The 51,904-nt window shown below is 45.3% G+C and overlaps 1 protein-coding gene across 1 annotated transcript; it reads right to left on the bottom strand.

Annotated features, from left to right (window-relative positions):
* Positions 1–18,339: 18,339 nt before the first annotated feature.
* LOC144936326 (uncharacterized) lies at positions 18,340–49,070 on the bottom strand. Its single transcript, XM_078863423.1, has 21 exons — positions 49,049–49,070; positions 44,192–44,271; positions 43,760–43,840; positions 42,821–42,911; positions 41,752–41,866; positions 41,077–41,222; positions 39,860–39,974; positions 39,111–39,133; positions 34,960–35,108; positions 33,842–33,982; positions 33,419–33,535; positions 28,922–32,650; positions 28,397–28,444; positions 27,585–27,716; positions 27,089–27,448; positions 26,080–26,212; positions 25,703–25,839; positions 22,023–22,127; positions 20,867–21,076; positions 19,901–20,026; positions 18,340–18,878 (listed from the first exon to the last, which is right to left on the bottom strand). The coding sequence occupies exons 1-21, from the start codon at positions 49,068–49,070 to the stop codon at positions 18,750–18,752; spliced, it is 6,189 nt and encodes a 2,062-aa protein (XP_078719549.1). The 3' UTR covers positions 18,340–18,749.
* Between the last annotated feature and the right edge of the window lie 2,834 nt (positions 49,071–51,904).

Raw genomic sequence — 51,904 nt, 5'->3', positions numbered from 1 at the left:
GTATATTTTTTAAAACCCTCGCAAAAAAAATCTATATTCAATGAGCATGGACTCGCCTAAATTACGCATAGGCTGCCGATAATCACCACGCAGGCTGCAATCTCAACACGTGTTGATGCACGATGTTAAACTTCATCCCTGTTGGGGATGTGTTACAGCCTCCTCCTTGCCTCATTACAATGAAAAACAATCCTGAGGATTTTGCGCTTAAAATAGCTTAAATGTTTCGCTTAAAAAAGCGACGGTCTACGAGTCTAGCTATTACTAACTATAAACACAAGACAGGCCTCGTAACTTTGTGTTGACAAAACATTCCACCGAATGAGCTGGTAACTCACCTTGATGAGCTGGTAATCCACATGGTCGAGCTGGTAATCCACAACACGAGCTGGTAATCCACAACACGAGCTGGTAATCCACATGAACGAGCTGGTAATCCACATGAATGAGCTCGTAATCCACATGGTCGAGCTGGTAATCCACAACACGAGCTGGTAATCCACAACACGAGCTGGTAATCCACAACACGAGCTGGTAATCCACAACACGAGCTGGTAATCCACATGAACGAGCTGGTAATCCACATGGTCGAGCTGGTAATCCACAACACGAGCTGGTAATCCACAACACGAGCTGGTAATCCACAACACGAGCTGGTAATCCACATGAACGAGCTGGTAATCCACATGAATGAGCTGGTAATCCACATGGTCGAGCTGGTAATCCACAACACGAGCTGGTAATCCACAACACGAGCTGGTAATCCACAACACGAGCTGGTAATCCACAACACGAGCTGGTAATCCACATGAACGAGCTGGTAATCCACATGGTCGAGCTGGTAATCCACAACACGAGCTGGTAATCCACAACACGAGCTGGTAATCCACAACACGAGCTGGTAATCCACATGAACGAGCTGGTAATCCACATGGTCGAGCTGGTAATCCACAACACGAGCTGGTAATCCACAACACGAGCTGGTAATCCACAACACGAGCTGGTAATCCACATGAACGAGCTGGTAATCCACATGGTCGAGCTGGTAATCCACAACACGAGCTGGTAATCCTCATGAACGAGCTGGTAATCCACATGGTCGAGCTGGTAATCCACATTGTCGAGCTGGTAATCCACATTGTCGAGCTGTAATCCACAACACGAGCTGGTAATCCTCATGAACGAGCTGGTAATGCACATGAACGAGCTGGTAATCCACATGAACGAGCTGGTAATCCACATGGTCGAGCTGGTAATCCACATGAACGAGCTGGAAATCCACATGGTCGAGCTGGTAATCCACATGAACGAGCTGGTAATCCACATGAACGAGCTGGTAATCCACATGGTCGAGCTGGTAATGCACATGAACGAGCTGGTAATCCACATGGTCGAGCTGGTAATCCACATGAACGAGCTGGTAATGGAGCGTCTATTTAAGCTGGGATGGAGGGGGGAAGAGCGCCTTGACAAAATAATTTGCATATCAAGAGGAATTTAGCATATTTATGGGAAATGCAGATATGCGATTAGTACTACTTTTGAAAAGCGTAGGGGGTTTGGCGGGGGGTTTAAAGTCATATTATGTCCGTGCATTATGCAGGATTGGCAGCATCAAAGGGAGGGGATAGGGGTAGCATTAATAAAGGGAAGGAATGTTAATAGTATGTAGCTGCAGTAACTAAACAACCACGTAAACAACTAAAGTATAAACTACATAGTATCATCAGTATACTAAATATACTCTCCAATAAGCTGAGCTACTAACAGTAAGTAATACATTACAATTCTATGTTGCAAAAAATATAATATGCCTCCAGCTAAACTTTTTCCTCTTACATCACACGGGTCTACCCCGTACTATATACTGCCATAGACAAACCCAACATTACATTACATACTGTATTACTATACACCACCCTATACCTTCGACTATACATTGTAATATTACACTATGTATTATTCTACCCACCCTACTGTATATCCCACTGCTGTATATTCACTATACAATTATGATACTATATATTACCTTATACATTGTATTAAACATTACAATTTTATACTATTTATTATTATACAATCTACTATACACTATACCATTGACTATACACTATTACAATGTATAAGGTATAGGGTGGTGTATAGTAATACAGTATATAATTTAATGTTGGGTTTGTCTATGGCAGTATATAGTACGGTGTAGACCCGTGTGATGTAAGAGAATAAAGTTTAGCTGGAAGCATATTATATTTTTTGCGACGTAGAATTGTAATGTATGACTTACTGTTAGTAGCTCAGCTTATTGGAGAGTATATTTAGTATACTGATGATACTATGAAGTTTATACTTTAGTTGTTTACGTGGTTGTTTAGGTACTGCAGCTACATACTATTAACATTCCTTCCCATTATTAATGCTACCCCTATCCCCTCCTGCATAATGCACGGGCATAATGACTTTAAACCCCCCGCCAAACCTCCTACGCATTTCACAAGTAGTACTAATCGCATATCTGCATTTCCCATAAATAAGCTAATTTCTTCTTGATATGCAAATTATTTTGTCAAGGCGCTCTTCCCCCCTCCATCCCAGCTTAAATAGACGCTCCAAGCCTGGGGTGTGTCATTCAGATTGTCTTCTCGACAGACCTGTTCTCCACCTCAGGACGGCTGCTTGCGTTGTGGCCGAAACGTCGTGAGAATTATTTTATTATGTTATATATTTTTTATTTTTTTATTTCCATTCTACATGACTTTACCGAAAGAACCAAGAAGATGAATCCCTGCAGTTACGAAAGCTTTAAATCGAAATCTTAACACCAGTTTTGTTGCCAGAAAAAAAGGAGAAAACCCTATTATCATATTTTGGTACTGGCAAAGGAGATCCCATGATGAATTGTGTTATGTTTTGAATTAGATAATTTTATTTCTTCATTAAAAGCTTATATCTTTTACATCTGGAAGACTTTATTGAAAAGGACATTTCACGTGAATTTTCTCTCGTCGTTAAGTAGAAGGCATTACTGGAGGTTCAGTTCGATGTGATCGAGATAAGGCGACATGGAGCTGGCCGTGCGAGAAGACCGCCATCTGCATTTCATTCATCTCCATAAATATAAAAGGCAAAGTTGTGATTATGTGTCTGTTCAAAATGTTTAGCGTACTTCCGGACATGCAACAAACTTGAAATTTGCCATGTGGGAACTTTCCAGACTGTACACCGTGTAAATTTATTTTAAAAAAATACATGTGGAAGCGACACGCAGTGTGCCTGCTCATGTCACGCACCCTCCCTCCAACCCTCCGCGGGTACAGTGCCATAAAAATGTGTTGCAGGTCTAAGGCGTTCTTCGCGCAGCATTGCTGCTTTATTATTTCAGTCGTTTACTGCCGAACGCACCCTGAACGTTGTGTCTGCAGCAGGCGCGTGTCTGTGCACCTATGGACGTGTGTGTGGGGGGGAGCGGTAGTGTAGTGGTTAGTGCGCTGCGCTACGAACCCGGCGAACCGAGTTCGATTCCCGCTCACGGCCACCACCGGTGACGATTATTTGAACCGGTCCTGGGCCTCCCCTAGGTAGACTGGTGTGGTGTGTAGTAAACATCGCCACTGGGGAGACAAAGGCGGTCGGGCGTGGTGAATCCAAGTCCCGGGTAGTAAAGCTAGTTATCCATATAACATTGTTTTTTTACCCAAAGTGTTACACGTGAATGCAGCTGCGCTTATACAATATACCACTAGAAATAACAAAAATGCCGATACATGCAAATCGTGTAACGAATAACATGACTCCGTTTCTTAAACGTATTTTTCCGCACCGTTTGTTTAAAACAAAATGTTAAACTACATTAAATACAAAGATGTCAGATCTTGTCATCCTCATCATAACAATCGCACGGATAATCAATGCAGCATATTAAGGTGCAGCAATGCATTATGTCAATTAATATTTCTTTTTTGGTCTCGTCACTTATTTTCGTTAAAGTACGCATCTTTGTTTTTCTCAAAAGGCAAGGCACATGATGTGGGTGCCTTTCGTTTTTTCCTTTAAATTCATTTCCCGACTACTTCGTGCAAATAAAAAAAATTGCTTTTGTTAATCCATCATATAATAGTGCCATTCGCAACTAGAGCCCTAACATCTATATATCGTACATATATTATACATATATAAAAGAAACTCCTTAAAAACATTTTTTTTTTAAACAACGCTTTTATTCACAACTTAGTTCAACTCACAGTCGAAAAGTACGCCAATGATGCGGCGCCTGCTCCCACATCAACGCTGACTTGAATTGTTTGATGACTTTATAACTGCGTCTTGAATGTCCAACTTCTGTGCTTGTGTGGAGCGATGGCGGCCGTAACTCGCCCACGCGGCGAGTGCGCGCCTGAGGCACGCGGCGCCGGCTTCTTGTGCGAGGCGATTCCACAGTTTAGGGACCGCGGCGTTTTTGACCTACACATAGATATATCTTTAATAAGCCGTCCATACAAACATTGTTTGAAAGCAGGCATGCATTGTCTCCGGATCTGAGTACTTGTGCAACATTTGGAATTGATTGGAGAACAGGAAGTAGACTAAAGGTTGATTACAATATTTGACCACGACAAACACAAGTGAAGTTAAATAAACTCCTTAAAAAAAGTAAAAAAATACGGTTTTATTCACAACTTCGTTTAACTCACGCTCGAGAAGTATATCAACGATGCGGCGTCTACTCCCACATCAACGCTTACTTGAATAAATTGATCTTCTTGGTTCTTTCGGTAAAGCAATGTAGAAGGGAAATAATAAAATAACACAAATAAAACACAATAAAATTTAAATTCTCACGACGAAATGTTATAAATGAATCTTCAATGTAAAACTTGTGTTTGCGTGGAGCGAGGGTGCCCGTAACTCGTTGACACGGGAGCGTGCGCGCCTGAGGCACGTGGCGCCTGCTTCTTGGGCGACGCGATTCGAGAGTTTAGGGACCGCGGAGTTTTTGACCTACACAAATATATATAAATAATAAGGCGTCCATACAAAATGTGAATTGCTTTAAAATAGCGAATTAATGTATTAATTGATGCCGATTTTGAAAGAGGCATGCATTGTCACCGGATCTGAGTCCGTGTGCAACATTTGGAATTGATTGGACAACAGGAAGTAGACTAAATGTTGATTACAAGATGTGACCACGACACAGCAATCAAGTTAGGTGAAACCGTTGAAAACCCTCGACTGTGTACTGTAGTTGTGCATTTGTCCACACGAGGGAGATACGTGACTTGTGTAGAACCTATAGCCCTGACCATAATCTGTAATGCTCATATAGCCACCTCAAACCCTATGGCCTTGATTGAATTGAATATCTGGCTTGCATGCCACAATGATTGTTATAATTTTAGTTGCTATACTTCAGTTATTTGAGGAAAGGGATTTTGAAAAAAAAATGTCGCCCCCCCTATGCTATCCGATGTTTGCCTCTGTTTTAGTACGATTCGTGGATGTATAAATTGCAAATGCTTTTTGGGGGCTCATTTCACGATGGAAGTGTTTTTTAAATCCCTCGGGAAAATTTGTAGCCGACATATTTTGAAATCAGGAAATGTTAAAACTGACTCTGTGGACCTTTAGATTGTTCAGTAGTCAATGCCCAACAATCTTTGATCTGTCAATGAAAGCCTGTGAAAGAGAATGTAATTTTGAGCACAGAGCCCCCCTTTTTGGAAAACCATTCAACTCAGTGGCTCGAATGCAGCTGTTTTTGACTCGGGGGGCTTCATTGAGACAAGGGGTGACTCGGTTAACATCAGTTGCAGTATATACAGATCTTACAGACCATGTGTAAGTATGTTTTTCGTACAATTCTGGGACGCAGAAATTGCAAATGCTTTCGAAATGTTTTTCGTCAAACCCCTGGACAATTTGTAGCCTCCATATTCTGCAAGCAGGAAATGCAACAACTGGCTCTCCATGTCCTTTGGTTGCAGTATTATTGACAAGCAAAAGTAAGGGCTTTTAGCAATGTTTTGCAACAATTAGACTTTTTCCAATGTAAAATTGCATTGAAAAATGGTCAACTTTGCACCTTTATAACCCTTAAAGCTAAACCTACCCCTAATTCAATTGGGTTAGTGCGTTGATTTTTTTTTCTCGAAAAAAATATATTTGTATAATCACCCAATTTTATTTTATATATAGTATAGTATGCCTCAAGGCATTGGAGGAATGAGCTTCTAATTGTAAAATGACATGTTAAAAATGTGCCAATTTTTTTGCAAAAAAACACATAGTACGTTTAATTTAACAGTTTTTGTTTCATACATCACGTAGTAAGACTAACGTCAACGGAAGAATTCACAGTGGCAAGAATGTAACGACCTTGCCTGGTATACAGGAGGTCGTAGGTTCAGCCCCGTCCCTCGCACCTGCTGTATGTTTGTAGTTTGAATGTTCTCCCCATGGCCGTGTGGCTTTTCCCCTCCACATGCGTTTAGTGTATTTGACTGCTATGTCGATTTTTTCACGCAGAAAAAATATACATGTTAAATTCCCCAGTTTGTATACAGCGTTGCAAATTCAATGGAGGAATTCACTTCTCATTGACCCCTAACCCTGACCGTTTACCATAACCCTGACTAGGCTAACAGGGTATATGGATTATTTTGAGAGTCCCTATTCCATTACCGTGAGCCCCACAACCACTTCCCTGGTGTTCACATTCCCGGATGAGGAATCGGAACTCCGAGATTTGGAATTGAGACTCCTGCTTTGGAATTTTTACTTCTTAGGGTTGCAAGTGAGATGCCTCCAATATGCCTTTAAACGCGTCTCAGCGAGATGAGTTGAATCATATATGGCTCGACTCTGTCAAGTAGAGTCGAAGGGCATACACCACTTGCTTGTGTGACGTGTGGAACCGGGGCGGCATTTTGCATTGAAGTCGATGATGGGTCTGAATGTTGACGATTTGAAGCGCACTGTTTGGGAATGCAGTGCGTTTCACTATTTCAGCACCGATGTTCACCAAATATTCAACGGTGTAAACGTATGGGACAGCTTGGGATGTCAATGAAGTAGTTTGTTACTTGAAAATCCATGAAGAAATTTAGAATTGCAGTGAAAATCGGCCAGATAGTTTATTTTTTACCGGCGCCGGACGTGTTACGTGTGCCCAATGGTGGACAAGGGCAGTACCATAAGCATTCAATTCGTGGTTACGTCTATCTGGTAGACATGTGCAGTAAATCATTTCTGATTCAACCGCATTAATTGATCAAACCAAACAGTTCTCGTTGAAACCTTCTGCAGCCAGGCCACCAAGATTATATGGCTTGCCAAAGATACATAAAAAAGATACACCCTTCGTCCCATTGTCTCTACTATCAACTCCCCCACCTACAAACTGGCTCGTTTTTTGTCTGAAATCCTGTGGCCTTTCACTGGAAAAACCACCTCTGCGGTACTAAACTCTACTGACCTGGTATCGACAATCAAGGGAATTTCCCTGTCCCCAGACGACCTGCTTGTCAGTTTTGATGTGGTTTCCTTATTCACCAAAGTTCCTGTACCTGACACCATCGCAATCATTGAAGACTTGGTTCATCAAGGACTGAATACTGAGGTACCCCCCCTGGTGAGACACTGCTTAACCAATACATACTTCACCTGGAATGCAACTTTCTACAAACAAACTGAGGGCACCCCAATGGGCTCCCCCCTATCTCTGGTTGTAGCCAACGTTTTCATGGAGAAATTTGAGACTGACGCCATCCAGACTGCCACTCTACGCCCGACCTTATGGAAGAGGTACGTAGATGACACGTTTGTCATCTGGCCACATGGCCAACCTGCTCTAGACTAATTCCTCGACCACATCAATTCCATACACCCAGCCATCAGATTCACCATGGAAGTCGAAAAAGATGGCAAGCTACCCTTTTTGGATGTCCTAATTAAAAGGAGACCTGATGGTTCAATGAGCCACTCTGTCTACAGGAAAGCCACCCATACGGATGCTTACCTAAAACCGGATTCCCACCACCATCCATCCCAGAAGAATTCCCTCATCAAGACTCTACAGCATAGAGCCTAATGCATCTCCGACCAGGAACACATTGCCAGTGAACTCAAGCACGTACGCCAAGCTCTTAAGGCTAATGGTTACTCCGACTACACAATCCGCAAAGCCATCACTCCAACCATCAAGAAGAATCCTGTTGAGGAGCCTTTCAAAACCATCACCTTACCCTACATTGCTAGGGTCACAAAAAATACCTCCAAAATCCTGATTAAGCACAAGATCCAGGTCCGATTCAACACAGTACATAAAATCTGTGATCTGGTCCCGTCTGTAAAAGATGTGGTTCCAGACATACAGTACCCTGGCGTCCACAAACTAAGCTGCCTCTGTGGTAGCAGTTACATTGGAGAAACCAAACGACGCCTCGGACCGCATCCGTGAACATAAAGCAGAGCTGAAACACGGTAGGACAAACACCTCAGCCGTGGCAGATCACTGTTACAATTCAGTGGGCTCACATGACATTGACTTCTCCAAGACAGAGGTTCTCTGCAAGCCATCTGGCTACCATGAGAGATTCGTTCATGAGGCGATCCACATATACAAACACAGAGACAATTTCAACCGAGAAGATGGATTCTGGCTCAGCAATCATTGGAAGGACGTAATAAACCATTTCGGATCTTAACGGATTGTGTTTCACGTTTACGGTGACTTTCAGACCGCAGTCCACTCACTGGCATTGACTATATATATTTTATTCTCCGCAGGGAATGGATTCTTTGCTCCGCTGCAAGTCTCGATCGACCACTCTCCCATTGACATATTTCGTTGCTTCCTCTTAGTACCTTTCACGCGACGGTAAATGGTATAGTGTATAGCAGTATAATAAATAGTATAAAAGTGTAATGTTTAATATAATGTATAAGGTAATATATAGTATCGTAATTGTATAGTGAATATACAGCAGTGTGGTATACAGTAGGGTGGGTAGAATAATAGTGTAATATTACAATGTATAGTCTAAGGTATAGGGTGGTGTATAGTAATGCAGTATATAATTTAATGTAGGGTTTGTCTATGGCAGTATATAGTACGGGGTAGACCCGTGTGATGTAAGAGAAAAAAGTTTAGCTGGAGGCATATTTCCCTTCTACGTGACTTTACCGAAAGAACCAAGAAGATGAATCCCTGCAGTCACGAAAGCTTTAAATCGAAATTGAATGTAAGGTATTTTAATAGTTTTAATGACTTGGTCAGTTTCAACTCTCGTGTTATTTGATTTGGTTTTGGCATTCAGTGCCCTAAACATGTCATTATTGTAACCGTTCAATTGCTGCGCTTTTTAACATGTGTAATGACCCCAGGAGACACGGTTCTTGCAATGATCTTTATTGAATACACGTGTAGGGCTGTTACGGGAGGGCTGTAAGTGCATACGATCCAATGGGTAACAAACACAGTGGGCGGAGTTACGGGAGTACACGGGGGGGGGGTGCCCGCAACGACGTCCGCGCCAGGCAGCCTGGGGGGGTTGGGATCCTGGTGAGGGGTATAAAGGGGGAGGACAGAGAGAGCTCGGGGCTCAGTCTGGGAACGAAGGAGGAAGAGTGAAGATCCTCTAGCTAGAGCCCTGGACTCCCCTCGACGCCGCCCTTGTCAGGGCTGCAGAGGATCGAGCCAGAGGCGTGGTTCCGTGAACCAGGGTTAGACCCTGGGACTCCGGAGACCGTAGCCCGACTCACCAGTGTCGGGCCAGTTAGCCTCCCCTAGCCCGTTAGTGGAGGACTTGGGGATAGGTGAGGTTAGCTAGGGGGTATCCCCAGTTATCCGGGTGAGGGGGCCGCTACCCCCTCTAGTGTTGTCCTGTACCGACAAGCTGAAATAAATATACGTGTGCCTCAACCTGGGTGTCCAGCGTCTTCACCGGTACTTCATCTGGTGTCAGAAGTACTACGGACATGGAAACACGTCAGACAGCTCGAGCCAGAGTACCGGAGGAGGACACTGCTGAAGTCGTTGAGCCCGAGGCGGCTCACCAAGACATGGCGCAGCCGGGGGCCGACGCGTTCCTACCGGGGCATCGGCATGAAGAGGGGCCGCAGCCAGACGCGCTACGGCTGGCTCACGAGAGACTGGCGGAGCTACTGTACGCCGCTGCCGCCACGCTGGAAAACATCACGCGGCTGGGGGCTGGTGGTCCACCACGGGGCGAGGGGAGTCGTCGACCTGAGCGCCTTCCCGCCATTTCTGAAGACTCCAACTTTGAATTTCCCGCCATCGTTACGGCAGCTGCGGAGGGCGTGGCCGGGCTCAACCTTGGGTCCGACACCGCTCTCGCTGGGACAGCTGCGTCATCTCCAGCGGAGGGAGCGTCATCACATCCGCGACAGGCGATTCCATCTGCCATTCGCGCCGACGCACAGCCGAGTCCCGGGGATAGCAGCCTACAGACTTCCAAGGCGAACGCTGCGCTGCAACAACGGCTGCCTCCGCTGAAAGAATTTGTTGGTGCAGAGGGCGACTGGGGCGGCTTCCAGCGACGCTTCATCGCCCACCAAGAAATGGCAAGGTGGTCCGACGATGAAGCCCTCTGCGCGCTGCCGGCGCTCCTCGACGCAGACGCGCTCGCCGCCCTCACATCGGCGCCGAAAGAGAAGCGGTCTACTCTGCCGAAGGCACTACAACTGCTGGCCGGGGTCTATGGACCTTCAGCGGAATGCAGAGAGCAGTTCTACGAGCGCAAGCGGGGTGAGAAGGAGTCGCCCCTGGCATACAGGACGAGCCTCCTAGCGCTGGCTAAGACGGCTTTTCCCCGTATGGACGACGATGGCGTGGACGCGATGGTCACGGAGAAAATACTCCTCCTGGCAGACGACCTGGACATCGCTGTCGTCGCACAGGAGGACGCCGAGATGACCTCTCTTCAGGCGGCGCGCCTCCTTCACGCCAACCTTCTGTCCCTGCGGCGGAAAGCCAGCAGGGCATCGGCAGGGCGTGCGGTGGCTGCAGCCACCCTTCCGACGGAGGAGCTCTTCGCCGTCGACCATCGACGGCAACAGGCGCAAGAAGTACGGTCGGCCCGGGACGGGTCAAGCCGTTTCAACCGCCCGTCGTCTCCACCGGGGCTCCCGCGGTGTTTCAACTGCGGCGTCCGGGGCCACGTCGCCTCGGGGTGCCGCTCTCCTCGACAGCGCGGGACGACGCCTCGACGGGACGCCGGGCCTCCTCCTCCCAAGCTCCAGCAACATGACCCGGCGAGTCGCGGCACCACACATGTTTGGCCAAAGCACCTACCCGTTGCACGCTCTCGCACCACAACAAACGGGGGGCCGATGTCGCGTTGCGAGGGGCCAACGCGGATCACTGCGGGGACTCAAATCGAGCCCAAACAGTGGTCCGTGTTGGCCCATCGCGTGGTAGCCGCGTCGTCAGGGTCGTCGGCCGTGGTCGGACACATTGACGGGGTAGAAGTACGCATCTTGGTCGATACGGGGGCATCGGCGACAATCATTTCGGAATTAATTTACAATATTCTGCCCGTACAAAGCCGGCCTTTACTGCCGGTTAACGTCCCATTCTATGCCGCTAACGGGGGCTCTCTCGGCATCATGGGACAGATTCGAGCGCAAATTTCTATTGGGGACATCAAATTGTCGGGGCCGATTTTCGTTTCCTCCTCGCTGGCGGTTCCGTGCCTGCTGGGGACGGATTTCTTAGGTAAAATGCCCATTCGTATTTTGATCGACCAAGGATGCATTGAGCTTCCATCGGGGCGGCGCATGGCGTTCCTGCCATCCCCTGCGGCGGCTCGGTCGGCGTTCGCGACGGTACCGGCGTTCGTCGTTAAAACTGTTCGTGTGCCGCCGGGAGCTCAAATGCTAGTGCCTCTGAAACTTCGTAAGCCCTTCGCTAAGGGCATAGGGGATCAGGGTGTTTTGCTGGGACCGTCTAGGGCCGGGGTTAATGGGCCTCATTTGATTCCGGCCCAGACCGTCGTAAGAGGGGACGGGGACCCTTTCATCGCGGTCCTCAATGTGGGATCGCAGACGGTGGTGGTTCCTCAAGGGACGGTGCTCGCTCACGCGACGCCAGTGCCCTGCGAGGAACCTGTCGCGAACCACGTTGGCACTGCTTCCCGGATGCTCCCACATTCAGACAGCGATGAAGGGTGGATCGACGCGCTTTGTGCGGGATCGACGGACCTGACAAATTCAGAGCGCCAACAGCTTAGAACGCTACTGAGGGAATTTTCCGACGTTTTCAGTCGAGATAAATATGATTTGGGTTGCACTCACCTGCTGCGTCACCATATTGACACGGGTGACAGCCCGCCAATTCGCCAAAATCCGTTTCGGTTAAGTCCCGCCGAAAAGGACCATGTCAAATCGGCTGTTGATGACATGTTAGCCGCCGACATCATTTCTCCCTCCACCAGCCCTTGGGGAGCGCCGATCGTCCTGGTTAAAAAACAGGACGGCTCGTTGCGGTTTTGCGTGGATTTTCGGCGCCTTAATAAAATTTCGGTTGCCGACGCATACCCGCTCCCACGGATGGACGAATCGCTGGACGCCTTGGCGGGAGCGCGATTCTTCTCCACACTAGATTTACTTTCGGGATTCTGGCAGCTTCCTCTGGACGATGATTCTAAGCCTAAAACTGCTTTCCGTACACCGCACGGCCTGTTCCAATTCAACCGGTTGCCGATGGGCTTACACTCAGCGCCGGCAACTTTCCAGCGATTGATGGAATTGGTTTTGGCTGGATTGCAATGGGAGTCGTGCCTGATTTATTTGGATGACGTTATTGTCTTTGGTAAAACTTTTGACGAACATCTCCAGAGGTTGCGGGCGGTTTTCCTAAAGATGCGGGCTGCTAATTTGAAATTTAAGCCCCAGAAATGCCATTTGTTACGCGAGTCGGTGCGTTATCTGGGGCACATCGTAGGGCGCTCGGGTATTGCTACCGATCCCGCCAAAACGCAGTGTGTCAGCTCCTGGCCGACTCCCACCACGGTGGGAGAGGTCAGGAGTTTTATTGGCTTCGCATCATATTACCGACGCTTCGTCGCTAATTTTGCAACGATTGCAAAACCCCTACACGCGTTAACATCTAAAGGGGTCCGGTTCCACTGGGGTCAGGATGAGGAAGCCGCTTTCTGCTCCCTTCGGGACGCGCTGGTGAAGGCTCCTCCCTTGATTTACCCAGATTTTTCGAGGCCGTTTTTGCTCGACACCGACGCGAGCAACACAGATATTGGAGGCGTGCTTTCCCAGGTGGTTGACGGCGTGGAACGGGTGGTCGCGTACGGCAGTCGGGTGTTGTCTCCAACGGAGCAAAGATATTGTGTCACCCGTAGGGAACTGTTGGCAATCGTCTATTTCATCCAACAGTATCGCCCATATCTGTACGGTCGGCATTTCACCGTCCGCACAGATCATGCGGCACTGCAGTACGCCCTGAAGGTTCAGCAGCCATCGGGACAATTGTCCCGATGGTTGGAGGTCCTCCAGGATTTCAGTTTTGAAACCACTTATCGTAAGGGCGTTCGCCACACCAACGCTGACGCTCTGTCGCGGATGCCAACCGCCTCCGAATGCGCATGCCTCCTGGGATCGGGGCGTTGCAAGCCAGTAGGGGACATGATGGTTCCGGTCCTGGCGGCGGCCGCCGACGATGAAACGGTAGTCCCCATTGATATCGCCGAACAGGGGAGAGATTCCCTGCTTGGATTGCCCGTTGATGAATGGGGGCGCCTCCAGTTGGAGGATGCCTCCCTCCTCGCGTTGCGTCGTCGCGCCGGGGAGAGGGGGCGTGTGACGGGTCATGCCGACGCATGGGAAACCCATGCGGGCTTGCTTATGCATTGGGACGGGAAATCCCAGCGTCACCGGCTGGTGGTCCCTTCTGGCCTACGGGGTAAGGTGGTGTGGGCTGCTCATGAGCGCCTCCTCCACCTAGGTACCCAGAAAACACTCGCCTTGCTCCAGCTGAATTTTTTTTGGCCGGGTATGACAAGGGATGTCGCTGATCTGTTGGCGGCATGCCCTCAGTGTGCGCAGCGCAAACCACCGGCACGGGAGTCGAACCCGCCCTTGCAATCCATCCAGGTCTCCAGAATAAATGAACTGGTCGCACTGGACATTCTGGGGCCATTCCCCGCCACCCCCAGGGGAAATAAATATTTGCTTACTGGGGTCGAATATTTTACGCGCTGGCCTATGGCCTGGCCCCTGGCGAATCAGTCGGCAGCAGCCATCGTCGACGCCTTTGTCCAAGGTTATGTCATGGACAAAGGTGCCCCGGAGCGGTTGTTGACCGACCAGGGTAGAAATTTTTCGGGGAAACTCCTAAAACAAGTCTGTGATCTCCTAGGAACGAAAAAAATTCGAACCTCTCCCTATCACCCGCAAACGGACGGGATGGTCGAGCGTCTGCATCGCACCATCACGTCTATGTTGTCGCAGCAAGTTTCGGACTCACAGGCTGATTGGGACTTACAAATTCAAGGGGTTCTAGCGGCATACAGATTGGCTCCCCATGCTGCGACGGGGTTTTCACCTTTCTTTCTTATGTATGGCCGCGAACCCGACCCACCTGTTCGGGCACAGCTGCAGATCCCCGTGCCGCTGGGCAAATCTAAATTGGACGATCACGTTAAATTTAACCTTGACAAACTGACTGAGGCGCGGGATGCGGCGAGGCTAAATTCTGACAGGCGTCAGAAGGCGAACGAGCGCCTCAGACTGGCTCGCGCGCACGTGCTGCAGTGGAAGCCGGGGGACAGGGCATGGCTGCACTGTCCCCAGGTACCACTCGCGACCTCCTCTAAACTCGTACGCCCGTGGCGGGGCCCCGTCGAGGTTGTTGAGGTTTTGAGGCCTCAGTGCGTTCGAATCCAATGGGGGAGGCGCCGGTGGTTTGTACACCCCTCTAGGCTGAAGCCGTTTGTTGCGGTGCGGGGGCCCACGCCACGCACGCGAGGCCAAGCATGTGGGGGGTCGACCGACTCGGAGGGTCCGTCGCTGCTCTCGCCTGATGTGTTGCCGGCTGTCCCATCCACAGGTGCACCGGGAATGACGGGCTCACGCCCTGGAACCCACACAGGTGATGCCGACAGTCGCGCGACTTCAATCGCGACCTCACCTCGAATGGGACAGCCGCCACCGGATGGTCCGCCGTCCGGGGTTGCCCCGTGTGACGGGCCTGCGGCAAGGACGCGCGCTAAAATGCGCAGACTCTTATAATATACAGCAGGAAGAAAAAGAAGAAAAAAAAAAAACTTTTTTTTTTATTTTCCTTCACGTGTCATGGTTACTGTATGCTGCGTCGGTGGTGTGCTCCTTGCACACTGTGTGTGCTGTGTTGTGTGGGCGCGGTGTGTGTGTTGTGGGTGCGTTGTGTGTCGTGGGTGTGCTGTGTGTGCTGGGGGGAGTTCCTGGCTAGTTGTATATACGTGCTTTTAAGGATTTCGTACTTATGCGGGGGGGGGGGGGTGCGTCGGACATTCCTTTCGGGGGTATGGTTGTTGTTCTTGTTGTTGTTCTTCAATTTGCATTTTGTTGAAAAAAAAATGAGGCACACACGGGGTCGAGGGGTAAATGTTCCTTTATTTGGAATTGTTGCAGCCGGGACGGCTGCGAGCTGTAATGGGGGGGGTGATGTAGGGCTGTTACGGGAGGGCTGTAAGTGCATACGATCCAATGGGTAACAAACACAGTGGGCGGAGTTACGGGAGTACACGGGGGGGGGTGCCCGCAACGACGTCCGCGCCAGGCAGCCTGGGGGGGTTGGGATCCTGGTGAGGGGTATAAAGGGGGAGGACAGAGAGAGCTCGGGGCTCAGTCTGGGAACGAAGGAGGAAGAGTGAAGATCCTCTAGCTAGAGCCCTGGACTCCCCTCGACGCCGCCCTTGTCAGGGCTGCAGAGGATCGAGCCAGAGGCGTGGTTCCGTGAACCAGGGTTAGACCCTGGGACTCCGGAGACCGTAGCCCGACTCACCAGTGTCGGGCCAGTTAGCCTCCCCTAGCCCGTTAGTGGAGGACTTGGGGATAGGTGAGGTTAGCTAGGGGGTATCCCCAGTTATCCGGGTGAGGGGGCCGCTACCCCCTCTAGTGTTGTCCTGTACCGACAAGCTGAAATAAATATACGTGTGCCTCAACCTGGGTGTCCAGCGTCTTCACCGGTACTTCACACGTACACATGACAGGTGAAGACCGGAACTCCAACAGCAGCCGCGCGAACCTCTCGTCTCGACCCCTTTTATCCTCAGCATGGCCACGCTCCTTCTCGATGGCTCTCAGTCCCTGATCCGCACCTGCTCCCTTCTACCCCTTGGCCACAGCCCCTATTCTCGATCGTTCCCGTTTGTCCATTAACCTGTCATTACCCTGTGTTCCCCCTAGTCTTCTCCCATGCTAATTCCCCTGTCATTACTCCCCAAGACCGCTCGTCCCCTGTCCCGTCTTAACACGTTTAATTTCCCTTCTCCAACTATCACCATCTGACACTTTCTTATCCCGATGTATGAGCGTCTTGATGAGAAAATGTCTGTGCGGGGTGATGGTGACTGCATTCAGATAGGTGCCAATGTGCATTATTTTGGTAAACGCTGTTATTTTACCATTTTGGCCGAGCCCAAGCAGAATAGGGAGCGTTCTGTCAACTTCAATTAACTGGATGGACGGGTTTTGTGAGTTGAGATGATTTAGAAAGTCTTTAAGTGTATCTTTGCCATGTGGCCAGACCACCAGTGTGCCATCCACATATCTAAACCAAGCAGAGGGTTTTAATGTGCTTGAAGCTATTACTTTTGTTTCAAAATCTTCCATGTACAAATTGGTAATCACAGGAAACAAAGTAGAGCCCATTGCTGCTCCTTCATTTTGTTTATAGAAATTATCTTTCCACAATAAATGTGTTCTTAAGACAGTGTTCAGCTAGTCATGCGATATGTTTTGCTAAACCTGTGTTCGTTACCAGAGTAGCAAGTACATTATTTGATTCGTTGACCGGAATCTTCGTCAACAGAGACGTCGCATTAAAACGTATTAGAATATATTTAGGGTCAAGCTAAAGATCTATAATTATATTTACAAATGTTGTGAGTTTTTAATGAACAAACAGGTCCTGCCGAAGTAGGGCTGTATTTGTTTAGTTAAGTATTGTGCTAATTTATGTGGCAGAGCCTATTGTACTATGGGTCTTAATGGGACATCGGGTTTGTGAATCTTTGGGAGCCCATAAAGTCTTGGTGGTTTTGACACCCTTAGTTTGATCAGGTATTGCTCTTCCTTGGGATTTGATGACTTTGCAATGATTGCCGTTGTCTTCCGTACCAAGGTGCTGGTTGGGTCTCGTTTAATTTTAAAGTAGACATCTTCAGAGTAAATCTTAGATTTTATTATAGTAATCCTCACGGGCATCACAACAGTTGATCGGCCCTTATCAGCAGCAAGAATTTGTATATCTTAGCATGGTTGGCTACGTAGAGTGCAAAATAAGTTCAACATACAGTTCAGAATCAGAATATTTTATACTCGAGGAATCCGATGAGCTATAAAGCTCTTTTTCACAGATGTCCAGTAGGGGAATGGGGTAAGAACGTTACAATAAATAATACAAAACATGACAGTTCATTTTTGCGGGCATAGAGACAGACACACAGACAGGGTAAGGCGGTGTTGTGGGTGAACGAGCGGGTGAGTAGGCGTGTGGGTAGGTGGAGTGGGTGAGTAGATGAGTGGATAGAGGAGTGGGTTAGTCTCACCTCGATGTCTCACGGTCTTTTGAAGCTAATTTAATGGGGCTCTGATGATGCAAAATCACCATCAGCAGCATGAGCAATTATCACCACTTGCTACTACTAATTGTGCTGCTGGTGATCATGATGTTGCCGATGGTGGAACAGCAGAAGCATCATCAGCGAGTAATGATGCAGAATTATCAACATCACTTACTGCTGTTGATGATTTGGTATTCTCAGCATAATCATCATGTGCTGCTGCTGTTGGTGAATCTCAATCATATGCTGATACAAAACTCATCATTGCTTGAACCTGATGATGATGGAACAAGCAGAAGCATCCTCAAAAACACCACATTCTGCTGATATACAGGTACAGCAGCAGTATCACAGTAATCAGCTGCTGCTGCTACGGATGCATTTAGCAGGCGTCCATGTTGGTTAATTAATTTATCAGGCACAGAGAGACCACAGAGACCCACCCCAGGACCGAACCTTCTAAATAATGCAACCATTCGCTTTCTTACAAACGCTTCGATCCTTACGCAGTTCCCAGAGAACACAGCACATAAAATAAAATCAACGTTTTATTTGTACAGTTAACAAGTCACATCCACGCAGCTTGCATTACACAATCTGAAATATAAATTCCAATGCAATGTCAGGATCAGTATCAAATTAAATGTCTGCATATTCAAAACCCTTTGGTCTAATACACCATGCTTGGTTTGTAAAGCTCCAAACACGATAAAAAAATACAATTTCTCCAGCCTGCCAATAGCTGTACACTCCCCATGAGTTCAAAACAAACTCACAGAATTTTAACACATGAACATGGGGCTCCATTTAAGTGTTGACGAATGTAACATTTTTTCAGATTTTTCCATGATAATTTGGCAAGGTATCCATGAACAAATGTGGGACATAGCCAAGGTGATGCAAAGTGATTATCATAATGTCAATCTATCCTGTTGTCTTCACATTTACAAATTAGTGCTTTTTCTGGGTTTTTACAGCTTTGTTGGATGCTCCCAATACGATTCGGCGCAGGGGTTTTAGTTGACGATTCACCTTTGGAGTGATTGGCACCTGGAAAGCCACACTCTGCCGCCTCAAAGCCTGCAAGGGAGAATTCAGAGGATGACATGTTGCCTTCATGATACATGCTTGTGTATAAATGAATCAGTGAATACATGTTCTAGTGCGAGTCAAGCTAGTCGCCAAACTCTTGGGTGTGGCCTGGATCCACTGCAAACAGAAGGGCCTTGGAAGACTTTGGTCAATGTCTGGCAGATCAGCAAGAACAACGACCCAAAACATCTGGCAAGCTATGTTCATGCACGACTCTTTGTACAATTCTATATGGTAGTCAATTTAAAGTGGTTTCTCACCCACAAATGGCTCAAACGAGCATGGGAAGTTCAATCCATAAGAATACCACTTTTATAAAAATGCATTACATTTTCAAAAATAGTCAGTCTTGTATTAAGTTGCTCAAAGATAACGAATTATAAGTGCCACTTTAGAGTACGTTATGACAAGCATGTTGTAGCTCTAATGACACCACACAATTATATATGATACACAGACCCATTCCTGAGCATACATTTCTTGAAGTGGCTAATAGTAGTGAGTTTTCTCAAATCACATAAGCCTGGTGGAAGTGACGCTCAGTCAAAGCGATTGAGTTGTGATCTGCTAGCTGTGGATTTGTTTTCCACTGATACTTCTGTTCCATTAGATACAATGGCAGCAGGATGATGTGTGCTTCACAGCAAAAAGGACATCGGTACACAATTCCTGAGTATGTATGTTCTCCCCCTGTTCTGCATGGTTGTCATCCAGCTTCTACGGTTTCCTCCCATATTTAAAAAAACATTGAACATAACTGGTGTTTGCCAAACAACCCAATGCTAAGAATATCCTGCAAATTACTTGATTAAGAATACAGAGAGCAACATCATTGACCTTTTCTGTGAACACTTGGCAGGACATTTGTGGGAAAGAGCTTTATAGCTCATCGGATTTCTCTAGTATAAATATTCCAATTCTGAAAAAGGGTTGAGATTTTGAGACTTTCCTGGGTTGATAAGTAGTCGGCACCATGAACATGTGGAGCGATGGGTGGGGGGATGAGGTACCTCGATATTTGTAGAGTCTGACTCCTCTGGGATGATGTTTTCAAATGACTCAAAGCCTCCACTGCCTTGGTTTTCTGATTCTGCACAATAAGTTTTGGATATACTTGCCCCTTGAAATCGTTTGTTCTGTACAAATAAACATTCAACACAAAGCAAATGAGTAGTGAAGCACGGCATTATTTCTATATGGTCAAAATGCGAATGTTTGCTTACAAACTACATGAAGATATCGTCGCATGTTCACTCAGTGCAGTCTACTTTTACATTTTGCTGCTCAAGGAAAGAAAGCGTTTTGTGATATTACTGAACAGTTTATTGTATTAGACTGAACTTGTAGACATTTGTCTTACTCAATGCATCCCTATTTGTTCAACTCTTGGGTCCACTCCAATGACATGCCTGATACATTGTGATGTGGTTGGTTCACATACCACGCCTTCAATTAGCATGGCTGGCTGCGTACGGTGCGAAAGAAGTTCAGCATACATACACTTGTCCTTGATTCTTTGCAATGACAATAAAATATCTGGTCAGATAATAATAGACATACTGATTCTTAGTTCAATTTCTCCAGTCTATTATTTATTTATTACACACGTTTACCTAAAAAAGCGTTTACTTTCATAACTTTTTAAGGAGGTCCCTGAAGTTTATGCAGTCGGGCCATATTCAAACTGATTAATTTGCACGTAATTTTTCATATTTGGACCAGGACACCATAAAAAAATGCCTACTCTTATGAATTACATCACGAGATCATTAATGTAAACTGTGAAATGGAGGGCGCATGTTGTTTTATGGTTAATACACCAGCAGTGACAACCAGTGAACCTATGCAACAAGTGGTGAACGCGATACCGGTGGTCCATGTCACTGCACAAGCTTTGTGAAAGTCTCAACACGATCTAACACCTGCGCGGATGAACGGACATTGCTGTTTTATAGAATATCGTGGATATCACCGACCTGCAGTGAACACTGCCCTGAAGATGCAGGGCGTTTCTTGGAGAAGGTAGCGGCCTGTGAAGGAGGGCCTCTCTTCTCCCTGGCCGTGTCCGAGCGTAAAGTGGCCGTGTTGGTGGCCGGCCTTCTGTCCACTGTGGACTTGAGCGACCACAAGCCGGGGGGACTCACGTGACCCCTGGGCACCAAGGTGAACCGTCGTGGAGCCAAGCTCTGCCGTCACAAGGCATGCACACATGTTCCGTGGGGTCACCCAACAATATGTACCAGTTAAGGTTCTTACTGTGAAAATTAGTTTTTATTTTTCATTGTCCGTTTTTTTATTTTTACTGTTCCCTCATATAGAATCACACATGCACAGCCTTAACCAGTGCCACTGTGGCTAGAGCATTTAACTCAACGTTGAAGGTTCAAATCCTGGTCACGGGTCAACTCAGCAAATCATCACCTTGGGATCAATAAAATAGGTACCACTTTTTGTGGGCAGTCAACAATGGTCATTTGCCTCTGTGGCCCAATCAAAATTCAGTGAAACCTCTCAAAGCCAGACTAATTTGGGGCAGAGCAATTCTGGTTATGGGGGATGTCTGACTGAGTAATTAAATAAGGACACCATTACTACGCTTTGATAAACTTTGTATAAACGAACAATCACCACATTCCATTTCCACTAATTAACGCCATAAGATTAACTTCCATATTTGACATTAACAATTGAAAAATACTTAAAATATCTCATCCAATTCATAGTTTCTTTTGGGTTAGACTGTATCTGTAATGTACATTTTGAACTGTAACTCATGATTGCAGTCAATAATATCGAGCTGTCATGTGGAAAAATATGCTAATTTATTTAGTTATTCAGCAAAATCGGCTTGTTGACTAACCAAATGGGTGAAGGGTTATGTTAAAATATTGGTATAAACCCCTACAAGGATCTAACCCAAAATAAATTACTGTCATGCAGTGATTATTCCTGCTCACAGCCAACATCAGTGACGAATATATTAACCGGTCCTGGGCCTCTCCTAGGACAATTCAGCCATAAATGAGTACCTGATGCTGCATTTAAACATCAGTACTGGGGAGACAAAAGCGTCCGGGCATTGTTGTTTGCCACATCACGCCCTCATGCGCAGTGTCGGAGCAAAATGTGAACCTGTGAATGTCTTTCTTGCCCAGTGCAGCTCAACATGGAAGCTCTGCGCAGCGTCTCCACGGGGTCGCCCTGTTTCATTTGCTCATCTGTCGTCTGTACACATGTCTACAAACACACAAACATGCAGCCTCGTCACCACAACAGCCCCCACCTACCCACATGGTGAAGGACAGATACAAACAAACGGAAACATGGTGTCAGTTTCTTGGATGAACAAAAGCATAGTTATAACGACGTTAATTGCAGTCGCGCTGGCTTCCTACAAGAAATCAAACTTATTTGTTGCGTATGTGAAGTTTAAGCCCATAATGTTAAACATCCCAATATACGTGTCTAATTTATTATGCATATGTAATGACAATAGAGCCTGCATGTGGTGTGAGGGGACTAGTGGCCACAGGAGGTAATGACAGGGGAGTCAGCTTGCAGTGCGAATGGACTAGTGGCCACAGGAGGTAATGACAGGGGAATCAGCCTGCAGTGCGAATGGACTAGTGGCCACAGGAGGTAATGACAGGGGAGTCAGCTTGCAGTACGAATGGACTGGTGGCTACAGGAATGTTCGAGAAGGGAGCGTGGTCAGGTGACGGAAGAGAACGGTAGAGTCTGCTGGTAGAGGGAGCGTCCCGAGTCAGCGAGAATGATCGAGTAGGGCGGCGTGGCCTCGTGTTGATATATAAAAGAGATGCGCTGGAGACTCGGGGCTTTTACAGTGGGATCTCCGCCTGATGTCAAGTGAACGTGTGTTCAATAAAGTGCCATCTCAAGAGAAGTGTGTCAAGTCCTCATCGTATATATAAAAGTCTCCACGCGCTCGCGCTTGCGGGGGATTTGGCTCTTGGACGGTGAGCTTCACGTAGAAAAAAAATTGACAGGCGGCACGCCCTAAGCCCCGCGGTGGGAATAGGCTATTCTGTTTTCCCATCCGTAAACTTTCAAGTAGTTTAATGAACGCATTTGTGCCGTTTCTATTATTAATTATTTACTTATTGCACGCCGTCGACCGTACCAAGTGACGACAATTGCATGGGGGGGGGGGGGGCGGACCCTGCCAAGTCATGCGCGTTCGCTTCAGCTCACGGGGGACATTTTATTTTACGCGTTTAACATGGAATAGATATACACATCATGCTGCCGATTTCTCTTCACAGTGTGATGTTCTCTTCCCCCCCCCCACCCCAATGCGTGCAGTTACTGATATAAAGTCCTTAGATATTAATTTAATATTATTAAAGCGGTTACATAGTTTTATTATGGCGAGGGCAGGGGGATGGTGGGGGGGGGGTAGCGGCCCAGCTCGCAGCCTGGCAATGTCTCACCTCCTCCGGCTTGCCAATCTAGGCGAGGCCGCGGGCTCTGCACGAGACGAGGCGTCACCACGCCAATGTAAAGTACAATTTTATTCAATCTTTCGCTAAGAACTCAGGTTTATTGTTTACAATTATTAAACAAATACTATTACAAATATTACAATGATAATGTTTGTGTGCACATAACAACTCTGCTTCATTCTTTACTATTATGAAACTAATAAGTTGCCTAATACTCTATTACTATTATAATGTTCGTGTGCAGAAACTACATGCGTGCGCCTAAACTCGATGTCTGTGTGTGTGAGTCCATATGTGTTTGTGTGCGTGTAAGTCGATGGGTTTCTATGTGTGTGGGTCCATGTCTGTGTGTAAGTCCATGTGTGTGTCTGTCTTTTTCAAACGGACAACGCCCCGTGTGTGTGTACGTACAAGTGTTTGTGTGTGTGTGTCAGTCCATTTGTGTGCGTATCTGTCGCTGTGTGTGTGTTAGTCCACATGTGTGTGTTAGTCCATACGTGTGTGTTTCACTCGATGTGTGTAAGTCAATGCGTGTGTGTGAGTCGATGTGTGTACATGGCTCCATCTGAGTGTGTAAGTCAATGTGCGTTTGTGTGTCTATGTGTCAGTCGATGTGTGTGTGTTAATCCATGTGTGTGTATCTAAAGTAGATGTCTGTGTGTCACAGTACATATGTCTATGTGTGTGTAGGGCAATGTGTGCGTCAGTCTATGTATGTGTGTGTAAGTCCATGTGTTTGTGTGTGTGAGTCGATATGTCTGTGTGTGTCAGTCCATGGCTGTCTGTGTTAGTCGCTTTGTGTGCATGCCTCCATGTCAGTCAGTGTAAGTCCATTTCTTTGCGTGTCTGTAGGTCCATGTGTGCGTGTGAGTGAATGTATGTGCTTTATTGACCTGCTCAAGGCCTACGATACCATCAGTAGGCCTGGACTCAGGGTTGTTCTTCATGCTTTCGGAGTCCCTCAAACTTTGCTCATGATCCTTAAGAACCTTCATGATGGTGAGCGGCCCCGCGTCAAACTACATGGCCGTCAGTCGGAGCCATTCCCTCTACACCTTAGGGTGTGACAGGGATGTCCTCTGGCTCCACATTATTTAACATATCTTTTGACCACGTAGTTCGTGAAGCCTTCAATGGCTGTTCCCGAGGAATTACCATATGGTACAGATACAATGGAAGGCTGATCGATGCCCGGGTGCGGTCAAGGGATGCCTCCCTATTGCTCAACCATGTTATGTATGCCGATGCTCTGGTGATTGCTGCTCACTGCGGCTGAACCTGGAGCTTGCCACTAAGAGGTGGGGCCTTACCATCAGCCCCACCAAAACTAAGCACCTGCCTGGGTATTTTGTACCATCGAACAATCCACCCCCACAACTCACAATTGGTGATGCGGTAGTTGTGGAGAGATTGCCGAGATTCCCATACCTGGCCAGTGTGCTCATGACCGGCTCCGGTTTAACAGCAGAAGTCTCACTCCAAATCAGTCGAGCGCCATTATCTTTTCATCGGCTGCGTTACGCTGTGTGGAAGCTACCTGGTCTTTCGCTCCGCATGAAGCTCCAGGTCTTCTCGGCCACGGTAATTCCCTCCCTTCTCTACGCTTGCGAAACATGCACCCCCCTAATGGAACATCTTCGCCAGTTAGAAACATTTAGGCTGGCCTGCTAACGATCCTTTCCTGGATTTAACCATATATGTGTGTGTGTGCGTCTAAGTTGATGTGTTTCTATGTGTGTGGGTCAATGTCTGTGTGTAAGTCCATGTGTCTATCTTCCTTTTTTGCCCGAGCAACGCCGGGTACTTACCGCTAGTTACACATATATTGCATAAAGAGTATCAACATTGGTTAATGTTTTTGACAATATTCATCATTCAAAGCTAAATTGTGATTTTTAAAAGCTCAAGGCCAAATGTCTAACATGCTCAACTACTAACTATATAATAAGCAGCTGATCATATGTTTGTATGCAAGTATGGCGCAATCCTAGACTAATGTTCTGTGCCCGATACGGTTTTCCCAAAGTCCACAGCCCATTAAGAACGTATAGGAAGTTCTGGAGTGTATATTGTGAATGCTATCTTGCCAAACTTTACTTTGACATAAGGGCAAATATTAAGGGAAAAATAAGACATTATATTCATTTACTAACACATTTTAAAACTAATATACAATTCTGTATCAATTCACTGCTGGATGGTCTCCCATATGGTGTGTCAGTCATGGGTGATGTTTTCCATACTTCACCACGCTGGTCATTGTGGGTTGTAGAAAGGGATATCCTTGAAATAAGCACAATTGTTTATCAGTCACAGTGGCTTGAGTGCGGAGTGTGCGGTGCCACTCACCTGTGTCTCCACTGGGTAGGAAGACTTCATGTGCGGGGCACAGCGCATGTTCCTCGACTGCAGCTCCGCAATGCGTCCACTTATATCATCCTCCTCCTCATCCGCAATGGAGCCCAGCTCAAACGACGTGTCCTTGCCTGCCACGCACATGCTGAGTATTAGTTTTATTACTTTCGGTCTTAGTTCTCCCAGTTTAGAAAAGTGACACAGCCCAGCGGTAAGATGATCGCCGCTTGTTACGGAGGTTTGCAGTTTGAACTGGATCATCACCTTAATCAATACTGCAGTATTTATAAAATGTGAATGGGGTAATGCTGAAAAAATGACTAAGTGCGAGCAGAATAAATCCAGCCACGGTGAATGAATGCAAGCCAAACCAGCACTACTCTTGTGCCCCTGCACCCCGCTGGGCACTGTACACGCCGTTCGCTCGGCCAGCAGAGAATCACGTGTAGACCCGGCACCCCAGACCTGGGTAGTGTCGCACTCCTGAGGGTCTCTGCTCGATTCCTAAAACAGAATTCCAGTTACACACACATACTGACATTGCTTCCCACAGCCACAACAGCTGCAATTCGCCACTGAGTGGCAGTTATGTCACCAGGAAGCTTATGCCAGGATAGGTGCACTTTGAGGTCATGTGAAGTGTCAAAGGCTCACTGACAGATGACAGCATAGACCCAGGTGGTTTGGGTTGACTGCTGAGATAACTGACAGATGCTCAACCTGTGATCCCTACTGTGCAAACTTGCTGCGTTTTAGCCGTTTGCCTCTTGTTTTATTGGAGGGCGACTGCCTCCAACTGCCCTCTAGCATCCTTCATGCGCCTTTTCTACAGAGGCTGACCACGCTGGTACCAGTCATTGGCAATTCCACACCGTGTTAAAAAATCCACTCAGCTTCGCATTATTCTGTACCACAGCCCATCTCTTATCTAGCCCGTGCTGCTTGGGCATGTGGTGACTGGGCATGCCTCTACATGAGCCAGCCAACGCAGCTTTGCCTACCTGCCGGAGCTCAATGATGGGACTGTGTCCAGAACTTTCAAGGATCTGTGAGCTCGTCATGCAATCCAGCCTGGTTAATCCCAGGATGGGTTGTAGGGAAACCAGGCTGAATGTTTAAAACCAGTGTAGAATCTCTTATAAAGGGGTCCACGTTTATCAAGCAAAGAGAAGGGAGGGTATAACTGTGTCCTGCCCAAGAAAACTACATTTTTTGACAGTGAATAGAAAAACAATCCAAAAATATGAGACGAAAAAAGTCTCAGAAATTAAAACGAAACTCTTGACGAAAAGCACGCAGATCTATTGCAAAAGGACAAACTTATTTGAAGGACACTGTGAACGAAGGAATTAATGAAAGCCGCCTCATCATTGTGCGCACCTTGTTCATGTAGATGTGAATGATCTGTTTGGAGCAGTGGTGCTCCACCGTGCCCGACTCGTCTAGGGAGTCTGTACTCAGCTCATCGCTCTCCTTCCGCCGGGCGGCAGTGCTCCCATTGCGCTTGCTAGTGCCGCAGCCTCTCGCAGACACTTGGGCATTCTCCAATTCAGCCTGCCCCTTACCACCTGCTACTGAAGTGAAAGTCGCACCATCACCCCCACTGGCCTTAACCGACGTGAGGCGGTCACGGCTTGCCCTGCACACAACTTTATCAGTGCCGTGGGAGTCAGCGGACACCCTGCAATCCATATCCGTGGACGGGAGACGCAACTTCTTGCCGACTCCGGCAGACACCATCTGCCAAAAATACAATGGTAATTAAAAGCTGAGGCTTCAAGATTGGACGGCATTCAGTAATGACTTGAACTGCACCGATCGGGCGAAGCAGATTGGAATGTGCTTAGCTGAATAGAATGTTATAGGACCTGCTCACCTGTGATTTTATGTTCTGGATAAGCCAATCCTTGTTGGCCGAATCCCTCTGGCTCTCAGCCAGTTCGCACTGCAAGCTCCGACACAGCTTTTGGCTTTGCTCCAGGCTAACTGACCATCTCTGCTCTTTGACCTAAAATCACACACGCTACAGAGATTAGGTCCAAAACACATTGCAAGAACACATGCACGGCATATTCAATGGTTCTTTCGGTAAAGTCAAGTAGATAGAAAAAAAAATTAAGTGAATACAAATATCATGACGTTTCGATCGCAACAAAAGCGGTCGTCATCAGGAAAAAGGGGTTAGCCTCTAAAGGCAAACTGTTTGTAAAGGTTTGGAGATGGGCGTAGCCCAAGTGTCTCAGCAGCACGAGCAACATGGGCGGGGCAGCAATGCCAATGCAGCAACAATGCCAATGCAGCAACAATGCCAATGCAGCAACAATGGCAATGCAGCCAAGGGCCGACAGGAAATCACTACATCCCGCTCCACACACCACACTGCTGATGGTGAAGGTTGATTGACAAGAAAACACAAGTCAAGTCATGACCCAAAGTGGTTGATGACATATTTTCAAGGATTGCTGAGTCTGTGTGCCGTTAATCTTATTTTTTTAAATCCCACATGAGTAGAAAGGTTGTTTTCTATTTTAAATGCATTTTCAAAATACGTTCAACGCATTGACATCTTAAGTGAGATAACTGCAATATGCTGTACAAGACCAACACTTGTTATTCCTGAAACTGCATGATGACATCAATGCACATCTGTACATGTTTTATGAATGACATTGCACTGAGAATACGCACCTTGTGATTGCCTTCACATTCTTTTAGTTTTTGCTTTAAATCATCAGCCTACAAACACAGGAAACATTAATTGTGAACAGTCCAAAATACTTATAAATCAATAAAATATAATTGACATCACCGAGCGGTAGTTATAGATATCCGCGGTTCAAATCTGGAAGACCGCCCTAGTTTTAACACTGCGGTGTGTATTCACCATGAAAAAATATGCACCGTTTGCTTCAAAGTCAATGTTAAAGATGCCATGATATATTTGCAAACGAGAAGTCCATTGTGTGCCAGCATCACAGTCCGAATTTGCCAACACTTTGAAATGTAATGACAACACCCAATTGGGGAAGACCTAGCAATCATTGCCCCTTACTGAAAAATAGTCATGAGACTCACTAAAGCTTTCTTGGTTCAACAAGCCAAATAATAATGTCTGTAAAACAAAGCACCTTTCTTCATAGTAGCCTTGCTATTAAAAATGACACAAATAACCAAATGTGCTCAATTCTAATGCAAGAGATAAATACAAGTTACCTCTTGTTGAAGCTTCCTCTTATCGCCCTGCGCCACATCTCCATCCTCAAGCATCTTCTGCCGTGTTGACTCATATTTCAGGCTCATGTTCTCCAGTTGTTCCTTAACTCTGTCAGCTTCCACAAGATGAACCTGCAGTCGTTGCTCAGCTGCGCATTTCTGGCGTTTGAAGAGCGCTGACTTTAGTTCAAACTCGTTGAACTGTGAGTCCAATGTCTTCTTGATGTTGTCAGCTGCTACCTTTTCTCTGGCAGCTGCAGCAGAAATAATCTTTTGGAACATTTCTTTGTCTTGTTCCTTCTGTAATGCGAGAAAAGCGTGCTGTTCTTTCAGTTCAAATATGCTGTTTTTTAGTTCGTGAACTTTATTCTGCAAATAACGCTCCTGCGCGAGTTGAATCTCGTACTTGTCAGCAATCTTTTGATTATCACCTAGCAGGGAACTACATCGACTTTGCAAATCCATAATCGCGCCATTAAGATCCGTAATTGTGTCTTCGAATGACGAGCATTGTACATGCTTGTCTTGAATGCGTGCGTTCAAGTTATTCTCCAGCGCTTCTTTTTCTTCAAGTTGTTTTCGTGTCTTTTCAAGCTCTTCTTGCCTTTGTGACACAGCCGAGATTAAAAGCTGACCTTCATTCTCCTTCTCCTCTTCAAGGCCAGCCACCCTCATTACAAGATGCCCCTTCTCCTCCTCAAGACCAGTCACCCTCACTACAAGACCTTCCTTCTCCTCTTCAAGATCAGCCACCGTCATTGCAAGATGTCGCTTCTCCTTTTCAAGACCAGTCACAGTCATTACAAGATGTCCTTTCTCCTCATCCAGACCAGCCACCCTCACTACAAGACCTTCCTTCTCTTCCTCAAGTCCTGCCACCCTCGCTACAAGACTCTCGTTCTCGTTCTCAAGACCAGCCACCCTCACTACAAGATGTCCTTTCTCCTCATCCAGACCAGCCACCCTCATGACAATACATTCCTTCTCCTCCTCAAGGCCAGCCACTCTCACGACAAGACGTTCCTTCTCCTCCTCAATTCCTGCCACCCTCACTACAAGACCTTCCTTCTCCTCCTCAAGGCCAGCCACCGTCATTGCAAGATGTCCCTTCTCCTTTTCAAGACCAGTCACAGTCATTACAAGATGTCCTTTCTCCTCATCCAGACCAGCCACCCTCACTACAAGACCTTCCTTCTCTTCTTCAAGTCCTGCCACCCTCACTACGAGACATTCCTTCTCGTTCTCAAGACCAGTCACAGTCATTACAAGATGTCCTTTCTCCTCATCGAGACCAGCCACCCTCATGACAATACATTCCTTCTCCTCTTCAAGGTCAGCCACCCTCACCACCAGACCTTCCTTCTCCTCCTCAAGGCCAGCCACCCTCACTACAAGACGTTCCTTCTCCTCTTCAAGGTCAGCAAACCTCACTACCAGACCTTCCTTCTCCTCCTCAAGGTCAGCCACCCTCACCACCAGACCTTCCTTCTCCTCCTCAAGGCCAGCCACCCTCACTACAAGACGTTCCTTCTCCTCTTCAAGGTCAGCCACCCTCACTACCAGACCTTCCTTCTCCTCCTCAAGGTCAGCCACCCTCACTACCAGACCTTCCTTCTCCTCCTCAAGGCCAGCCACCCTCACTACCAGACCTTCCTTCTCCTCTTCAAGGCCTGCCACCCTCATTACAAGATGTCCTTTCTCCTCATCCAGACCAGCCACCCTCATTACAATACCTTCCTTCTCCTCCTCAAGGTCTGCCACCCTCACTACAAGACCTTCCTTCTCCTCTTCAAGTCCTGCCACCCTCACTACAAGACCTTCCTTTTCCTCCTCAAGACCAGTCACCCTCACTACAAGACCTTCCTTGTCCCGTTCAAGACTTTCCTTTTTCTCTTCAAGGGCAGCTACCCTCATTACAAGACCTTCCTTTTCTTGCTCAAGGCCAGCCACCCTCATTAATATACCTTCCTTCTCCTTTTCAAGACCAGTCACAGTCATTACAAGATGTCCTTTCTCCTCATGCAGACCAGCCACCCTCACTACAAGACGTTCCTTCTCCTCTTCAAGGTCTGCTACCCTCATTACAAGATGTCCTTTCTCCTCATCCAGACCAGCCACCCTCATTACAATACCTTCCTTCTCCTCCTCAAGGTCTGCCACCCTCACTACCAGACCTTCCTTCTCGTTCTCAAGACCAGCCACCCTCACGGCAAGACCTTCCTTCTCCTCCTCAAGGCCAGTCACGCTCACTACAAGACCTTCCTTGTCCCGTTCAAGACTTTCCTTTTCCTCTTCAAGGGCAGCTACCCTCATTACAAGACATTGCTTGTCCTGTTCTAGACCAGCCACCCTCACTACAAGACCTTCCATCTCCTCTTCAAGGTCAGCCACCCTCATTACGAGATGTCTCTTCTCCTGCTCAAGGCCAGCCACTCTCATTAATAGACCTTCCTTTTCCTTTTCAAGTCCAGTCACAGTCATTACTAGACGTCCTTTCTCCTCATGCAGACCAGCCACCCTCACTATAAGACTTTCCTTCTCCTCTACAAGGCCTGCCACCCTCACTACCAGACCTTCCTTCTCGTTCTCAAGACCAGCCACCCTCACGACAAGACCTTCCTTCTCCTCTTCAAGGCCTGCCACCCTCACTACGTAACATTCCTTCTCGTTCTCAAGACCAGCCACCCTCACGACAAGACCTTCCTTCTCCTCTTCAAGGCCTGCCACCCTCATTAGAAGACCTTCCTTGTCCCGTTCAAGAGTTTCCTTTTCCTCTTCAAGGGCAGCTACCCTCATTACAATACCTTCCTTCTCGTTCTCAAGACCATTCACAGTCATTACAAGATGTCCTTTCTCCTCATCCAGACCATTCACCATCACTAGAAGACTTTCCTTCTCCTCTTCAAGGCCTGCCACCCTCACTACAAGACCTTTTTTCTCCTCCTCAAGGTGAGCCACCCTCACTACAAGACCTTCCTTCTCTTCTTCAAGGTCAGACACTCTCATTACAAGATGTCCCTTCTCCTCCTCAAGACCAGTCACCCTCACTACGAGACATTCCTTCTCCTGCTCAAGGCCAACCACTTTCCTTCCTAGACATTCACTTTCCTCTTGCAAAAGTGACAGTTTTCCTATGAGCCTGTTTCTCTCTTGTGCCAAGTCAGACACTGCATTCAGAAGTGTCTGTTTTTCATTCTCAGCATCAGATATTTTCACTCTCAGCATCTCCCTCTCCTCCTTCAGAATGGATTCATTCGCCAAGAAACAATGACGTTCTTCCTGCATGCGTTTTATCTGCTCAGACAGCTCTAACTTTTCATTTTCAATGTTTTGAATTTTCTTCTCCATCTTTGAAATACTTGACAAATATCTACATATCTCTTGTTCGTTAACCTTTTCCAAACAAATTACATCTTCTTCCTTCTGTTCCAACTTTCTCTGAAGCTTTTCTACACTAATTTTGTTCTCTTCCACTTCAGCTAACAATTCATTTTCTCTCTGATCTGCTTTCCTTTCAAGATCCTTTATATTTTGTTTCATTAAGTCCAACTCCCTTTGGAATTCCATCACCGTGTTCTGATGTTGGAATAGCTGCAGCTCCAGCTGCCTATCGTTTTCATCTATAATTGACTGCAGAGTATGTTTATCAGACTGCAGTTGTTGAACTAAACTATTATGATGGTTCTGAGTGTTCACCAAAGTCGCTATTTCTTGCTTTAGTGAGTCCATCTACAGAGAAATATGGGGAAGTATTACAGTCACCCAAAATATCACCAGTAAAAATATTGTTTACATCTTAACAGCGTCATTTGTCACTCTAAGCACCAGTAATTTCGAGCATACATCTGCAACCGTGCACTCCACTTGTAAATTAAATGAAGGTGGAACGCAAAAAAACTATAATCTGTGTGGCACACAATAACCTGTGTATTGCAGGCTGATCAAGGCTTTAAAAATCAGTCAGGTTCTTTGCCTGTACGTGAGTCACATCACTGCATTCATGTTCTAGAATACGTGGCAGTCGCATAAGTAATGTCACTGGAGACCTATAATAGAATGCCTCACTGTAACGTTTTTCTATCAATGGAGTTTTGGATTTAAGAGTGTTTGTTTTCAACAACTGAGGTAGATCAGTGATAGAGTGGTTTGGGGGGTTGACTCAACCAATCACCGCTCATTCCATGGTCATTAAAATTAGTACCACTTTGTGGGAAAGTCGATAGTGGGTGCCCTATACAGACAGCCCCCTGTCATAGGAATGGGGAACTTTCAGCCCTGGCTCTGGACTGTAAGCAGGAGATAGGCAGTGCCTCAATGCTCATTTGAGCATTAACAATATTTTTGAACTTATATCAGGGGCACAGACAGCCCAGTAGTGGCAAAGGGGGTATTGGTCTTTTGGATTGCTTCTTCCTGAAAAGACTCCTCCTGGTAGGAGTGTTAATAGTCCGATGATCCTACAGGATTCAATTAGTTATTTAATTACCGTGGTTGTACCTGAATAGCATCTCCCAAAACCTCCCCACAGGCCACCTCCTGCCGCGTCTCCTCCAGCTGCTCCACAAGAACAGCCACCTTGGCTTCCAGGATGTCCCTTCGCTCTTCCAACTCGGCCTACATTCCACACACCACGTACGATCCACTTAGACTGCATAGCCCACAGCACATACGCAAATACACACAATGATGCTGTGTGTGATGATACTATAACTACTAATGATGCTATGTGTGATGTATGTATGTGGAACTTCTTTTGCACCGTACGATGTGCGTGATTGTTGAGTGTGGTGAAGCTGTGTGTGATGTGTGTGAGTGTACATGTCTTTAAGTGTTTGCCATGTACGTATCAATCGATGCCATGTTCCATCTCAAGGGATTATCCAGGGGAAATGTTGTAATAAGTGAAATTCTTGGAGCTACCTTTATGTCCAGCAATGTTTGCAGTTGAGTCTTCAGTTCCACACACTCTGTCGCCTTCTGCAGGAGCGCCCCTTCACTGCAGCTCACCACCTCGTGCAACTTAGTCCGACTTTCACTCAGCTTCACTCCAGCATCTGCAAGCTGCAATCCAAGAACAGAATGTCACTTTGAAGCTGTACTAATATTCTTTGTACGATTACCTTCATCAGCCTTAGCCAACTACTTAAACAGCCATAAACTAGTTTATCTCATTCCTAGCTTAAACTTTTATCAGCTCAGCAGACCAGATAATGCAAACACGATTGCACTGAAAGGGGAGACACAAGAGAGTGTGGAGAGAACATGGCAGATGTGGCCAGGTGGCACAAAAGGTCAGAGCGCTGAGCTGGCACCACCGAGGTCATTGGTCAAACCGTGTTCTCAAGTGGAGCGAGCCGATGGTCTCAGTGTGTTCACCAATGATGGCACAAAAACATCAGCACATTATAGTTGGTTCTGGGCTTAATTCTATCTCTGTAAATGAAAAATATTTGCTGAACTGTTATGCCATGAACACTACTCTTGGTGAGGGGGTGTGTAGGAAAGTTTTGCCTTCTACTGTATAGACCAGAGGTCAGTTGAAAGCATCTCAATGATAGAATGGGTTGTACTGCCTTGACAGATTCAAATGGATTGGTTGTCTTATGACATGGCACCAATAGTACAATGGGAACACAATTGGTGGAAAACACAAAAACACATGGATTTGTTTTATTTTAAAGGATTCCATTAACATACAATTAGATGAAGAAAATAATCGGGTAAATATTTTACGTAAAAATTTGAAAATATGCTCCAGCCAGGTCGCTTGGAAGTATAGCAGGCAGCTCACAAATGGGAGGTTGCGAGTTCAGATCCTGGTTGAGTTTTACTCAGCCTATAATACATCTGGGCTGAGTAAATTAGATACCAATTTAATTGGTAGAGGTTGCCACATTTAGGAACAATATAACGATAAAGAATTTTACAAAGCATCACGTATGCAGAAATGTGGAATTTACACCACTGGATAACGGCTGTTAACAGGAGATGAGCAGGACAAAATTTGTAAAATATGAAATCTGGTCTTTAAAACAAACCTTGCGAGACAGGCTCCCATTCTCATCTTTCAGGGTGTCCACCCTGTGCTCGCTGATTGCATTCTCTTTACGCAGTTCTTGGTTTTGGCGCATCACTTCCTGCAGCCTGCCACAGCCCAGTATCGTTAGCGACACAAACAATGCAGCCACTTATGCCACGGGCATCAACAACAGAGAGTAGAGCACACCACAACCAATCAATCTTTATTTTATACTAGCTTTTTTGCCCGTCTAAGGACGGGTGTATATTGCAGTAAATCTGAAATATTCAATAGAAAAATCGTTCAGCTCATGATTATTGAGGGGGGGGGGGGGTTGCCCCATGTAGAGTGACATCACCCGCTAATGGTTATTGTGGAGGGGTGTGGCATGTGGAGTGACGTCACCCGCTCATGATTATTAATGAGGGGAGGGGTGCTGCATGTGGAGTGCGCGACCTTCTTGTGCGTTATTGTAAATTTCCAGGTTCGCATGAATATTAATGAAAGGGGGGGGGGCTCTTTTGCAGTGACATCACGCACGGATGTAGCAGTGTGCTGCTTAGATATATTTTTTACCGTCACTTTCTGTAAAGAAACGTCATATTTGAAGCGACTTTGTGTAATACATTTTTAATTCAGCTCGACCTTCCTCTGCGTTCGTGTAAAAATCCACCCACGCATGAATATTAATGAGGGGGGGTGGGCCTCATGTGGAGTGACGTCACACGAGGGGTGGGCCTCATGATGAGTGACATCACGCGCGGGACAGACAGATATTCATGGGTGATTGCAGGAGGTAATGCCAATATCGTCCTCAATAACGTAGGCAACAGTGCACATTACAACTGAACGGGGAAAGTACAGGGACATGCAGCAACAGGAATGGAAAAAATAAACCCGTCACGCCCTCAGCAGCTAACAAGCACGGAGCAAAGTAAATTGCAACCACGCAGAAAAAGTCCAACAATGTCCCGATGACCGATATGAGGGCCTCATTGGGGTATCGATAATAGCCTTAATAAATGATACTGTACACATAATTAAAATGATTAAAGAATTGTATAAATAAAAATAACTTTAAATCATGACATATAAAAATACAATAAATTATACACTCACCAGTGCATTCAGTTGGAGCGTGTGTAACCACCGTCTGCCATAATAACACGCTTCACACGGAAAGCTATACAGTACGAACCAAGTGGGATTGCTCGATCCATAGATCGCCAATTAATTTATGCAGTGATTAACCCTTAGATGAATGGAAACTCTTAAAGCGGCTGAAGGACCGACTATGAGCAGAATTGATACAAGACATTTAGATTCTGGTTCGACAAGACCACATATGGGCAAAGACGCCCCAATAGGCAAACTTCCTTCCATATATGGGCTGATCCGGCAAGAATTTTCATCCAGGACAAGGAGCGCTATAATGAAACGGCATTGTAAGAGGCAGCGCTGTAAGAGGCATGCCGGTACTCTCAAAATCCTATCTATAGATATACACAGCAATCAGGCAGTGGCATGGCGCAGTGGTATCTGGCAGGCCGCCTCGGTTAGTGGGTTGTGTATTTAACTGTAAATACTACACTCCATCTGCCTTTGCAGGCCAAATTTGAAAATAACACATTTTACTCGATTCTGAAACACATAGCAGTGATCGCCCACTCCTGTGAAAACCTACAGGCACTCCTGAAAAGGTCTTAAGACTTAGTGAGGCTTTCCATGGGAAACAAGTGTAACACAATGTAAAATCAATATTGCTTGGTATTGCACTCGCCATATTTGACACCTAACTAACGTTATGAACACCCGCCAATTCTTTATACGAATTTACAATGTTAAAATAAAATAAGTTTGTTTCACAACCTATATACTATATGTGCAGTATTAATGATAATAAGTACAGCTTATATAGCACCTTTAATAAAATCTCAAGGCACTTTACATCCATCATGGTGGGGGTGGGGTTGGGTAAGAAGTGGCTCAGTCAAAATACAAAAAGCCATATGAAAGAAGAACTTGAAGATCTCAAATGAACCGGACTCCCGAACAGCCTTCGGATGAAAGATCCAAAGTCCTTTTGCTATGGAAGCAAAGAACCGATCACTCATGGACTTGAGCTTCAGTCGACCATCCTCAGAGTTCTTGTTGTTGGAGAGTAGTTGCATAGTAACTCCCCAATATTTGGAGGTGAAGATCATTCAGTGCCTTCAATGTGAGGGTCAGAACCATAGAAGCTGTATTCTGAATAGACTGGAGTCATCTGAGAACCATACTGGAAGTTCCAGATACCAAGAAGTTGCAGGCGTCGATGCACGAGAAAATAAAATTAACCAATTGTTCTGCGTAAGCGGACGAGAGGATGAGACATAACCGCACAATGTTCCGTAAATGAAAAAATCCTGACGATTTTATTGATGTGCAGATCCAAAGACCAAAGTTGTAACAATCGATCATCAGACTGAAGGGACCGGCCTTTACCAGCTGGTGGTGAGACCCAATGAGCATAACCTCTGTTTTATTCCCAATCAGCTGCTGGAAGTTGTGCTGCATCCAAGCTCGAATAAGTGAAAGCGGTAATGAGCTAGCGGAGGGAATCAATAACATTCGATACGCAGTGTATGTAAATTTGAGTGTCATCAGAATAAAAGTGAAAATTGAGGAAGGGTGGTACCTAACGGGATCATGTAGATACAGAAAAGTTGACCCAGGGAAGAGCCCTGGCGGACGCTGAAATAAACGGTGCTGGTTGCAGACTTAAGAGCCACCCAGTCTAATCAATTGCTTGCGATTTGATAAACAGGATCAAGTCAAGCACAGTGCAGTACCATTAACCCCCATATTATGTTTCAATCATTTAAGCAGATGGTATCAAAAGCAGCACTCAGGTCGAGTAGAACTAGAATGCTGGGTGAGCCAGTGTTGGCGGCAGTCAATAAATAATTTACCACCCTCACCAAATGCCGTCTCAGTGCTGTATCCAGGCCGAAAACTATATTGGAAAGATTCGAGGTCATTAGAAAGCACATGCTTTTGGAGCCAAGAGGCATCCACACACTTGAGAACCTTGTAACGAAAGGGCATATTGGAGATAGGGCGATAGTTTAGGTACTTCAGAATCAAGGGTAGTGCTCTGACAAGAGGGCGGCAAAATGGTTGCTGGCTATGTTAAAGAAGAAGACTGCATTTAATGGCGGATGGCTTTAATTTTGCTGAGGAAAAACTCGAGGAATGGATTATATTTCTAGATTTGAAGCTTTCGTGACTGCAAGGATTCATATTCTTAGGTTTTTTTTCGTTAAAGTAACTTTTATTAATTACAATTTTTTACCTACGTGACTTTACCGAAAAAAACCTAAGAATTTGAATGGATTATATGTTTTGGTGGAGGCAAGGAAATGTGTTTGTGGAGGGGGTTTTAACATCTGTGATTTGGTACGAAAAAGTAGCTGAGGTTTGTTGGAGTTATCAGCGACGAGTTTAGAAAAATTATCCGATTTAGCTCAAGCCAGGGGCATCCTGGTCGAGATGTTGACGCTCTTTAAAAAAACCTGTTTATGAACCATGAGGACTAATCTTCTCCAAGTTTGCTCAGCTTTACTATCGTCTCGATTGAGCGCAGTTCATTGTAATACCAGTGAAATGGCCTTGTTTGAAGGGGGACCAACAAATCCAGAATATTACCAAGCATTAAATTGTACAACTGCTTGAGATCATCCATTGTAGCTGATATATTGTTGTAGCTGCTAACGCTGGTAGTGCATGCCAGGATGGCCAGGCGAGCAAAGGCTGTTATAAAAGTTACTGATTAAAATAATGCATTTAAATCCGTTTGTTGAAATATTAAAAAATAAAAAGAAATAAAAGGGTTTGAATTACAGATTTTTTTTATGCTCGTGTCGTGGCGTAACGCGCGGGGTTAGCAAAAGGGTGATGTGAGGTGACACTGGAACGGTGTGGCAGCAATTAGGGGGCGCAGCATTGATGGAGATAGTGCAACTGAGGTCGTGCAGGTGCAAGCGTGGAGACACGGATTAGGCGCCGGAGAAGCGGCAGCAATTAGGGGGAGAAGCATTGATTGAGCAGGTGCATTTGGGGACGAGCAGGTGTGAGCCTTGGGGCACGGGGTAGACGCTGGAGATGGAGACGATAAGAGAGAGCGCGTACCGGAGGCGCCGTGGAGGCGCCAGCTTAATGGGGGGTATGTGGGGACCCCAAATGAGGAGGGATATATCAGGGAGTGTGCGGAGCAACACGGTGAGTTGGTTGGTTGGTGCCCAAGGGATGAAGAACAGAACAGTCGGGGAGAAGACGCCTGGGACCTCTCCCTCCTCACCTCCCCAGCAGTGTTGGCTGATCCCCTGCTGGGGGCAGGGACAAGGGCGGAGGTGTGAGGGAAGCAGGACAGGATAGCAGAGTATAGAGTGAGAGAGTGGGGGAGACAGAGTGGTTACCGCGCACGAGGTGTGCGGAGATGAGTAGGGGGAAGTCGGGGAGTTCGGAACAAGGGTGTGTGTCTTAGTGTAGGTGAGAAGCATCCATATTGGATGCAAGGTAAATAAAGTGACACGTCCGTGTGAGTACAACACTACACTCGTACTACGCAAACAACAGTAAAACCAATAGATTAAGTTAAACACACTGGAGCTACAGTAAAACGTGCTTGTGCCCCCAGGTGGTGCCTGTAGAAGCAATGTAAAAACACATGCTAAAGCATGTGATTTGAATAAGAGAAGGAAAAACTCACTTATTTTCTAAATTGCTACCCTTCACCAATTACCATACACAACAAAGTCACGACTTATCCAGTAACCAATTAAGTGCCCATCTGCCCACTAACAGAAAGTCTAGAAAAAGATGTCTGCACGTGACTTAATTACAAATCGTCAGTAGGAGTGTTAGGTGGGCATCGTTACCGGTCTGATTTCTCTTGCAACTCCTTCACCACCCCCGACTGTGGAGAAGATGGCTTCTGTTCGTAAAGAATTCTTAGTGTCTTCAATCTTGCTTGCAGAGCAAACACCTGCGCATCTTTACAACAAAACATGAAGGGGATTAATGTGCTGTGCACATAACATGAACAGGCTGTCATTCAGTAGTCACTTGAAGCAATAATATACTGCAGTGCTAAATGACACGTTCCTATCTTGAGTTTGACCTTAATTTAAAATCTCCAAAACGTCAAATGGGCAGTATGAAACAGCAACGACTAAATGGGCGTCACATTCTCATCATTAAAAATGTATGAGATTGTGTATACTTTGCCAATGAGAAAGTCCTGTTTGTTGCAAACGTTAATCTGAACATAGCTTTAACATCCACAATATAAGTTTTTTGGTTGGATCGCTTAAATATAAATGTGTCGTTAAACCCTCCACCACTCGACATAGCTTTAACAAATACAACAATGGGACCTCATTAAGGCATCAGATCATCAGAAAGGTGACAAACGAGAGGGGGTCGTTCAGTCCACATCGCTCATTTGGGAAGAAAACCAGACAAGTCAGAAGGCAGCCAGAAATTGATAGTTCCAACAATTACCCAAGCTATGTGGTCTGCCAGGAGGTGGCAATGTTGCTATATATAATCCCAATTGAGAAATTTGAGGGTAATATTATTAAGGTAACTACACCTGCAGTATTAACCTGTCAGCCGATGAACCTCTGGAACAATCGATGAATGTGCTATGGCTAGGATATGTCACTGCCAATGTTAGAAAGCAGACAGTCAGGTGGGGTCTGAAGAGTTAATATACGTATATATGGAGGGATACATTTCATCAGCATATTTATTTTTGTTCACAGAAACTTGTTTTAGATAGGGAAGCCACCACACAAAGTCTCCAAACTGCTTTAGAAGTGTCCAGGCCAAGTTGTCACAGGAGAGTAACGATTGCTACATACTTCCCAATTAAGTGATTTGGAATATTTCAAATGTGGCAAATTTGGACCGTGACCCCAGCACACTAAGTAATTGTGATTAATAACTTCAAATCTAAACACATGAATGTTCAGACACAAACTCTGCTGCTTCAGGTTGTTGTCCTTCCTCTGCACCTCCGATGAGCACAGTTGGCTACTACGTACTGTGCAAAAGAAGTTCAACATACACATATATATTCAAAGAGAGATACCTCTGTCAATCACCAGCTGCTGGTGCGCTGAGAGCTCAGCCTCCAGCTGCTCGCAGGCTTTCCTCTCTCTCCACACCTGCTCCTGCAGCTTCAGCACCTGCTGGACTTGGCTCTTTTTGAAGAAATCCTGCAATGGTGTGGCAGGCCTGCCAGAAAACAAAACACATGCCATCTTCACACCAGCTTATTTTATACCTCCTATTCCATACAATTTAAATGCATAAAACATCGACATGCAACCACTTTACTGCACATTCTCACAAAATAATAATTAGCATTGTTGTGGAGAATATACTGTAAATCTTGACTTAAAGCCTTCGTGACTGCAAGAATTAATATTCTTTGGGTCTTTCGGTAAAGTCACGTAGATAGGTTTTATATGGAGGGTCACATGTGTCCTTCCTAATATTTTGTTTAGCAAACTTTCACGCTCATAAAAACTAAATTGTATGCTTTGTTCTAACTCTTAAATTACCTGTTTTAAATGTAACATATTTTAAGTGATAATTAGACTTTGAAAAATTTAAGAAAAGGGTGTGCTTTTTCAATTAAAATGATTCACCCGGATTCATGCTTTGAGATGGACATATTGCTTGCTTGTCCAGATTCGATATATTTGATTGAATGTGGGCTTTGTTAAAAGGGAATTTCTGTTAATTACAAACTCATACTTACGAAGTTTTGGAGGGTGCGTGCTGCAGCATATGTCTGGTTTTGTTTCGCAAGGGAGTGACAGTAGCATATGTGTCCTCTGCCTCCTGAAACGACTCCATCAGTCCCATCGCTGGTGCTGACAATGGACAGTCACATTCATAAATAACGTCAACTGCACTTTAAATGTCACAATGCAAGATAACAAGTAAAAATTATGTGTTTTTAGTCACTACGCCCCGCACCCACTGGAACTCCCTACCCAAGCAACTCTGCCTGGTTGCCTCGCTCTCTCTGCTCACAATATTCCTCTTCAGCCCCATGCCTTCACAACCCCTTCATTTCCTCTGTTCCCTCCTTCCCTTGAAAATTCGTGTTGGATACAACCATATTTGAAAATGTGATTTGTAACTTTGATCCTTACTCATGTATCGATATTTACATTTTAATGTGCAATTTTAGAGGGACTGTGTATTGTCTTCGTGTGGTTGGGGAATTGTTTTTGTTGTTGCTTTGCTGCCTTGCCCAAGCTTGCATTTAGTGTTGAAAAATCGGCAGGAATTGATGTACTTACGCAATTTGTACTTACTGTAGTTCTATTTATGTATTTTTAGTCACTTGCTTACCTTCCCTATACTTTGTATTACTTGTTGTTGTAACTTTATTACCCACCCCGACTGGACATCTGTGAAAGAGCTTCATAGCTCATCAGATTTTTGCAGGATATATATTCTGATTCTGAGTAGGTGCCTAAGTGCTTGATTGAGGAATAGTGAGTCTACACAAATTAACTTTCTCAAGCCCTCTTGTCGTGGCTAGCAGACCTTTGGCATATAGCTCCTGAACATATTGATATATGCTGCAATAGTGGCTGAGAGCAGGTCAGTAGCTGGGGGTCCGTGAATAGATGAGCGAGCAAGTGAATCGCTTCCATTTTCTTCTTCCCTAGCTCAGTCGCTCCCATGCCCTCGAGTGTTCCTCCTCTGTATTCCTGCACCGAGATGTTCGTGTCTTTATGGGCGTGCACGATCATTGTTAGATGTTGGAAGTATCTTTATTTAAATATGCACATCCTGTCAAAATCTCCACTTACCTACAGAATGCAGAAGATATTCCAAGTCATCTGCCAAGTTGTTTGAATCCTTGTTATCGACCAGAAACTGCATTATTTCTCTCAACTCATTCTGTATATTACAAAAATAAAATTACCACTCAGAAGCTAGAACATGTTTATACAATCACATTGTTACTGTTTCCTGAGGTTGACTCAGTGGTAGAGCAAGTGGCTCGCAATCGGAAGTATGCAAATCCAAATCCTGGTTTGGGGGGTTTACTCTGCCCATCATTCCTCTAGGGTTGATAAAAATGAGTACCACTTTGTGGGAAAATAATCAGTGGTTATCGACTCGCCCCTCACCATAAGAATGTGGAATTTCCGCCACTGGGCCAGACCTCTAAATGGGAGAGGGGCACCATCTCAACGCTCACTGGAACAGGTCACCACTTTGACTTTTATTGCATTCAAGTACAAGAAGTTGAGGTACATAGCCTTTATGTCAATATACAAGCGTTTGGTAAAAATAATACCATTAAAATATAAATGTATGGAACAACGTAAAACGGTATCAAAGGAGCAGCCCTAAAATTGCGTGTTCAAGGGACTGCTGCAAATAAGGGCCTCCACAAGAGAGAGCTCTAGAGTTATTGGTCTAAGCTTCCACGTTGACCAGATGTACTGAAATGGGTAGCCATAGCCACAATTTAACCCACCACACACGACCTACCAATCGACTGTAGTGCTCCCATTTATACCACTAGGTAGAGAGGCAGTGGGGGTGGTGTTTTCATTGACTTGCCCCATTACTTCAACTGCCGTGCCAAAAGATGTGATAGAATAGGTGAAGTCTGGATGGCATGTCCAGTGTGCTAACCATTACACCACTTTGACAACTTCCATAAAACAAAGTGCCTCAGGCAAAAATTGATTTCTCAATGGCGTTTATTGCAGATGGAGAAGATAACTGTTCAGCACCTGTGTGTGGAGTGATAGCGTCTCCATTTTGAGCTGCACCTCGGGATCTGTCATCAAGAAGAACAGGAAGGCCACTGCCAACTGCCAACCACACATGGCATACAGCATGGCAGACATGAGCGGGGGGGGGGTGTTTTAAAACATGTGCACACAACCCACACTTGGTTCAACCAGGTAAGAACTCGAGAGACCAGGAGGTGTCTCAGACTGAGCACACACCTTGTAGTAGGGTATATAGTGCAGAATATAGAAATCGAAGGAAAAACAACTAAAACATTTTTTGTTAATGTGTTGACTAAATACAGGCATGAAGCGAAAAACGTTAAGCTTCAGAGCAGCAGGCTGAAATGCTTCATCATCTATGTTCATCCAAGCAATAACAGTGACACCTTGCGAATATTACTCTGTCTGGCATCGTGAGAGGCCTCTTACCTTAGCCAGCTCCATGTCAGAGGCACTCCGGGTCAGCAGCTCACTCCAATCCACCACCGAACCCATCACAGCCTGCCGCTCTGAAGCCACACAAATGACATCCATATCACACAGGCTTATAGACAACTGTCATAGGTGCCTTGTAACATTAGTGGAAGGTGCCTTACAAATAAATGTAAATTATTATTAATACATGATTGACCAGCTGCATATTTTTCCTGTGTTATCAAACCATCCTGCTAAATCTTAAAATACACTTACACAACATTTACAGATGTTACAGCTACAGTGCATTCTCTATAAAGTGCCAGTGTACACAACTTAATTATTTATTTACATGTTTTATTGGGTGTGATATGCAAAACATTAATAATTGACGCATAAATTATACATTTTAAATGATTGTGTCATTACATGTGTAGTGAAGTATATTGGGTCACTACGGCGATTAGCGCCAGCTACTGATAAGAAAGTGGAGCTGCAAGTGTTAGAGCCTCTCGCTGGCACCAGGGCAGAGGTCGCAAACGGGTTTTGATTCCTTACCTGTACCCATACCCGGCCGCACCAGGGTCGCAAACGGGTACCCGATTGCGACCTCTGCACCAGGGTATGTTACGGCATGGAAAGGGGGCCCTTGGGGGCATAGGTCTGGTGACTGTTAGAAAGGGGGCAGAGAGGATGTGACAGGTGGTTGAACCAGAGGGGGACAGGTGGTGTGGGCCCAGAACCTTCTGGGAAGATCGAGAAGGAGGCGGAGCCGACGGCGGGGGAGGCCACGCTCAGGAGATAAAATGGGGGCCCTGAGAGCCGTGCTACACCTCTTCGCTCTTCGATCGTCACGTTCAGCCTCGTGGGTCAGGCAATATGTTAACTGACTGACCCGGTAATGTAGTTACCCCGTTGTGGTCCAGTTAACCTGTTGTGGTTTATGTAAGTGCCCTGTTGGGGTCGAGAAATAAACGCGTTGCCTCCAGGTCAAGTGTGTGCTTCCGTGGAACCCACTACACATGTGCGCAATGTACGTGTCAATTTACATCATGGACACCCTTGCAAACGAGATGTACCATTCCAAGGGATTTTCCAGATGAAATATTTTAATGAATAAAAATAAATGTGACTGAGTTGACATGCTGTACAAGGGGTAAAAAACTGTGCCTATCTTCCACTTGTGTAATGCAGCTCTCAGAGAAACCATCTTGTCTTTCTATATATTTTTAATAAATAAAGTCCACTGACAACTCAATGAGTAACTGCGAATGACTATATACAATGAGGGAAAGAAGTATTTGATCCCCTGCTGATTTTGTACATTTGCCCACTGACAAAAAAATGATCAGTCTATAATTTTAATGGTAGGTATATTTCAACAATGAGAGACAGAATAACAACAAGGAATGCTGCCTATGACCCCAAGAACACCATCCCCACCGTCAAACATGGAGGTGGAAACATTATGCTTTGGGGGTGTTTTTCTGCTAAAGGGACAGGACAACTTCACCGCATCAAAGGGATGATGGACAGGGCCATGTCCCATCAAATCTTGGGTGAGAACCTCCTTCCCTCAGCCAGGGCATTGAAAATGGGTCGTGGATGGGTATTCCAGCATGACAATGACCCAAAACACACGGCCAAGGCAACAAAGGAGTGGCTCAAAAAGAAGCACATTAAGGTCCTGGAGTGGCCTAGCCAGTCTCCAGACCTTAATCTCATAGAAAATCTGTGGAGGGAGCTGAAGGTTCTAGTTGCCAAACGTCAGCCTCGAAACCTTAATGACTTGGAGAAGATCTGCAAAAAGGAGTGGGACAAAATCCCTCCTGAGATGTGTGCAAACCTGGTGGCCAACTACAAGAAACGTCTGACCTCTGTGATTGCCAACAAGGGTTTTGCCACCAAGTACTAAGTCATGTTTTGCAGAGGAGTCAAGTACTTATTTCCCTCATTAAAATGCAAATCAATTTATAACATTTTTGACATGCGTTTTTCTGGATTGTGTTGTTGTTATTCTGTCTCTCACTGTTCAAATAAACCTACCATTAAAATTATAGACTGATCATTTCTTTGTCAGTGGGCAAACGTACAAAATCAGCAGGGGATCAAATACTTTTTTCCCTCACTGTACACTTTGGTAGTTGCATAGCTTCTAGTCTCAAGACAACTCGCAGACAATGGAGATGGCCCGTTCCAAAGCGACAACGATGATGGCGATTCCCCACACCAACAGCCACCAGCTTTGGCTCGTGCCGGCTCTCATGCCGGCTCTCATGCCTCGCCTGTTCTGGCCACGCCCCTATTCTCGAATTCTCCTCGCCACACCTGCTCTGTCAATCACCGCCATAATTACACTTCCCCCGCCATTGGATCCCGTGCTCCCCCTCACATGACCCTGTCAACGTTTGTCTCATCAATTGAGACAAACGTTGACATACTGTCCCACTATCGCTCCGTACTGACTTTACACTTGCATTGCTATTGTAATGAGAGCGCCATCGCCTGGATTATCAGGGGGGCGTATATTAATTATACAGTCCATGCTTATCCATAGTGGGGTTTACATCTGGGGGAAAGGTGAGAGGCGGTTCCACCAGGGAAGCCTCTGGAATGTTCGGGAAAGTTCCAGGAGGGGCGTGGCCAGAGGCGGGGCGTGGCCAGAGGCGGGGCTTAGTCTCGTGAGGGGGATATAAGCGGGACACAGAGAAACGCAAAGGGACGGTGCTGAAGACTGAAGAGGAGCCCTACCGCTGCTGCCCCGCCATCTCCATCGACCACGTCCTCCAGCCGCTCCCTAGCGCACCGTTGGCCAACGGTGCGTTGGAGAGCGGGTGAGCGCCACGTGGCGCGGGGCAGCGTAGCCACACGAAAAGTGGACGTCCGCAAGAGAAAGAGACACGTGGCTGTACCGAGCTTTATTTGAATAAACAACTGAAGTTATTTACCGTGTCGGAGACCACTCATTACACTGTGAATATCTACATTACCACAAATATTATCATATATCACAAGCATAGCAAAACACCTATTATCCATCTGCTCTTAAAATGTGACACCAAACACACGTACAAAGTAATTTTCCTGCCAAATGCATTGATTTACTAGAATCTATTTGTATGAATATAACATAGAATAACACAGGAAGCATTATCAGCATCGCCACGTAACACGAGTCCAGCTGTGGAAGCCACGAATTACAGGAATCTGCAAAGTGCATCAATTCACAGATTACTCCCAATTTTCTACTCTATCCTTAAACCACGTCAAACTGCATCGGCAGCAGATTAGCATTATGTATTTCCATTTAAATTAGTTTATAGCATTGGGAATTTTAAATGAGGTTGCCGGCTGTTTTGCAATGTGCTTAAGGGTTTAAACAGTGGAGCTTACAGATAAAATCGCTGAGCTACAGGAGCCATGATATGGTCCCCCCATATCATCAGATTATTGGAGTTCTGCTCTAAAGCAATATAGAAGCTCCAATGAGAGAGAAGACACGTGCAGGCTGTGGCACTCAGCATCTGCAGTGAGCCGAAGTGGTCAGAACCAAATCCTCACGCATGGCCCAAGATATAATTAACTGCAATTGGCATGAGCTTAACTTTCTAAATATTCTAGAGATGAGACATAACACTATATACTGTTGACTAGGAGGGTCTTATTGGCGTTTTGGGCATAAACAATACGTGTAACATTGGAATAATATTATTGAGACAGCTTACTTTTCAAAAAGGTAGAGACGAATGTAACTTTCTTTTCGTGAGAGTCCTCCACAGAGCTAACATCTGTGCCATTGTTTCTGTTGAAAAAATAACGGTGATAAAATAAAACATGTGTAAGACAAATATATAATGAAATATAAATCCCCTGCTGAATACCTCTACATGCTGTGTCAGACATGGGGGTAGCTTGAGCATCTTCACCATGCTGATCAGTGCGGGTTATTGAAGGGGCACTCAGGAACAGTTCAAATAGTATTCACCGCAAATGTGCAAAGTGTCTGGGAAAATAACTTTGCTTGCTAGTTCAGCACAGTGCACTAACCACTGCACTCTAGCAGCAATATAATAAACTTAAACACTCTGACAGACCACTCATCTTGAAATAGAACTATAATGCTAAAGAGACAAAACTGAACATTCAACCCAAAAGCATAGATGCAACAAGAGTATACCTACTGCCTCTGTTACAAAGCATGCATCTTTAAAACGTATGAAAATATTGATATACAATTCATATTCTTTGGTTCTTTCGGTAGTCATGTAGATAGAAGAAAAATAATTTGAAAAATAAAGTGAATAATAATAATAAATTAAATAGAAAACAAAAAACCACTAACGTATACTCTTTGGTTCTTTCGGTAAAGTCACGTTACCGAAAGAACCAAAGAGTATGGATTCCTGCAGTCGCAAAAACTTCAAATCTAGATTAAACCACTAACGTAGACTGTAGCCTGGTTCTTAATCGGAGTGAGTGTACTGGCAGTCTATAATGTAGACTGTAGCCCTATTCTTAACCTCGGTGAGCATACTGGCAGTCTACATTATAGACTGCTGAAAGAACCAATGAATATGAATTCATGCAGTCACGAAACTTTTAAGTAAAAAAATGATATACAATTTGCTCTTCAGTGACTGGTGCCATGTTTTTATTATTTCTTCTAACAGCAATCCCTCACTTAACGCGTGTTCACACAAAGCGTTTTCGTTATTACGCAGTTCTTCCATGAGGGAACAATTTTCCCACAACGCAGAACGTGCCCCATGATAACGCAGTTCCTGAGTGGTCGACGACGAGCTACTTTCTTGAGCTGCGCGGCTGAGCGGTGCAATATAGTACACGGAATGATACAGGAACGCTGCGGCGTACCCTCCGTTATGTGTCCCGCCATCTTACTGGGTACGCATACGTCATAATTCACCAACCTTTATTGTTATATTATTAAGGGGAAATTATTTCCGCTTTACACGTTTTTAGCTTAACACAGCACTTTTCAGGAACGCATTTACCACTTTAAATGAGGACTAACAGGACTATATAATCAAAGAATGCAATTATGTTTAATTTTAAAATATCTCTTTGTTTGAAAGGTCTTTTCAAATGAGCTCTGTTGCAGCTCATGATTTATGTGCAGTGTTTCATTTACACTTAAATTAAATACCTTCAATAGACATTTACTCTTCCCAGAATTTCAAGATATAAAACTGAAGGCTCGCAACAGCCAGTAATTTCATTACTTTGGTGGCATTCAAGCACTACTATGTAATACACGAATTTCATCAAACTAAGGCATGCACACACAATAACTAGCTTATCATAAAAGTACTTACATCTTTTCAACAAGAGTTAAGAATAATCTGAAGTCTTGCAGCTCTGAGAGCACTTCTGTCCGTGAAACGTCCAGACAGTTTATCTGTGAAACCAAAGTTATACGTCAGCATTTCTAATGAACACATCATAAATACATGGCCGATGCAGACACATTCTCCAGAAATGGATAATGAAAGACTTGAGATTGTTAATTCATCGACCAAACCGGTAACCACAATGTAAATCACCTAAAGAGGTACACTTATCCAATAAACCTAGATCCTTAGGGTGCCACGGTGGCGAGATGTTAACTACCTCGCTTGGTATACAAGAGGTCGTGGGTTCGATCCCGATCATGATGCCTGTTTATTCGGAGTTTGCGTGTCTCTCTCCTAGTGGTCGTGTGGATTTTTCTCCGGGTCCTCCGGTTTTCCCTCCGCAGTTGGAATCATGCGTTTAGAGTATTTGGCTGCTATAAACGTCTACATAAGCCACTTCGTTGAGCGATCATTTGTGGCAAGATCTCTTCTGGAAAAGAGCTATATATACCGTACATGTCAGTGGGCCTTACCTAGTAACATAAAAATAGTTTTTAGTCTATACTCTTAGTTCTTTCGGTAAAGTCACGTAGGTAAAAAATTAAATTAAAATTAATACAAATAAAAATCACGACGTTTCGGAGGCAACACAAGTCTCCGTCATCAGGTGGGACCATCACAGCCAGATTTGCTGCATCAAGTGAGGCAGGGATTCAAGATGCAAGCTCTTAAATACAAGTTAAAGGGGAGGAGAGGGGGGGGCTTATCAGAATGTGGTAGCCAATGAATGGAACGTATCGGGAGGGGCGGGGCTAAAAGAGGGCACGAGGTGCAAGTGTACGTGGACATGCCTGTGCACAAGCAACCTGTTGATGCACATGATAGAAAAGAACGAAAATACACATGTTTATACAAGTGTTGGCTGACAATAAAGAGAGTACTAAATTTTGATTTAAAGCTTTCGTGACTGCAGGGATTCATCTTCTTGGTTCTTTCGGTAAAGTCACGTAGAAGGGAAGTAATAAAATAATAAAAATAAAACATAATAAAATTATTCTCACGACGTTTCGGCCACAACGCAAGCAGCCGTCCTCAGGTGAAAACCAGGTCCGTCGAGGCAACAGAGTCTGAATGAAACAGCACACGAGCTTGGAGCATATATATAAGCTGGGCGCCTTGACAAAGGAATTTGCATATCAAGAGGAATTTATCATATTTATGGGAAATGCAGGAATGTGATTAGTACTACATATGCATTATGCAGGATTAGCAGCATCAAAGGGAGCTGCAGTTACTGCTGCTGCAGTTGCTGCTGCAGTTTCTGCTGCTGCTGCAGTTGCTGCTGCAGCTGCAGTTGCTGCCTTATCCATGTTTTATTTATATTATTTTATTACTTCCCTTCTACGTGACTTTACCGAAAGAACCAAAAAGAAAAAAAAGAGAGTACTGTTAAACGCTGGGGATGTTAACACTCGGTAAAGTAAAATAATGCCTGTCAGATAAGATGGTCCAAAAATGTGTAGTTAAATCTGTTTTACATGGTTAATAACATCTTTCTCCCCCTTAACTTGTATTTAAGAGCTTGCATCTTGAATCCCTGCCTCACTTGATGCAGCAAATCTGGCTGTGACGGTCCCACCTGATGACGGAGACTTGTGTTGCCTCCGAAACGTCGTGATTTTTATTTTATTTTTATTAATTTTAATTTCATTTTTTACTTACGTGACTTTACCGAAAGAACTATGAGTATTAATCCTTGCAGTCACGAAAGCTTCAAATCTAGAGTTTTTAGTTTAGTTTTTACTTTTAAAAACTCAATATTTTACAATTTACTTTGAACACATATGTGTTAATTTAGTAACACATATATGATATTAAAGGGTTTCTCATATACCAATTTAAAAAAATCTGTACATCAGGAAACATATTAATATCTAATCATGATCAGGCCTCATGGTGTAAAGTGCTGTCTCGAACTAAAATCCACCATCTCTTTGGCCTCTACGTGCTAGATAAAGGGCAGTGTCAAAAACGCTGCCGATTTAATATTTTCATATGAATGCAGTGTTATTGGCGCATGTGGATTTCATTGTTTGTGCACCACTACCAAAGCAGTACTGTATCACCAATTGCCCTCTAGCAATGTGAAAGACTCAACACAGAAGATCCCGATTTAAAGCTTTCGTGACTGCAGGGATTCAACTTTTTGGTTCTTTCGGTAAAGTCACGTAGAAGGGACATAATTTATGCTTTATTTTTATATAATTTATGTTTTATTTTTATTATTTCCCTTCTACGTGACTTTACCGAAAGAACCAAGAAGACAGAAGATCCCTTTGATCTTCCATGAAGCTCGTGGTCCACCCTAAACCGCATC

The sequence above is a fragment of the Lampetra fluviatilis genome, chromosome 15 (assembly GCF_964198595.1).
Source record: "Lampetra fluviatilis chromosome 15, kcLamFluv1.1, whole genome shotgun sequence".
Taxonomy (NCBI): domain Eukaryota; kingdom Metazoa; phylum Chordata; class Hyperoartia; order Petromyzontiformes; family Petromyzontidae; genus Lampetra; species Lampetra fluviatilis.
Note: the sequence above shows the minus strand (reverse complement) of the source record. Positions and strands in the feature narration are given on the sequence as shown.

Coding starts and splice junctions, on each gene's coding strand:
- LOC144936326 (XM_078863423.1), bottom strand. CDS start 49,070: ATGGCGGGACACATAACGGAGG. Junction 39,134..39,859: donor TTGCAAGAGAAATCAGACCG/GTAACGATGCCC, acceptor CCCCCCATTAAG/CTGGCGCCTCCACGGCGCCT. Junction 28,445..28,921: donor AGAGGAAGCTTCAACAAGAG/GTAACTTGTATT, acceptor CTGTGTTTGTAG/GCTGATGATTTAAAGCAAAA.